Here is a 71,848-nt window from a genome sequence, read left to right as displayed (position 1 = left end):
CTTTTGTGTTTGGAGCTGAATAGAAGGTGGGAGGAGGAGAGTTCATAGGCAAAGAGCAACCCAGTGCCAAATTTAGGCTTGTTATGAATCCTTTTGGGTAATATTGCCAGAGCTGACATGAGGCTCCAGCCTCTAAGGCTGCCTGAAAAAATTGTGAGATGTTTAATTGTATAGGTATGCTTACGTATTCATAAATTATGAGTATATGTTCATCTTTGAGCTTTGTTTTTACCTTTTCAGTCATCTTTGGTTGCTTTTCATAGCAGGGGCTAAAGAATTAGCTGATCTTGGAATTATTTTGGTGATGGTACCAAGTTCTAGGACTCTGTGATATAGCACTTAAAAAAACCCGTGAGTTTTGTGACAGACTGTACTAATGTTTTGAATAATGTTTGGTAATTCTCTCTAGGTAAAAATGTATTTAATGAAAGAATCAAGTTATCCTCTTAATTATCCTAGATGTGCACCAGTACACCTTGTCTAATTCCAGTGTAGGTACCAGTGGTTCCTGGTGGTGTGAAATCAGTATGAGGTCTCATTTGGTATGAGTATGCAGAGAGTCAGATCATCAGTGTCCAAAGTCAGTATATCTGCTCTTATTTTCATCAGCCAAGTATGTGGTTGCCATCTCTTGCCAATTAGCAAAAAAGTGCTTTCTGTCTGGTTTCCTGTATTCAATAGAAATATTCGTATATATAAAATGAATCAGCAACCTGGTTCTAGGATCCCATAGATATAGATCCATATAGCTAATTAACTTTAAATAATCCCCTAAAATCTCTCATTATGGTACATGATAGCAATCCTTTTTGTGTGCAATATTTTGTTTTTTGAGAGATTTCTCTACAGTGAAGAGAGTTAACAGCAGGTAATGCCATTCATCTCGGAAGGAGTTTGAAATTTTCAGTGTTAGTGATGAATGAGGGTATCTGACCCACATCTGTTTTACATTAGAATGGAACATTGCCCTGACATCGTTAGGAGCATTTGTCAAGATTCCCTGGACAGAGCTTCTGTAAATTACATGCTGCAAATGTGTCAGGGTCAGATAAGAGGATATCATTAACTGTGCTAAAGTTTACTCATGGTTCTGTCGTTCAACTTAATATGTTAACTGCCACCCGTTTTCCTTGAGCTGTTTCATTAAATCTTTCATTCGCAGGAGGGGAAAAATAGTATCACTGTACCCCAAAAAATATTGCACATGTTCTTTTCTCATAAATCATATTAATTGCAGGCATGGTCACAAAGCATATTAAACACAGGCATGCGTAAATGAATTAAAACATATGAGCATTTTATTGTGCCTATGGAGGGTCCTAGATCCTCAAACACTAACCCTGTTAGCAGCCAGAAGGTTTCATTTCAATAAAATAAGCGGGTTTTTTTTTGTTTGTTTGTTCGTTTTTTGTTATTTTTTTTAGTTTAATGGCCTTTATTTTGGTGATAATAGAAGTATTTTCCAACAGCTGATAGTGGACCAGACATTGTGTTCATGCCTTCAAGGCTTTCATCACTTGAGTTCTCTTTCTTGATCCTATCCTCAGCTGGAGATTCTGTGCTGTGTCCATTGCCAAGGGATTTGTCCTAATGAATATTTTGGATTGCTTCAGATGTGTTCTCTCAGAAAAATGGAAAAACTTTTCTGTAGAATTTGGTTGTTGCAGTCCACTGTGTTCTGTTTAGTCATTCCTAATTTCACCTTTGTTTTCTAATAGAATGATTTTACCAATTATATATTGTATTTTATTGTATAAGCACAAAGGCCGTGCATCAACATTCCTGTGTGTGTTTTGTAAAAGGTGAGAACAAAATATATGTAGCTAAAAAACTTAAATTGGGGCAGTGGGGATTGCATTTATAGGAGTTCTACTCTAAAATAAATTTAATAATTATTGTATCTCTTTAATGTGGTGTTACCCCAGCCCTTGGATTCTGGGTCAGTGAGGCTGATAACTACTAATTCAGCTGTCCCAAAGTGATCTAGAAGGAAGCACATATTTTCCAGTAATTTGGACGGTATAGAGATTGAACAAATTTATTTTCTACTTTAAATATTATAAAGCGATCAGACCGGTTTACTTCCTTAAAACTGTACTGCTTCATACCCGCAGAAGAGCTGAGGTGCAAAATCCAGATCCTTGAGCGTCTCCTGTGCAGCGCTGAGCTGAGGGTGCTGAGCATCTTGCAGCCATGGCCCGTTAATGGATTTCTAATTGATTAGGTGAAAGTTAGCCATGCCCTTCCTGTAACTCCTTGTATGGGTGAGAAGGTCATGGCACATACCGCAGCAAAGACTCCTGCCCTGAGGCTACTTCCCTTAGAGCTTTCAAAACAGACATGACCAAAAATCAAATTATTTAGATACTAATCAACTGCAGGATGATTCTGAAGGCCTCTGAGGAAGATATTTCTGGGAAGCTGGTTACTGTTCAGACTTCAGTTTTCTCCAGCTCAGAGACAGACGGCTCAGTCAGTTCTGCTCCAGAATATTTACTAGGTGCATGTCCACTTAATAAAAAGATACCTAATAATTTTCTAATTTAAAAAAAATTAAAATAAATCTCACCAAATGCTAATTTTGGTTTATCAAAGAGAAGAACTCTCTATCCAAATAGAGTTGCTAATGATGTTTGAATGGCATTTCAGACTGTCTGGACCCAGGTTTAAATTTCAAGACAAATCTCCAATTTTAAAACAGCTCCCAATCTGAAAGTTTTTGAGCTCATGCTTTTTTGCTCTCAAAGTCCAAATAATTCTGTCTCAGGTTTTATTCTATTGAAAATATTAAATTGAAAAAAAAAAACCCAAACAAAAAACAACAACAACAAAATCCCTCTAGTTGAAATACACAGTTGGTAAAATAGTTATTTACCCAAAATAACAATTGGTCCTAAAAGTGCTGGTAGAGAGCACTGATGTGAGAGCCCTTAGGCAGAGAAGAGTTCCCCTGTGACATGGGCCCAGCCCAGCCCCTTCTCCCTGCTCTTGAACTTGGAACAGAACATGGGGAATTCCTGTAAATATTGGTGTCACCCTGGCCCTACATGGCAATGGAAAGGACTGTGCACTTGAGATTTCTGATAAACCCCTGTGCATGTTAAACCGTAGTCAAAACCATGATGCCCCTGCCAACATAAATATTCCCAAAGTAGTAATTTTTTTTTTATTTTTTTTTATTTTTTTTTTTAGTTCTTTCTCTTCTTTTAAGTCTATTAGTGTTAATTTCAAAGAACAAGGATTAATATAACCCAAATGAACATAGGTTCTAATACTGTGCCCTGCTGATGCAGTGTCAGGTCATTAAGCATGCTACATTTTGGACCATATCAAATCCCAAAGATATAAGAAAATATTTGGAATTTCTGAAACAGAAAAGCTTGCAAAAAAATTAGAAATTTTAATACTTTTCAGAACCAATTTTTGGAATAAAAACTTGAGGGCCCAGCATTTTCAACTTTTGGGAAGTTTGGGCACAAAATGATGTACAGATAACATGATTTTTCAATCTGTGGTGATTTCAGAGTTGTTCTTTCATTATTAGCCACAAGTTCTTTTAACAGGTTTTAGGCATTGAATGTATTTGTTGGATTAAATAGAAAATATCTTACATCCTGAATCCAAATTCATCTTGTTTTTATAACTTAAAAGTTGTAGGATTTCAATATCTGAATGCAGTCATTTCATATATTTTGGAATTTCTTTTTGTATGAATGCTTCAGTTTGTGAAACATTCAGCAAATACCACTGGTTAAACTCATGTTTTTCAGCTTAGTAAATCAGAAGTGATCATTCCAGTTCTATACTGTTATAGTAGTAACTGAACTTCTTTCTCAGCATGTTTTTTTTAGTGAGATATCTTGGGTGCATTTGATGCAAACATATTTTGTGTTCTCCACGTGTTCTTTCTGAACTACTCTGTTTCTACCTCTTTTTCTTTTCCTAATCAGACATGTAAAAGTTGGGTAGGTCTTCTTTCCTACCTAAATCACTATCCCTGGATCTTGTTTCATCTACTTATTAAAAAAAACAAACCCCAAATCAACAAAAAAGCAAATGACTCCGATCTGGAAACACAAGCTCCCTGCAATAATAATACCTTTTAGTTTGTAATGGAAAATAAGTACAATTCCAGAAGGAGCATCAGAATTTAAGAAACAGATATGTTCTTATGAGGTTTCATTTAGTCTTTAAAAATTAGACTCCAATTTTAAAAATCTCTCTTTAGTTTATGGCAAGAATTTCTGCAAAGCAAATTGATTGTCAAATAGCACATGTCGAATAATTGTAATGCCTTTTTGGAGCAAGAACAGCCTGTGAATTATCACAATATGCAGTTTTGGCAGAAGCTGTATGTCACCCATCCCTTAGAAGCTGCAGAATGTTTGTCAGGCTCTGAAGTGCAATTTATTTCAGCAAAAGTAAGGAAATCTCAGTCACACACTTATTTTCAAAGTGTTCTATAGTGGTGTGCCAGGAAAGGAAATGTTCACCAACCTGTAGTGGGAGAGATTTTTGTACAACAAGAACTTTTCACCGTAGTTTTGTGCTTGAAAATGCGGATGCTTTTGAAATTTCTTCTTGCTCTTCTACTGGAAATTATGGCCTAGAGGGCTGGGCTTTTATAGGGACAAGCATGTATTTTCCAGTAAACTCTTTTCAGCCACTGATTTCAAAACTGTCCCTGTAGAAGCAGCTTAATAAAGGAGTCACAGCTGAGTTGAAGTTGCTCTGGAGTGCCTGACCCTTTCTGCTGTGTTTTCTAACTCAGATGATGGAATCAATAACTGGTGTTAGGACCAGCATTTTCCTCTTGCACATTCATTTCTTTGCTGCACACAGAGCATGCAGCAGTGGGGGTATGGCTGCTCTGCCCCTTTCCCAGCACCAGAACATCAGGGTTCAGTGGGGTTCTTTGTTACTTCCATCAGTAGTGCTACTGGGCTCTGCTCCAAATTGATTTCATTGTAATAGTTGCTGACCTCGGAGAAGAAAATTGTGTGAGCTTTTTCACAGCTTTTTTATGTTTGTAGATCATGCAGGACATCATGGTTAAACAGCCACTACTTGTTTTTTGTTCTCATATAATTTAGTCCTCGAGGAATAAACATCTGCAGAACTCCCAGCTGGGGCTGGGATCAGGCACTCTAAAACCGTAAGAGTTCTAAAAAATATTATTCCTTACTTGCCCCAATATCACTTCTTATTGCTTGTTAGCCATCAGATTTTATTTTGGTGGATGATGCAACCAAATTCTCTTTCCTCTTGGGATTAGCTACTCAAAGCAAGTATCAAGTCTACCTGGTTTAGGAAATCAAATTATAGATTTGAGAACTTCTGTGGTTTTGTAAGCAATGCAGTTCTTCATACATTTTAACTCTTTCTATTATTTTGCCTCTTAGGTAATGGGACTCTTGACTAACCACGGCGGTGTGCCTCACCAGCCCCAAACTGATTATGCCCTGTCCCCTCTAACTGGGGGCCTGGAGCCCACCACCACTGTGTCAGCCAGCTGCAGCCAGAGGTTAGATCACATGAAGAGCTTAGACAGCCTGCCGACATCCCAGTCCTACTGCCCGCCGACCTACAGCACCACAGGCTACAGCATGGACCCCGTCACGGGCTACCAGTACGGCCAGTACGGCCAAAGTGAGTAGGGCATGTGTGTGCTGGGAGGGGCACCCAGCTGCCAACAGCCTGTGCTGGCTGTCTGTCTGTCTGTCTGTCTGCGGGGAAGGGAGTTCTGAGCAGAGATCCTCAGGGCTCACTGCTACTTCTCCTCAAAGCCACGCACTGGTGAGATAGCTGATTGTTCGAGCAGGATTTCTGCTGCATAATTATTTTCTTAAGTGATGTCAACAACATCTTGATGTTATTAATTGTTGAGACATGAAACCTGATTGCCATTAGGTAAAACATAAGGGTTGTCCAAAATGAAATAACCGCTGGCATTCCGCTATTAGAAACACATGTTCTTAATGAGGTCAGCTCAAGAATCATTACAGTATATAATCCCAGATACATAGAGTTTTGTCAAACTTGTCCTAGGAATAAAAATATTAGTCCCTTTCCTTTGATATATCAGTATTAAATATGACATTGTCAACCTGTAGTTGGCATGGCCCCATGCTGCGAGGTTGTCACAGCATGACTTAAAAAGCTTCTTTTGCTTTTTTGCAGGTGCCTTTCATTATCTGAAGCCAGATATTGCATAAATGAACTGTCCACTTCAAGTTAAAGCTGGTCTTGTTTTCCGGTCTCACTCCAAGGCTTGGATATGAGGGATCTTCTCAACACAGTGCAGCCTAAACTGGGGCAGTCCCACTGAGAGAAACAAGCTTGTTATGCTCTCTCCAGTCATAGCTTTTAGTAGACTTTTGAAGGCTGGACAAAGCTACACAGAAGACAAAGGCCAAAAGCAATAATGAATAAATGTGACATGCTTCATTATGAGTGGGTATACAAAACAGAGCAGTATTTAACATCACAGCCTGGCAAACATTCCATTTTTTTGTTGTTGTTGAAATTAATGTGCATTGATTGGGACAAATGGAACACTTTGAAACTAAACTTAGAGCAGTTGAGCTCTGCAAACTCTGACTCATCTGACATCCAGTGCTGACTTTAGTCTAACTTTAAAACAGCTCACTTTCTGAAGCAAGGTTGGGAGAGCCTCTCACTGTACACACTGGAAGTTGTCATCAAGAGGAAACGTCACAGTCCCTAGGAAGCTGGATAAGCATGAAAGACTTCCTGAGCAACTCATTGGTTACCTTACTGTGCTTTTGTAATCAGCTTGCCGATAAATGTCACTCGCAGGTTTTGCTTTACCAAGAGAGGAGATCTTGTGTACCATGAAATCCAGATTTTACCTTTTTGTTTGTGTTTTCCCAGTGTGTTTTACCTTTTTAAACAAACATGGGAGACAAAAACCCCACCAACAACGCGACTGATTTTTCATAACTGCCTAGCAATGTGCAATACTGTGTACCTCACACAAACTTTGGGATCATCCAAAGTCATAGATATAGAATCAGAACTATATTTTTGCAGGTACTTTTATTTTTGCAGTGCATAATTCCTGATGATAAAATACAGAAATGTTGCGTTCTGCTGGATTACTGAAATCCAGCTTGCTAATCACGATTTAAAGGTCATCTTCAGGAAACAATACGAAGAAATGATTACGTTTACATGTTTTTTAGTGATATACAGGACATAGACAGAGATGGACCTGTATTTGACACATCTGTTTAAATTATACAGTGATACCCAATATAGAAAGTATAATTATAGGAATCAAGGTTTACAAGAAGTTTTCATCGTGACATTTTAGAATGTCAATAAATTTGTGTTTTGTGATGTTGAGAGGAAGAGGACGATGGAAGGTGGGATTATTTATTTCTCTCTATTCTTGGAACAAAGAGGGAGGCAGAACACAAATACATTCCTTTTAGGGTTAAGGACTATGAAGTAGTGAGTTAGACTAGGTTCAGTACAGAGGTTAGTTCACACAATGGTCTTAAGGGTGATGGAAAAATGAAATATTATCTTTGTGTTGCAGCCTCTACAACAAAATGTGTTGTAAAAAAAAGAAAAACCCAAACAAACAAAAAAACAACAAAAAAAAGAAAACAAAAAAAGAAATGTCTTTCATGTAAAAAGTTCAGTAAATATTTACTATTTATAATGAATAAACATTATGAAGACTTGCAAAGCACTGATGATTTTGTCCTAAAATGTAGTATTGTGATAAATACATTGATACATTTTAATCTGAATATCATGAAGAAATAAACCATGTTATCTTCGATGCAGACTGTATTCATTATATGACGCTATTCTGCACACGTCCTGCGCTGGGGGAGCATCGGGCATTCTCTGTGCCCGGGTACTGCCTGTGTGCCACGTGGAACTCTGTGTCTGGGTGTGTGGGAGATAATGAACTTTGCATTTCTGAGTGCTGTCGGTACCAGCAGTACATCTTCCCAACAAGGGAAGAAGGAAGAAGCCCTTGCCATACATTCAAAAGAAAATAACACAGGTTTAAACCCAGCACAAACAGGGTAAACAGGGTGGCTTCAGAAAATGCAGGGACTCTGTAATCAGTTGTAGGCAGTATCTGTCCTGAATTATATTATTTTTCCTCAGAAACCTCAAGAATTTTTTAATAGGCCTATACACAAGCTGATTGTAACATGGGGAAGACCCTTCAAAATGAGTGGAGTAAATTTTACTGCCGCATCAGTGTGCAGGGGAATTTTACTTCAACCTAGGCTTGGTGAACATTTAATTTCCTCACTATTTTGTAGGGGATGTAACCACCTTGAATTTCTTTCTGCCTTTTTTCCACGTGCATTTTATTTTTGTTTTGTTCTTTTAAGTCTAGCCCTCTTCCATTGCAAAAGGAAGGAATAAATTTCTTGAACATCGGACATTAAAAATACTGAAAAATTGGGAAAGGTGATTTCTTTTATTTTCCTTTCCAGTTTCTGTTTCTCTGATACACTTTCTAACTTCTTAGTCAACTAAAATCTAAAATTCTCTTATTAACACCTATCCCCTGCTCTAAACTACTATTTTTTCTGATTTTCTTCAAAGTTGCTTCCAAGGACTTGGCCCTTGGCAATTGTCTCTTGTCCTAGGCTTCCTGCAAAGGCCACGTAAACTTCTATTTCCCCCTTGCAATCCCTTTTCTGTAAACTACTGGATAGAATCCTGCTTGCTTACACGGTTTGGAACGGGGTGATGAGTGCTCCCTCCCAGGAGCAGTGTACCTTTGTCACAGGGCGATTGAAAAATGTCACCTTGCTTTTCTGTTCCAGCAGCTGCAGGGCTGGGAGAGCTGTGATTTCTCCCCATGCCCTCAATCCCACTGAGGTGCTTCACTGACCTCACGCCAGGGAATGGGCATTTTGGCTGCTTCATCCTCTTCTCAAGGCTGTCCCAAGCACTTTCTTGTGTGAGAGCCTAATGCACAGCAGGAGAGACTGAAACAGGTTGGGGAGAAAAGGCCCCGTCCCTGCCCATGGTGGGGGCTGGAACTGGCTGATCTTTAAGCTCCCTGCCAACCTCAACCATTCTGTGGCTCTTTGAAAACCATTCATTCTTCTCACAGTCAAGCACAAGTTCTTCACTTCTCACGCAGCGAAGAACTGGGACGAGCTCTTGTCAGGGGGAGGGAGGAGCCAGGGGCAGAGGGACTAAGCAGCATCTTGATTTATCATGTGCTGTAGAAATCTTTGACAGAGCTGTAAGGACAACTTGGGATACTGTTGATCCCTTCTTGTTATCACTGTCAAGACTGGAGAGGTTCTTGGGAGCCACATGTGTTTCTGGGATATGAATCCTGAACGCTCAGAAAGTCAAAGGGGAATGAGCCTGCCATGGGTATTGCATTTGACAGAAGAACCATGCAACTGCTGGGAGGAATGTGCTCATAGCAATGGAGTCCAAACCCCACTCACTTATGAGTGCAGAAAGGGCAGGTCTCAGGGTCCCTCCTCTTATTTTCCTTGTTTCTGTGTGAGTGTGCATATTTTAGAAGAAGAAAATAAATCATCACAGCTGCTTAACCAAATGCCTGTCATCTCATTAAAATTGGAAGATTTTGAGAGACAGGTTTTCATAAAAAAAATTTTGTGTCACAACTATGATTTAAAAATTATTATTAAGTCTTCCTTTATCTAGAAATGACTTCTACTCCCATCACAATATCCAGTATATGCACTTTGTCATACTTTAGTATGTATTGCCATTCCCTTATCCTGGCATTAATGAATGAGCTAGGAAAAGAATAAATTTTAATAACACCTGTTATCCTTTTCCCTAGATATTTCAGTGTTTCTCATTTAAATAAAAACTAGAAATAAACTTTTTTCTCTAGTAATCACATGGTTTTCTACTCAGCATTGCTTAAAAATTCTCTATCCAAATTACAAAAGCTGTTGAAGTGTATCTTTCTGGGCTATTTTGAAAGGCACAAAATCTACAATCTACAAATCTTCACTGAAATGAAGATTGTCAGGCAGATCTGTGTCTTCAGAAATCCATTTCTTCACCTATGTGGTATTAAAGCTTTTAGTCCCTATGTTAAAGTCTGTGCAAATCAAAACACAAGTTATCTGACTACAGGTCTGTAACCTGTGTCTTCAAATGTAATGAAAAAATACAAAGCTACTTAACTTGGCAATTCCAAACCTCACCCAAAATTATCACATGCCACTAACACTTTTTGGTAGCAAGGATGCCTGCATTTTCTCAGAAGTATGGTAGACAACAGCATGTAAACTATATGTTATGTCTGAATTCTGTGATATATAAGAATATATAAGAATGTATGAGAATATATGAGATTATATAAGAATATATAAGAAATGGATTGTCTCTGGTTACTGCTGATGTGTAAAGCATACATTTTTGCTGTGTTGGTAACCATGAACATTCTCAACATTTGCTATCCATAAAGTCTTCTGGCCTTAAAGTCTATAAAGTAGATAACCAGAAGATACCTTTGGATGAAATAAGAAGAAATTAATTTAAAGCAATATCAACGACCATCAGAAAACTGGAATAGCTTGAATTTATAAACTTCTTTGTATTGTTCACTTCAACATTCTGCTTAATTGCAAGAAAACCTGAATTCTGATTAGAAGATCCAATTTTTAATTTATTTTCACTTTTCCAATGACATCTAGATGCTCCCTAAGACAACTGGAGAGTCGGTCCTAGGATTATTTAAAGAAGCACGTGAGTTGATTTGCTGTTCAAGATATTTGTTTACTGTAAAATAATAAAATTTGCATTCTGTTTCTGTGGTCATTGCAGGTGAGAGGCCATTTGGTGTGTCAGATATTCTCCCTGTTCTCTCCCAGCACTTCTGGGCAGTTCACCAAGGCTGGGAAATTCTCATCAGGCTCAGGAAGCAAAATGCTACAGCTAGGGGATTAGGTCTTTTCAAAAACTTACAGGTATTTATCATTCACACAGGCTTCAAAATCAGGATGTACCTAGTGCTGGCGCTTGGCTCTGTCTTGCCATCGTGGCTCCCACAATCAGCACTTTGCAGTGTTCACACACAGTTTAAATCTGCTTAGTGCAATTACATCTCCTCAGAACCAGAGACTGATTAACCCAGGGTGGCTGTGGACAGCTTGGGCACTGCAGCATTTTGACAGGCACTGTTTATTATTCAGCTACTCAGGCAATGTCATGAAAAATCATAATAAAACGAGGAAGACACATCACATTTGACCTTTGCTGAATAATTTAATAAAGCCAGCTCGATACACAAATATGAAAGAGCAGTTGCTGCTAAGAGCGGAACTATTGCTTCCTTGTCTGAGAATTGGAAACAGTTCAGAAGCTTTATTAACCATTCGGTGTCTTCATCTTCAGCAAAGTTTGTCCCTTAGGCCATTACCAAATGTTAAGCTGCTTGTTTCTCCCCACACTCCCCTCCTTTCAGCACTCACACGGGTACCTTTGCTTATGCTGTACACAGTTATGGTCTCAGTTCTTCTCATGTCTCTGTACAATTATCCATTTTTTTCTCCTCACAGACCCAGTTTTATTTGCACAAACATTTTTCTCCCCATATATATGCATTTATTCATAATTGCACATACCTCTTAAATTTTAGCTTTAAAAGGGTGATTGTTACAGGTACTCCGCCCACTCAAGCCATGATATTTTATAATTCAGAAATCCAGAGATGGAAAAAAATGTCTGGAGCCGCTCTCGTGTCAGTGTTCCCATGGTCAGTACCAGATTAATTAATTTATTAATTAAAATTAATAAGGGTACGAATCTCCTGAGGTTTTGGAAATGCTGTTTAGGCTGCCCTTATCCTGGGGCAGGGTCTGTGGGGCTGGGAGTGGTGTGGCTCACAGGGACCACGTGGTTCTGCACTACATGAGCCTGAGAGCACCACTGCGGTCTTGCCCCTCTGTGGAGTTCGTGCCACAGCGTTTCACTGAACCTTTTTTCCATCACCCCCATCTGAAGTCTCCAGGTGGTGGAGGACACACTTTGCCCTCCACGTCATGGCTTCTCCTCATTGCCTCCCTTTCCCTCGTGGCTCTCCAACAAACTTGTGTCCTGCCACTCCACAGGTGTCCAACAGCCACATCTTTTATCCCAGTGCCTGTGGCAGCTCCATAGAATTTCTCTTTCACTTGCTCTTCCCAAAGACCCTGACCCGCACCAACTGCAGCGCTCCCAAAACCTCACATCTCAGTTTCACCTGGCCCTGACACCTGAGGGAAATACTTGCACAGCCAGGGCTGCCTGATTTGAAAAGGGGATAATGAACGTGCGTGAACAGGTAAGGCGGAGCTCAGCTTTTCCTTTCGAGCCCAGAAGGGTTTCCGAGCGCAGAGCCGTGTAACCATGCCGGGCGCGGGGTGGGGACGGTGGGAGGGCAGCGGGGAAACCGGAGTTTGTGGGGAGCAGCCAAAAGGCGGCCCTCAGCAGCTGAGAGGACACAGCCCCGAGGAGAGCGCAGAGCCACTGCCAGGAGCAGCTTGTCACCTGCTGCCACTGGAGACAGAGGGGACAGCACTCGACTGGGGGTGCTGGTGGTGCGCCGGGGCTCGGGGGCGTGTGAGCCGCCAGCGTGTCCCGGTGCCATGTGCAGCGCAAACAGCACGGCCCTCTCCCCTGTGGGTGGGTGCAGAGACTGCAGGAACCCTGCTGGCAACCCCCTGGGAAACCTAAAGGATTCTTTCCGCTCAGGGTTAGGTCCAAGTACAGTTTTCCACTTGGATGTTGCTGTCCCAGGGAAGGTGTACAGTGGGTGGGAGGGGAGATGGTGCTGTGGCCCCTCAGTACCCCTAAAAGTGCATTCTTCTCATGTGTGTGGGAGCAGCAAGGAGTTGCTGAGGGGAGCAGCGGGGGCAGAGGGGTCCCCAGAGAGGCTGCCTTTGGGGCAGAGCTCAGTCTGTCCTTGGAGGATGGCTGGGAAGAGCATGTGCCATTTCTGGAGCTGGCTCCTGGTGCAGGGAGGACTGTGCGAAATTAGATCCCCTTCCCTTTCAGTACTCCTGGGACATGGCAGGGCCATGCCAATGCTGCAGAGGTCCCAGGTGATCCCTGTGTGAGCAGCAATGGGATATGGTGGGGAACAGCATCTCTGAGCTTCTTCCCAGGGCAGACAGCTCCTGTGAGCCTTCACTTCAGCCTGGCTTTGTTTTCAGAGCATTTTGTCGGACCCAGTCATGCTCCAGACTGTGTCTGCCAGTGCTGGGACAGCGATGGAGCCTCAGGTGGGAGGGCTCTGCCAGTCCTGCCAGGCTGTCCCAGCCAGGTGCTGTCCCCAGGGGCAGGGACAGGGTGCAGGGCTGGCCCGCCCTGCCTGGCTGGGAACCAAGCACTGCAAAACCGCCTGTGAGATGCTTGGTTTGGCTAAAATGACCCTGTAGAATCCGGTAAATTATTTCTGGGGTTTAGACATGCATCAAACTTGTGGCAGAAATCCTTACCTACCTCCTTTTGTAATCCTTCTTCATAAAAGGCTACATAAATGCCAGATATTTGAAGGATCTGGAAGGAAACATTTTCTCCACCCCCCCATCTACGGGAAAATATAATTGCTACTAGTGTGGATAATATCACAAGTGCTCTTGGCAAAGAGGAACTTGGAGTAGTTAATTTTTTTACTGCTAAATATATATACATAACCTTCTAAAAAGAATACACAGAGTAGATAAGGAGCTCAATCTTATGCCCATGTGCACCCATTTTCCTTTGATTTTTAGTGGAAATTTCAGGTGTGTGAGAACCCAGAGATAGCAAAGATGAGTGAACAAGGCAATTTTGATCTGTGAAACTACAGTTCTGTTACTTCTATTCTGATTCTGCTCAAGTTCATCAGGAAAGATTAACTTTGGCAGTTTGTTCAGTGACTAAATCTTGATATTTTTGTGGCTTAATTCATAACATAACTGTAAGCTATTGCCCTGTGTTTATATTTCCCATCCATTTCTCACATTTCCAAAGCATACTGATATGTGATCCTGGCAATTTAGCTACCATAATTGGCATTTTTCTAGGGCCAAAAGGAAACAAATTCCTTATCCTCCATACTTCTTTAATTTCTGAAAAACAACAAGTAACATGGTTAATCCTCTTTTTTGATCTTTTCCCCCCTTTGAGTTTTTCTTATGGTCTTTTCCTTTTAATCTTTTACGTTCTTTTTAATCTTCACTCATTGTCCCCCTGCATTTGAAGAATTTCATGTTCTTACATCTCTAAAAAGAATTGGACCACTTTATGGAAATAGCTCTTTAGGATCTTGTTCAAAGCACCATTATGTACTTTTAACTGTTTGGGGGAGGGTGAAGAAAGGAGAGAAAAAGCAACTTTAAAAGCAATGTTTGTTTGTGTAACCTAGCAGAACACTGATGCAGAAACAATGTCCGGAAACACCCCAAGTTAAAATAAGTCTTTAAGTGCTTTAGATGAGCAGGAGGATGAATAAGCATCTGCCTTCGATAGCGGTGGGATCACATCAGCTGACTCCAGGTGGAGGTGTGTTGGGCAGGACCATTTCAGGAGGGGCCAAGCAGAGCAGCACGGGTGAGCTCTGTGCCTCACCTGTGAGCAGCTCCTCCCAGTCTGGAGGGGACGAGCTGTGCTGTGGGGATGCAAACCCTTTAAAACTTTCCAGAGAGCACCATTACAGCCCCAGGTAACTCTTTGTACATCAGCCTTTCGCAGGAGGTGGGGAGACAACTCTGGGAGCAGCCATGTGGAAACTGGGGAAGGGCAGTATCAGTTTTTCTAAGGATGTTTTGCTCTGGCCTCCAGTGGCCTTTCCTCTGGGTGACCTGGGCTTGTCACAGCGGGTTTGAAGGGGAAGGTGTCACACTGAGTTTGCTGGGCCAGGTTTTTCACATACCTGTGGGATGAAGCCCACGTATTGACAAGCATGGGCCAGTGCTAATACAGTAATTTATCTTCCTGGCTTAGGCTGATGTAGCTCTGTCTGAATGCTGGAGAAGGAAAGGTTTTTGTGCCTTTCATCAAGCACTAAAAACCAGCTTAAATATGTGAGGATGCCAGTGCACTGCATAGCATATGATGAGTTTAAACACTTATTTCTAGGAAATAAGGACTACAATTCTCAAGATTCAGGCTGAAGCTGTGTTTTAAGAGGCAAGGTGAAGCACCTTGCTCATTGCATGCCCAAAACTGCCACTGTGAATTCAGTGGTATGACTTTTGTCACTCAATTCTCGACTCAGTTGTGGTGTCCTACCCCTCAAAACCCTCTTTAGTTTTTTATTTTTGTTTTGCTAATCTCAAAAGCCCCAGAAACTGGCCAACAGAGGTCATGTGTTTCTCAAGCTGGCAAGAAATTTACAGGGATTAGCATGTGTCCAATTTAATTCATGCAGAATTGCAGGCTTCTTTTACTAGAGCAAATTCTTTAAAAAACAAACAAATGGCAAGAATTTACAGAGTTCTGGAAAAGTTGCAAAACCTAAATGAAAATCCTTTTCCAGTCACATGAATATAAATTGGGCATAGTTCCCCTGAAGATTTTATACTAGTTTAATGCATGTATTTCATTTGTAGTTAGACTGCTGATAAAACTTTTCTTCTGTCGCCTCAAAAACAAGATTAGGTCCTCTCAATATCTTCTGCTTTAGCCACAAGAATAGGTGAATTAGATCTCTCCTGTAACTTGGCCCCAAGCAAGAACAGGATTTGGCATTGCACTTTATTGGAATTTTAAATCTTTTTTCTTTCTATTTTTTTTTTTTTTTAAGGCTGATTTTAAAACAAATAGTTAAAATGTGGAGCTGAGCATTTCGTCTAGAAGTCGCATATTCTAAATGTACTTATACCGTAGTCTGCTGCTCATATAAAATTACAGACTTCACTTTCATCTTTCTTTTTACAAGAAACCCTTAATGACAAATGCAGGCTGTTTAGTGATACCGATATACTGCAATCTTAGCATGTGAATTAGTCATCATACAATCAGTTCAGGGGGTCAGGCCTAAAGAAACAGTGCAGAGTTGGCAAACTGCTAGTCTGGTGATGTGCTCTCCACTTCAAAGTCATGGTGCTTATTCCCCAGAATTCAGATCACAGAAAGAAACAGCTGGTATTGTCGTTTGTGGCAGTAAGGACTTTTTTTTGTTTTTTTTTGTAGCAAGATAAGGTTTCACTACTTTGTAAAACAACAATTTACTTTAGAGTGACCCAGCCTGTAAAACACAATAGGAAGCAGGAATCCACGGAGCACTGCTCTGCTATTATTATGCAAGTAGACATGACCTGTGACAAACCGCACTGGAGAAGACTTAACCTCCTTGCTCCTTGTCTGAAAATATTCAGTGTAGTCCACTTGTCAGTGGCAGTCAAAGGTTTCATATTCCAGAATGACTTTATAAGCAGTTCTTTTCTGTTCGGGTGTTGCTCCCTTGCATATTTCCAGTGCGGCACGTATTTTTGGCAGCCCACAGCTACAGACTAGCAGTCCTAATGCTTAATGCAAACACATTAAAAGCTTCAACTTTACACCCAAGCTCCAAGGCTGTCAAATTTCAGTTAAAATTTAAGTTTTCTTGTTCAGTTTGTAGATAGTAGATGATTAAAACACCACTTTTTTTGTTGTTGTTGTTGCTCTTCCCCTAAACTCCCATCACATCACATCTCACTGGTTCTTTTAAAGTCATTTCACCTTGTAACCTGAGCAGATTTGTTGCCCAAATATTGTGGGGGTAGGGGAATAAAAACCTAAATCACACATTTTAAACTGCCTGGCAGATGTGTGTCTCAGGGATTTGTTATTGTCCTATTATTGTTATTATTCATAGACTTCACAGACAAGGCATGCTTATCAGCCAAATGCCTCATTATCAAATGACTGAGACCCAGTAAGTGCTTAACAGCATTCCTTACCAAAAGAGGAAACGGTTCCAGGCCAGATCCAACTCTGCCAGAGCTGATGGACAGAGTCCCACTTCAATGAAGCATCACTTGGGGCCCCTGGATGCTCACTCCCCTCTATTTTCCGACATGCTTTTTAATTCCCCAAAATGAACCAAACAGCTTTAGCTTCTCTCATCTTGCAATGTGTTCTGCAACTTCTGGAAAGGAACCTGGACACAAGGAAAAATGCTACAGAACAAAAAGAGCCACAATACAAACCATATGACAACGCCTATTTCTTCATCCTCTTTGTCATGTTGTTTTACTCTTTCCTGGCATTGACTGTCTTTTTTGGTTATGTACGCTCGAAGAAAGCAGTTTCAAAGCAAGATCCTTACCAGGAGTTCATCGAGGATAGGAATCGAAATAAGAAGTGGAACATGACCCGGCCAGGGGTGGTGAAACTCGACTTTGAAGAAGAAAGCATTCTTTGAACTCCTCAAACCAAAATACTCTGCAAAACACACCGGACTGTCTCCGCTGCCAAGATCTCAAGTGAAGATCTACACATTTATCTTGTTCAACCGTTACCCTCACAATTAATCAGAGTATTGCTTGAAATAGGTAAAGGAAAAAGAACTTCATTTCTTTTGTTTTCTTGTAATCCATTTGTTACTGGAATATATATTTTCTGAATATTGGAGAAATCTTATAAACTTTAAAATGAGAGTGGGAAGAGGACATTTTTGCCTTTTGCTCCCAGTTTGGTGCAACAAGAATGGGAATCCATCCTACACAGAGACCCTGAATTCAAGACAAAGGACTAGTTTTTGTATGCATATACCCACTCCAGTGGAATGCTGTTTCATCTGTGTCCTTCAGACCTGGGAACTGGAGCGTAGTATCCCTGGGAATTGCCTCCTTGGAACAGCAGAATGCATTTTGCCCAGACCAGCAAATACTACTTAACATGTAAATATAGAAAAGCTCCTCTTGCATTCCCTCCCCTCAAAAATTAATTTCATATGCTATGGCAAAAGATTGAAAAAAACATCTGCAAAATGTAATTAAAATGTTTCTAGTGGAAAAGCAGGTTGTGTGTTCAGTGAGTTTAGAGTCCTTGCCTTGTCCATGTTTAGTATGTATTTATTCTTCACCGGTTTCTAATTGAAGTGTACGTTTCATTTATAGAGAATGGTAAATACAGCTGATCACAAACCTATCATGAGAAGGGCCTCTCTGTGTCTGCAGTAAATATTTGCTAAAATATTGCACAAGCTTTGCTCAGAGTTGTACTGAACACATTAGTCTACCATCTGATTTATTAATTTCTCTTCTTGTTAATATGTATTTAAAAAATAAGAGTTCTGACATAGAACATATTGCTGTGCTTAATAGGAAAGAACAGTGCTGCAGTGCTCACTGATATCCTGCATGTGCTATGGCACACTGCTGTGATAGCACATGTGTTCATCTTCTGAGCCTTTAACTTGTGTCCCTCCTTAGCCAAGGACTCCCATTAATGGTCTCCACTTGGATCTTGTGTGTGCCTGCTTGGATGCATTACACGGGGGGCTGCACGACAGAGCCCCTGGCACATGGGGGCTCCTCAGAGAGCTCTCTGAGCACAGTAGTCATTTTCAGGCAGCAGGTAGGCTCTGACTTTTCCTCACTGTGCATACAAAGCGGGGCAAATAAATTTCCATGTACGTATTATTTTTTCCTGCTAGTGGAAATAGACGGTTAAGGATTTGGTTTTTCCAAAGTGTGTAGCCCTCATGATTATGTATGGACTGTTTTAGGGATGTGTAGATTTTGAATTCTGTCTATATTCAGAGAAGGATTTTATATCTATTCAGCCTGGGCTAAATGACCAGATGTTGTTCCTGTTTCCTGGTGGGATGTGTTCTGGTGTGTGTGCAAGCAGGGAGGTTGATGCTATGCATAACCCCATCTCATAAAGTTGATATCTGCTTCCCGCTTACCAGCATGAGTGTTTGTAGAAGAAGATCTTGACTCGGCTCAGAGTGCTCTGTTCCTGATAGCTGTGCCACAGGAAGATAATGAGCATAAGGTGAAACTTTCTCAGTTGTACTTGTTCAGCCTTTAAGGATTTGTTGGTCAAACAAATCTGAGGCAGAGGCCACTCCTGTAGCCTAAATGCGGGGGTGGGATATGTACGGAACACTGATGTGGAAGGGATGAACACAAGCTTTTCAACAGGCCAGAAAATGTTCACAGATGTACTTTTGCTCGATTCATCCAACTCCAATTTAAATGGTTTTGACTGTATTAACAAGACCAGAGCTGCAGTTCTTGCACAAATCAATGTTTCGTCTATGTTATGCGTGTCCTGGCTGCTTCATCTAGAGTTTGGAGTGGAAAAATGAAAGTTCAAGTTATCTGCATTCACATCATGCTCCTGACTTTGGAGTATGTGAAATTGAAATCACTCTGAGTTGAGTGGCTTGTTAGGGCTTGGAGCAAATGGGCAGAACAACTCTTTAAAACACAGAATTCTGGCTTCCTTTTGTGCTCTGAAAGACTGTGTAAATGCTCTTCTGACAGAAGATCTTTTACTGTTTTTATCTTGTAGTCAGTGTTTTTTTTTATTCTTTGCAGTGTATGCTACATCATCTTAAAAATTAAAGATAATTCTTTGAAACTTCCTTCATACCCATGTCCTTTATTTCTGTAATCTGTTTCTGCTTTTGTCTTACCAAGCAATTATCAGATCAGCCAAAATCCCTTAAACATTCTTCAGCAATGTGCTGCTATTGTCTGGAGTTTAGACTTTTTGGAAACGTTCACAGCTCACTTAACAACAAGACCGCAAACAAAAAAAATTGTTCTTCAAACAATATTACATCGTTCCGTGCCTGCTGCGTGCGTGTGTGTGTGTTTTCTGTGTGTGTGTTTGTGTGTGTTTTCTGTGTGTGTTTGTGTATGTTTTCTCTATGTGTTTTCTGTATGTGTTTTCTGTATGTGTGTGTTTTCTGAGTGTGTGCTTTCTGTGTGTGTGTGTGTTTTCTGTTTGTGTGTGTGTTTTCTGTGTGTGTGTGTGTGTGCCAACAAGATGAGGCTTTTTCCTGTCCCATCTCAGTGCAGTAGTAAAAATGTCTCTTTGTCAGTGTTAGCCACAGCACACATTGGAGGCATTATGGGCTTTTTCTCTTGTGTGTGTCGAAGCCTGTTCATCCCTGCCCAGGTGCTCTTACCAGTAGCAAATGAGAGGGGACAATTCCACGCTGCAGCTGCCACAGGCAGGTCCTCAGCCACGAGAGGGTTTCTGAGTGTGCAGCCACGTCCCTCTGCCCTCCCAGCTATCCAGTGAGCTAGCTGGGGCTGGAGAAGTTTGAGGTTTGGAAGGGTGGCACAAGATCTGTGTGCAGCCTTGGGAGCTGAATGCCATCTTTGTAGGACGAGACCCCTATCTGACCAGTGGTGTGCATAGAGAAGGAGGGTGAAAGGTGCATGTCCTTCCCTCAGCAGAAGGAAACAGGACAAGGCACTGCACTTTTGGGGTCTCCACAGAATGATGTGTTGGCTGCCTGCTAGGGAAACTGTGGTGAGGGCAGCGAGGGCAGGGATAAATGACACACATACCATGATGTGATGTGAAATTTCTGAGGCAGCTAACACATTGCCCATAATGTGAGAATTATTCACTTCGTTCTGTCTTCTGTGCATGAAACCAGTGTCAGTGCAGTGCTTCCAGAGCTCACAGAAGCCTCTGATGTGTAACCTTGCCAGTCTCCTTTACAGCCACCTCTGGTTTTCCGTGTGGGGTGTGAAACAGGAATAGGAGAGCCAAAATAACTCCATTCATGGTGAGTCCTGGGCTGTGAAGTATGATTTACACCTCTGAGATAAGCAGAATGCTCCAGGCTAAGCACTGGAGAAGGAAGGGGGGTGGGGAAAGGAGGGCATTACAAAACACCATGATGAGGATTGAGCCCAGGAAAGGGGCTGTGATGTTGCAGGAAATGGGGTTAGAGAGGCTTTTTGTGGCAGTAAGAGTCAGTTCTACATGCTAATATGTGCCTTGAACTTTAAAAGTTTTAGCATTGCAAGAAGATAGAGATTCACTAATTATTTTTGGTTTGTATTTTTTTCTCTCTCTGCTTACTGGTGTTCTGAATTAACATCACTCATCTGGTGATCTCACTAAGAACCTTCTTGTTCCCCCTTCCTTGCTAGTAGGAAACATCCTAAAACCAACTAGATCATGGGTATTGCTTCAGTTCCCCTACTTTTTGCTATTTCTTGTGGCCCTCTATAACACATTGCAGCTGATGTGTGTGGGCTGCTTTTGGGGAGGCGTCCACTTTGAATTTAGTTTGAGCATTTTGAGATCCTCTATTAAAAGCTTCACTGAAATGCAGGCATGTTGCAGTTTCCACTCGGCCTTTGAGAATTAGTACTGCAGCTCCCTCAGACTGCTTTGCAAGGTCTACTTCTGATTAAACTCCTGCTGAGAAATATTAGGTTTTTCTCTAATTTTATTTGCCAAAATATATACCCATGTGACACTTGTGTTTTAATGTATTAGGGTTTGTCTTCCTCTGAATGCCAAAATTATGACAAATAAGCAGGATCAACTAGAATGGCAGATATTTTGTACTGCCCTCATTCTGGTGTAAATCTGGAGTAAGTTGATTTGGCTGTGTAAACTCTGGTGTTTGCTGGTATGTGAATTACATCTAGAACTGAATCTTATCGATATATTTTGACTACTTACAGCTCTGAACTCCTCAAATGAAGCTCTCTGCACCCATGAAGAGCCTAAAATGCATACTGGGTGACCAAGTGTTCCTGCAGCCTGTAGGCAGCTGTAGACACTGAGTTTTCTTTTGTTGTAATTACTAATGCATGGAAAACTTCATGGCAGTGACTGCTGTTGCATTCCAGGAAAAGTTAAGTATGCCTGAATTAAAGCAAGCCTGGCACTATATCTTTCTCTACCTTGTTAGTTGGCATGGCAGATGCTGCAAACTTTCGTCACTTCATCTGCGACATACCTGGATGCGTAGGCAAAGAGGGCCTGATATTTAGTAAGGAAATACTTCTCTCATCACAGGAACACAAAAAATGACTTTATGGAATTGCCCAAGTACCTCTGGCCTGGATTCAGAGGAGCACACAAGTCTACACTGAAATCTTCTGTCAGTCATGTGTACGAGTGCAGTGGGACTTGGAGAGCACATGCTTAAAATTAAACACATGCTGCCATGTTTTCCTGAGCAAGCCTGCTTCCCGAGCTTGGAAATTCAGTAAGTGCAGCAATCTGTGCTACAAACTTAAGCAGCTGAAATAGGATGATTTTTTTCTCCTTTTTTTTTTGTGTGTGTGGGATGTGTAACAGCAAATCCTTTGCCATGTAAGTAAGCTTAGTAAATTAACAGAGTTCATACTTCTGGGAATAAGTAAATTCTGGGGGCTTGTTTTGAATCAAATAAATGTGAACCCTGCAAAGACTCTTTTCCTCCATAACAGAATGACACAGTTGGAGACCTTCCAGCTTTTTTGGCTATTCTAAAAAAAAAAAAAAAAAAAAAATTGGAAGGAACAACAAGCCTTGACTGACAACTTGTTCTAGTATAACTGTGCACTATGTTCAACTTGTTTTATAAATTCTCAGCAACAGAGCCTTCTTTTCAGCTTGGGAATGCTATGTGACCTAGCACATGAAACTGCAGCAAATGTAGATAGCAGTGCCCCCTCCCTGCCATATATTTGCTTTCATCCCCCAAGACAAAGGACAACCAAAGGAGTCATGAAATTAACACGAAGATAAAATATTCTGCCAATTGAGGTTACATGGCTGGGTATCCTTGGGTGTACAAGAAAATGCTCAATGTATATCCAACAAGTCAAAAGAAAATTGTACTTTTTTCTGGCTCATTTAGAAGCCTGTTGTCAGGCCTAACATATTTGCTGGGGCAGCTGTCCTTGTTTTCTGCCCTGGCAAAGCACTCCTTATCTCGTGGTTGCATGCTGATGACATCATTCCTACCTCTGTGTCTGAAGAGGACTAAACTTGGATGCAGTTTTGTTGGTGTGTCAAAATCTTTCAGTGATCACTTAGTCCTTTCCCTTGAGTCACTGAGGTGTCTCAGTGTGGCAAACAGAGTCAAACCTGTGTTGAATTCATGCTGTGGCTACCCAGGCTCACTGTGAGGTGTTTGGACACTGAGGATTTTACAGACAGATGTAAATCAGTGTAAATTTGGAAAGGGCATCCCATGAGGGGTAATGTGCTCCTGGTTTACTAACCAGCATGGTCTTTGCTTCAGCAAATAATGCAAGTGCTGTGTCATCCACAGGGACCTTGATGAATCAATGAGTTCCAGAGTAATTTTTTTAGGGCAAGGAGAAAAATAAATCTGTTTGACATAATGCCAAGACTCTAGGGTTTTTTTCCCCCTCTAAATAAAATTGCTTTAAGTAAAGCTATATTAGTTTTATTTTCAACAGAGCATTTTTACTGAAGAAGACTTTGAAACTTTTTGATGCACAGAATCATTAGATAATCACATAAATAGCTTGGTCATGCAGTGTCATGTGGTTTTACTTATATAGAGAAGTTCTGTCTAAACATTTTCTGTCTGTTTTTTTTTTTCTATCTCCGTGGTATTTGCTGATTCATCCAAACTGCTGTATATTGAGGGCAGGAGTTAATTGCAGTGGAGTGGTTCTGTCAGAGCCTCCATGGGTCCTCTCATGTTTTCTTATCAGTGCTGATCCTGATGAGCTGGAGGAGAGCGAGTGTAATCTGTGCTCAGCACTGGCACTATCAGCCTGGCAGGGCTCCTGGCTTCCACAGGATCTCTCTAGAAAATGACAGTTCTCATTTTGTGGTCATTTAAAGAAAACTCCCCTGCTGAATGGTGAAGTTTGGTTCCGGTCTTGGAATTGTGAGCAAAATGGGGACTGTTTTGTCCCTAATTGTCCTCTCAAGTCACTTAAGTATTGAATTTTATTTTTTAACATTTTTTTAAAATTATTTTTTTTACCTTTTATTGTTAGGAAAGGAGGGGAAAAAGAAAAATGTGCTTTTCTAACTTTCAGCTGTATGCTTTGATCCTGTGTCATTCTGTGTGTACATTTGTTTCATTGCTGCAAGATCAGGATGTGGAGGATATTAACCAGCTTTTTTCTCCAGCTTTATATTGGAGTCAGCTCAGATGCACAGCTCATCTGTGGAGGGTGAAAATTATTTAAATTTGGCACAGGGAAGTTACCCATAGCAACCAACTTCAGGCCCTGAGCAGAGTGGGCTGGGGAGGGGCAAGGCTGCAGCTCTCCCTGCTCTTTTTTCTTGGCGGCCCTATAGGATAAACACACAAAATCCAAATTCACATCTCTAGCTGGGACTTAAAATTAAATGTAACCCTCCTGGTCTAGGTAGAGGTTTTCTGTCATAAATCTTTAGTTATAGTTAATATAATGCATTAAAACTCATCTGTATCCTGCACCACATGACATGCTTTTAGCTGCTGTGTTATACACAGTTACTATACAACTATATAGAACACTGATTCTATGAGTTTAATAAAAGAAGGCAAACAGGCAACTCTGCATTCAAAGAATTTCAGGGAATACAAGTTTTCCAGCTGTTCATTCTTCGAACTGACTGCAGTCAAAATTAAATGCTCTGCATCTCAGAAGAGCATATTTGAAACACTGATGTGTTAATTGGAGTGTGTTTGATGTTTTAAGATTATCAGCAAAAAATGTTGTCAGAATGTTGTGCCAGCTCTGAATTACACCATTGTGCCATGCAGAAAACAAATTTCCTTTGGCTGAAGAGAATGAGCTGGATAAGAGGAATGGGAGGCATCACACAGGTATCACCCTGTGGGAGAAGGGAATACAGGTGCCCTTGTCCCTGATCAGTAACAGCTGCGTTAATTACCCAATTCAGCCTTGTCCCTGATGAGTTGCAGCTGTATCCAATAAAAGTGTGATAAAAGGGAGTGGGTTAGCTGCTGAGGGGGGATTCCTGAAGGAGGAGGAGCCTTGTGGAAGAAGAAAGGAGAAAATCATCATGATGATGATGAAGAAGAAGAAGAAGAAGGATCCTGAGGAGGGAGAATCACTGCTGTGAGGTCAGTCTGGGTGTGCAGTCAGAGCCTGTTGTTGGAACCTGCAGTCACAGTCTAGCCAGGTAAAAGCCTGCAGTCAGAGGCTGTAAGGGAAACCTACAGTAGGAGCTTGCTGCTGCCAGAGTTAGTGAATAGTTGGAGTCAGGATGGCTGAGCTGTAAAGAGGAATAAACCAGGACTGTTTTCATGCTGTGATAAACAAGAAGTCTGTGTCTTGGCTCATTTCTACCCTCTAACAAGAGGGCTGTTTCTACCTCACCTATAATTTCTGTCTGACTGCATAATTGCAGAAGAAAGTATAACTATCCCAACGCTTCTGATTGTTCTCAGCCACTTTCAAGAGCTCTTTAAACAACAGATTTCTCTTTCAGTTTTGTGTTTATGTCCTGGCATGACTCATAGCTAAAATTTATACACACTGTGAAGAAGAGGTGTTTTGACTGGATGGGGCTTTTGCCTCTTTGTGTGTGCCTGTGGGATTTCACAGTTTTGTGCTTCCACATTTCTACTGGTTAATTCTCTCTCCTCGTATTTGAGTTGCTTCAGGTCCTTTCCTGGAATGAAGAGATCTGGGTTATTTGTGCCAGAGCTGGTTGTGTTGCTGTTTTGTCTTCCCTGGGTATGTTAAAACCTCTGTCCTCCATTGTACTGGTGCACTGAGCACCTCAAGGGCAAGCTGCATTGCAGCACTCTGAGCCCTCACTGCCATCTCTTCACCAGGTCAAGTGTGATGAAGCTTGGACTGGCTATCTTGATTATTCAGTCAATTAACTGGATTTGCTTATCCTGATTTCTTATTGCCACCTGATTATTTGCCAGACTTTGCTGTGTTCAATGGAGCCATGTGAAAGCCAAGAGGCAACTGGGCCCATTTAGGTTCCTTTTCTTTTTGTCTGATAGAACACTTTGGGTTTTTTTCTCCACTTTCAATTTAAACTTTCAAAATTTCTATTAGAATGGGTAGTGTGACCTCAGGAGAGGTTCTCTCTCTTACTTTCTTATGTTGCGTTTAGCAGAAATTTGGTCTTTTTTGGGTACGTTTTTCCGAAATACTTGGTGTTTTTCAGAGGGACAATAAGCAGGACTGTGTGTGCCAGACAGCATGGCAATTTCAAATCCAGAACATTTGTCATTTCCGTTAATGGAGTGTGACTGAGGGAGGAATTTGATCTGTGAGTTTTAGTTCTGAATCCATCAGTTCTCTTGCTGACTGTTGGTTTTGCATCAGCATAGACCAAAAAAACCATCCTTCATAAATACCTACTGGAGGAACAGTTAAAAAAAAAAACTTAGGGGTCCATGTCCAATATAATTTTGGTTGGAATCTCCCTCTTGCATGCACTCACATCTATTGTAAATCAGTCTTCCTTTCCTGAAGCCAACATTGCATCCTCAATCCACACCAGATGAGGATGTGTCCAGTGTTGTTGATTTTTGTAAGATATTTTCTTTGCTTCCATTGAGTTAACTTTTTTGTACGTGGTTGAGTACTATAAACTGTATTTGGCCTTTGTGAAAGGACAGAAAAGGAAAATGTTGGCTATTGTTTTTGTGATTTACTTCTATTTTTCTGTAAATTCCTGCAAAAACTCCTTATTTGCTTATTTACTTATTTTATTTTTAGTCTGAGTCTCAATTCTTCCTTCTTTTCTTCATCCCTAATTCATTTTTCAGTCAGAAAATAGGACACCTGTCAGCCAATTGTAAGCTGAATTTCTATAATTTACAAAAAGACTGGTCATAAAGTGCTTAAAGCTCTGGGGACTTGGGTACCACCCAGTGCAGAACAGATTAATTTCACGGTGTTTTTCTGCATTTGCACAAATTAAAAATATGAGAATCTGTACTTTGTTTGTTTGAACTTCTTGAATTAAATTTCTTCAAGTCCTTTTGAACTTGGGTTTGGACACTCAGCAATTTCTAATGTCTCCAAATTCCAATTTCAATGCCAGTTGGATGTGCAGGCCTCTTTCTCTGCCTGTATCCCATTAGTTTCTGATGCAAAATAATTAATTTCTGTAACTTTTGTTCCTCCCCAGTTTTCTCCGCTTGGGCATTACTCTTGTTTGCATGTTTCAGACTTAGTGTTCGTATATTACGTGTTATTGCTGGATGAAATGCTAATCTCAGGAGCTTTAATCTTGTGTTCACTCTTCCCTCAAACAGTGCTGGTGCTTCATGTTGGAATTGGTGTTTGAAGAGACAGAACTGTGGCTTTAGGGATCTCTCTTGGTTATTTGAGGGAAACTGTGCTTTGATTAAAAATTCCCAGTGATTCAGTGATGTCATACAATTCAACTGTGCTTAAATTTAGCCAAACCAGTCCAGATAATTTGGGATTTTTTTTTTTTTTTTTAAATTCTCTTCTCCCCTTCCTTGCAGTGAGAGGGGATAGGAGTGTTCACCCCCTTGGCCTTTGTAGAACATTCCTGTGAAGACAATACCTTTCAAACCTGCTGAAACATGGAAAACCCACAAATGGAAAATTTTGGGGCCAGAAAGAATAGCTATAACAATAGTTTGGTGACTCAGAACTCACTGAATCACATCTTCCTCTAGGGTTTAGATGTCCCTGAATGGGGTCAAGCTGCCAATTGATGACTTTGCCTGTAGCAAGTTTTGCCATTTATAAAATGGTTCCTTGCAGTTCCCATGATGTTTTTACATGCAAGAAACTGTTCTGAGTTAAGCCATCTCTTCATGGCTGGCACTGTACAGGAGTTTACCTGATCATTTTCTTAATGACTGAATTACAGCTTTTGGGTTTTCCACAAAATTTTGCTGCTAAGTGGTGTGTGGTGGTGTTTTGGGTTTTTTAATTCCCTAATTATTTTTTTCTACTTTGGTAAATTTAGATGGGTCTTCTACTCTGCACTTAGCAGTTCAGTCAAAACTGCTCTGGTTAGGCACCCTCTGTGGTTAATGAAGTGAAATAGGAGCCTTCCTGACTGCATTTATAATCAATTATATAATAGTTGATTTTGAGATTGGTGTATCAGCTTCTGGTGTACCTCTGCCCACTGACCAGGTAGGCTACCATTTATTTACTTCACTTTTTCAACTTAATAGGAAGGACTTTTACATATGAAAGCAGTACTATGTAACGCTTAGAAGAACAGATTATTTTTGTTTAAGATTTCTTCATGGTCATAATTTCTTTATGTACTAAACTTAATAGATACAACAATAACTTGGGGAGTTAGTCTGGTTTTCTGTTCTGAGATGTGAATCATTGGTTTGTAGGTACTTGAGGGCTGACGATGCATCTTTACTACAGGAGGACAGTTTACTAAGTATCTAGTAGCTGTTGGCTAGTTTCTTGCCTTTTCATGCCACCATAATTTGATAAACTGCAGAATATCTTGAACCGATTCCCTGTTTTGGTGAACTAGAACTGAGTCAATGGTGTGACCAAGGCCAAAGCAGGTAACAGTCTGAACTGGCTGTTGCTGCCTGCTGGCATAGATCACTTGAATAGATCAGCCCTGTGGTGCCTAGATTAAATAAAGACAAGTTGGAAATGATCTACATTTCAAAGGCTGTACTGAAATTGGGAAGTAATTCTTTTGTTCTTGCTGCCTGCCCTTTCAAAAAGAATCACTGCAATTATATGGTTCTCCTTGTATTAATAAAGATTGCAAAGGTAAAGGCACAGTAGTACCTGGCTGGATTTAGCAGACTCTGGAAACAGACTCTTTGCCTTTCCTGCATTTATTCCATAAAGGACGGCTAATGTACAACAGTGTTTTTTCCAGAGACCGTGCCTAGCTCACATGTACAACTTTTCCATTCTAGAACTAATTAGTTTTGGTTGAGTAACTCATCAACATTAAGTAACAATAAGAATCATATTTCCAGGAACACTTTCCTTGTTACAGAAAATTGGAGTCAACTGTGGAAGTGTGGTAACTGAATCTAGTTACTTTTTACAGAGTTTTTTTGTTAAAGACAGAGTTTCCTCCTGTAATATGAAGTCTTTTAAATACAGCTGATTGGGTGATTTGGTTGTAGTTGTAAAATTTTAGATTTCCTTGAATGTAAAGTTTCATTGCTATTCATTAATAGAAAGATTTGCATATTCTGAAAACCTTCCCAGTATGAGGGGCACTTCTGCTAACAGAGAAAATTTTAAGAAAGCTCTTCTCTGGAATCTTTCAAGAACAGATTAGATAAGTGTTGGGTCTGGGTGGAGCTCTGAAAATCCCTCCAGTTTCACACTTGCTGTGAGCCATGCAATCTGTTTAGTCCATTTATGTTACACAGGACTGCAGCTGGTTTCAGTTACAAAAGTTTTGTTTACCCTGACTGGGCTTCAATCTTCAATTTAGGGGCAGATTCTGCCGCTGAAGAACCATATACAGCACCCCTATCCCTGAAAGTCAGCCTGGAATTGCTCTTTCATCATCTAAGCATCTGGCTAGTGTCTACTACCTGCTATCAGAGAGAAATTTCAGCCCTTCCTCTTTTGTGCCTGTTTTCTCTTTGCTCTCTGTGGCAGAGGATGCACCTTCTGCTGGTTTTTACCTTCCTGGAGGCTGCTTGCCTCAGTCTCCTCCTTTCCTCAGTTATTACTGGCCTGCCTCTGAGGAGGATGCAAGGATGTATGTCTTGAGGTCTGAATTTTGGGGTGTTTAAACACTCTTGGGTAAATGATTTCTGCATATCCTCCCTTTTTGGTCTCTCTTGAGACTCTTCTGCTGCAGTTCTGCTTTGATTTCACACTCTGTCCATTTACAGTCAGACAAGATTCCAGTAAAATGAATGGATTCCCCTGATGCACTGTGGGATGTGTTTCTTTTGAATGGTCTCATGTTCTTTGTGACTTCTTTTTTTTCATTGCTCAGAAAAGAAGGGAGAAAGGTGAAGACCTTGGGCTATTACATTTCTCAGTTGTCTCCTTGCTTTTCATTTTAACTTTCACTTCTTGTCTTTCATCATTATACCACCCAAATGTGCTTAGGTCAAAACTAAATGCTTCACCCTTTCACTGTTCACCTTCAGGCTTTGCTGCAGAAGCCACAGTTCAGCACAACAACTTCATGGCAAGGGAAAGCAGGTATTGAGGGATAAAAGAGCCTAACCACTTTTTTGGTGGTGGTGTGTTTTTTGGTTTTTTTTTTTTCCTCCCTTCCTCTGCTTGGACTGTCTGTTGTTAGTTTACTTACCACTAGAATACACAAGTGAGAAGCTTATTGACCCATTGAGGCCTGCCCTTATTAACCCGGAAAAAATCTAATCAACCAATCCATCACCACTGTGAACTAACAAGTTCAATTGGTGGCTGCAGCTTCTGGTTTCTTCCACAAACATGGATCTGAGTCTCCTTTGAACTGGCCATTGCTGTTTACGTTCCTTGCTGAGTGTGTTCATTTGTTGCTCAACTCAGCTGTGTGATGAGTGGATAAATCTTGTCTGATCCTTGCTACAGCCTCATGTTTAACTTTGTGCTGCCTTCTTTATGGCACCAACTTAATTCAAAGAGCTTAGTGATATGAACTTGCCAACTTCCTTTAATGCACATGTACCACATTGTTCACGATGTCAGAGAAGCAGTGTTCATTTCTTGAGCTGACTTTAGTGAGGTTTTCTATCTGCATACAGCCAGAGTTACCCTGAGTTGACCACACTTGTGAATCCACTTTCAGCTTTGCAGAGGAGAGCAGCTACAGTGGCAGGCAGAACAGAAAAGGGGCACAGTGACCTTATAACAGCTCTTGTCTCGGGCTCTCTGTGCTAATCCAGTCAAATCAGTCTTGAATATCCACATTTCTGACTGAGACAGTCACCTGTCCTGTGCTCAGCCCATCAGCCACAGTTCCAGAGAAGCTGAGTTGAAAATACCCTGTAACTTTTCCTGTTTTTCTCCTGTTCATTCCACAATGCCCAACACCTTCTTTATTTACAGAGCCTATAGGAATTGTCTACTGGGGAAGCTTTCCACCAGCACAACAGAGTGTTAAATCCCAAGGAATGGCACACAGAGAGAAGGGTTCTGTAGCTTTAACTTCTACAGCTCTGTTTTCATGCGACAGCTATTTCAGGAGAACAGGAATGTCACTAGCCTGAAGTGGGGGTTAATATAATGACAGCAGGTCCTGTTGTTCTGACTGGCTGTGTGGATGCACTCTGGATCTCAGGCTGAATTTCAGCTGGAGTCGAGGGACTCTTGTTGGGCAGAGAGAAGAAACCATAATTAATGGAAGAAAAAGAAACAAGGCAAGAAAGAAACAGCAAATGTAGACCAGCAGTTTTCCTGGGCACTGTAGGTTTCCAGAACTGCCCAAGAGCAGTCACACCTTATCTCTTCTCACATCTGGGCCACCTTATCTCTTCTCACATCTGGGCCAAACCTTTAGTTCATGTGGAAAGGGTACAGCTGCATGATGCCAAAGCAGCAAGTGAGGATCCAGCTCCCCAGTTTTCCTTTTGCTGGTTACTGTGCATTGCATGCCATGTTTTCCAGGCAATGTGTTTCCTATTTGCATAGCTGTTTATATTTTAAACAATCCTATCTCAGAGCAACAATGTGTACTTGCTTTTTAAATATTTGTTTTGATACGTTTCCCAATTTCTGGTCCTGGCACATCAAACTCAATAGAATACTCTCTGGTTTTGGGAAGACGAAAGCAGCCAGTGATGTAATCTTGGTAACTGATGTCTCTCTTTGCTTCATGGCTTGACTGAGTTTGCCTTTTTAAAAATTTTATCTCTCATAAATTCAACAACAAAGGATAGACAATAAAAGTTTGAGATTTCAGGGACTCCCTGTGTTTTAAATTTGTAAGGAAATTCTGTGAGTGACTGAGCTAGGACATAAGTCAGTAAGAAACAGAGATAAGACAGACAACCACTAGCCTCAATGCCTATCAGTCAGCGGAGATATATGTACCTTTAATGTGGGAAGGGACTGTTACTCTAAATTCACTGTGAATATTCTCCATTAGCAGGAATACATACCCCTTCTCCTGGTGCTGAAAACCATGGCTGGTATCCAGGACACAGTAAGATGAGGAAGCTGTCCTCACTGTTGAATGACTGGTTTGAATTTGATGTGTCACATGTTGCTGTCCAGTGGCAATCAAGCTTTGGTGCTGGCAGATCAGATACTGGGTGCTTATTCTGCATTGTTGCCATTGACTTTACAGCTGACACCTGCAAACCTTTTGGTGAGCTCTGACAGAAAAGCCCAGGGAGTATAGAAGGTCTTGCCCAAAGCAAAACCTTTAGGAAACTTGAAAACTGTACCAAAAGCAATTTTTTTTTCCTAATTAAAACTTTTGTTAGTCTGCCAATTTTTGATAAACCACTTTAGGAAGCTCACTTTAATTTATTTTCAGTCTCCTCCCACTGCTGGCAGACTGAAATATTTGGTATTTAGTATCCATTGGGATCCGTCCTAAGACAGCAAGATCTTGCTGACTACTCAACCATTTATTTATGTAAGACCCGCTCTGCTATTGGAGGTGTGGATTTTACCTTTTTTTCAGAAAACAGACCCAGATCAAGAGAGTGAAGGTAATGAAACATTTTCCTACTATAAATGTTATTTCCTTTGAAATATGACCTTATTCAATTTAATAATTTGTAATTGTTATACCTATACACACATGTGAGAAGCAGAACAATCTTTTTTTTTTTTCCTGCAGAGAGAAAATACAATCTTTTTTAGCAGCATTCAAATTCTGTGATGCTTTGAGTGGTATTTTCGACTAGGATTTTATAGGATATGATGGAAAATAGCTAAAAATATTTAAGGAAAAACAACAGCAGACAACACTCAACAATACGGCTTTTCTAATTATCTGCAATTCAAAAGAACAGATGTTAAAAAGAATATTTTTTCCCTTTGTTCTTTCCCTTATAAAACCCCCAATTTCTAACTCTCTTCAAAAACCTAAATGAAACAAAAGTAGTACTGGGGCCAAAAGTCAACTAAACCCATTTTTTAAAATGTGCTAAGTTTTTAGAGGAAATTGTGAGAGACTGAAAGGAAACCTGAGTTGTGAGAGTCCATACTAAGGGTGGAGGAGCAGTAATTGGGTGCAATGGCACTGCTGGGACACTTTAGGGGTATCTGAGTAAATGTCATTGTCACACATTCGCATTTCCTTTTGTGTTGCTGGAAGCTCATCTATGAAAAATGCAAGCCCCTTATGTTGCTTTGACCCCAGTAATGATGAAGGTAAACACTTTCAAAGTCGTAGGTGAATGGCCACATGTGGCTTCTGTTGACTTAAGTGGAGCCTCTGCATGAGCTTCTGTGTTCAGTGTTGTTTGTCCATGGGAATGGGGAATCTTGCCTGTTCTGCTTCATCTTGGTCTGCGGACCACAAAAAAAAAAAAAAAAAAAATTAAAGTAGTGGCCTAAGAAAAAGCCACAGAAACGTTGCATTACAAAGTTGCAACAATATTCAAGGACAAGTACAGAGATGATATGACAGACAGAAATGAAAGAAGGAAAAGGAATGTGGTCTGGAGACCAAATATGTTGTGTAAATTTAGCCCACAATGGAAATTTTAAGTTCAAGCAATCACACCAAACCCATCATCCACACAGCCTGTTTTAAAACATGTGATATAATTTCAGTGGTATTTGTATCAAAAGGTTGATTTTAGTCCTAGCAGCATTTTTCCATAATGAAACAGAAAAAAAATGTATATATATAAAATAAAATGAGATTTATAGTTAAGTTTGACACTGACAAAAACCCCCAGTGCAGCTTTGCTGATCCTTGCCCTGGAAATCCAGGGAGTCTGTGAGTTCTTGTTAAATGGCACCCACAACAGCTCACATTCTCTCCCCTGTACCCCCCTTTTGTTGCTGCTGGCTTTGAAAACAAATTCCTGAGCTATGTGGTCAAAAATCTTTTGAGTAGCCCATATACCACAGGTGTAACTCAAGAATGACTTTCGTGTGCTTCCTAACCCTTCTCCATCTGCTCCTGGCACCTGATTTATTACAGCACACGGGTCAAACCTGTCCCTGCTGCTTGACTGGTCATAAACTCCTTTTTGTCTGAGGAAGAGAGGATAGTATTAGCACTCAATAAATCATAAAATGAAAGAGGAGTAGGAGTAACAATATCGCAGATTTCAGTCTGGCTTTGAAAACCCCGTGTTAGGCAGTAGAATTACAAGCATTTTGGCCAGAGGAATCTGAGGCCACCTTGGATCCTGAGGTTTCCTGAACCTTGGTTGACGTGGATGTGGGATGCCCACTCCACTGATGTTCTCAGAACGGAAAGAGGAAAGAGTGGAGCAGTTGGAAATTGCATCTCCCCTTCCAACACAAGCAGCTGCTGTTGCAGTGTGTTTAGATAGCAAGGTTGGCTTTGCCACAAATGGCCTTCAAGCTTCTAGTGACCCAAGCTGTCAACACTTCTCTGGAAGTTTAGGGTGGGATTTTCTGAAGAATCCTGTAAAGGCCCAATTCTGTTCCATTAAAGACTGGTGGTGATGCTTCTGTTGATTTTTTTTTTTTTTTTTTTTTTTCTGTTGGAAGTGCTACTTCAGAGGCAGAAAGAAATCTTAGTGTATTTATGATTTTAGTGGACAAAATAGAGGTGTAAAATGCTGGTGTTTAATCTCACATTTCCTTTTGCTTTGGTGCTCTGGTGAGCTGTTTATTTTCAACCTCTTCCTCACTGGAAGAGTAACTGGGAGTTTTTTCTCAAGCTGTCATGACACAAGCTGAATAAATAGAGCTGCAGAGAGCTTTATCCTGAGCCTGTTTTTCCACAGTGCAGAAGAAAACTGCAGACTTAAGATCAGATCCAAAGCAGAGAGAAGTCAATGAAAGCATTTTTGTTGTTTTCACTAAAATTTGGGTTGGGATGGCTCTCATAAAAAGTGAAAAGTTTCCTGTACAAGAATTTCACCAAGATATAATTAGTTTTCCTTAGTATCACACTTTCCTGTAGTGTAGTAAAATCAGAAAATTATAGTGATTTTTGAATTATGGAAAGGGGTCAAGTCCAGTAATTAATTAATTTTTCACTCCATCCTTATTCCTACTAAGGACTGGAAGAATTGTACTAATGTTCAATGTGAAGTTTGAACACTGAAGGGTGGGTAACAGGATCAAGATGATTCTTATCAATACTCTGAGATGTGAGTGGGTGCTGTTAATTCTGCTTGTTGGGCTGGATGGTTACATTGTGCTCAAATAGCTGAACTGACTGGCTGGAATCTTAAAAACAGACATAAACAACCCAAAACACAAGTTCTGATATGTGGCTGAGAAAAGGGTTTGATATATCTGTTCAGTACTCTTTTCTCTAAAAGTATTTAGTGGCATTTTCAGACAGTATCATGATAAATGGTAAAGATGGGTAGGATTGCTCTTCAAGGGTTGAAAAATGAGTTTGCAAATACCATCCTGTGGTTCTGTGTGCACTTGGGAGACAGAAGAATAGGTTCTGCTGGCATTCTGGTAACCTTACCATAGCTTGAAAGAACTTGTCCAAATCCTGGCTGTACTTGTGCACAGATTTTCTTCTCCAATTTTAAAGATAAAATAGGAAATTCTGAATTTGGTCTGAATGGCTTATAGATGTGTTGAAATGGGGTGGGGGGGGAATGCACAAACCCTGCCATTTGTAATAGATAACTCAGAGCTTTCCTGTTTTTACAGAGTAAACCATTTTCCAAACCAGCAGTAGGATTTTAGGTACCTCACTTGTCTGTCAAGGTCTATCAGAAGAAAACCGTTTTCTCTAAATTAATCTTAAGCATGAGGTGAGGCAGAACAGGTTCATTTTGCTCCACAACTGGAATTTAGACATTTGCTTCTCTGGCAAGAGAACTTGTAAAGACACCAGAACTGAGTTGCTTTTAGATTATAGTGTGTGCTCTCCTCTGATGGAATTAAGACTCTTTGAAGCTGCTACAAGAGAGTTGCAAGGTTTTGTATAGATTTACACAGATGTAATTTAAATCAGATCCCATTGGAAATGAGGTTTGAAAGTTCTATTAAAATTTCCAAAGGAAGTGTCCCCATGGTCACTTTGCTACTTGCTGGAAGTTATTAGCAATTGCACCTCAAAAAAGTGACAGATCCTGTGGAAGGACAGGTAAAATAAATGAACCAATCAGGCTTTCCAATTCAGGTGATGGGAAAATCGGTTTCACAGTAAATCTCCATTTGGACAACATGATTTAATTTTTGCCAAACACAGATATTTGGTGGATTTTTTTTTTAAATGATCAAAAATATGTATCATAAAAACCTTAACCAAACAAAACCCCCAAACTATACACAGTACTTTGATTAGTTCACTCTCCTGTCTCTCCTGTTATACATAAAACTTGTGTGCACTTCCATGGCTGATAGGGAATTAGCTCTTCTGAGGAGGGACAAGGAAACTTTCAGAGGCGTGGAGATGCTGAATGTTTTACATTTGAGTAGCTCTGTAAAAGGTATCCTGAGACAACTTTATAAACCGTGTTTTCAAAGGGCTTGCAACCTATCATGAATTTAGATAATCTAGTGTGGGCATGGATTACAGTGCTAAGTGTCTGGGAAAAGTGGAAAAAAGGCAGCAGGGGAAAAGGGAAAAAAAAAAAGCTGTGTTCTGACTAATCAGTTCATCAGTTGTTGCACTTCTGTGGTGTGCCATACAACCACGCTCTTCCCAGGCAGAGAGACTCTCACATGACATGAGATATGCCCAGGGTCATAAATCCTAGCAGTCACATTATACACCAAAACAAGAGATAAACACATGTTTTATTTATCTTGCTGTAGCCTGCAGTTAACAGTGCTTCTGTGTCTTTTACTGCAGAGCTTCTCACTTCAGCCTTTCCCAGCCTCATCTCCCAGATGATTGGTATAGATTTAGAGTAGTCATGAATATCTTCTTAGGTAAATGGTGAGATCGGTTCAGGCTGCCAGAGGAATTGTACACATATACCCATGGAAGAAATGGGCTGGCATATAGATTCCCTTGGCTATAAAGTAATATCCAATATCTTTTTGTCCTCTTCCCTTTCATCTCATTTGGACACGCAGGTTCAGTGATTTATTTTTTTTTTTTCTCAAGGATAGCGGTGCTGTGGCTGAGTCAGGCCGTGAACAATGTCTGTGAAAGCTGGAGCCTTTTACTCACACCAAGGGGAATTTGAAACAAATCCACAGATACTATATAAGTGTGTAATTACAGATGTTTCCCTGAAAAACCTTCTGTGCAGCTTCCTGCTAACCCCCTGTTTTAGTGTGTGAGTGACAAGCGCATGAGGTCTCAGTTGTTCTGCTTTTTGGAAGAATTATGAGGCACGTTTATTCTCAGGCTGGGGTGCAGCAGGTAACTTCTCTGTGCTGTGAAGCAGTAACACACGAGGCGCTTTTCTGCAGTAGCTGCGAGAAGTTTCATTAGCTTTTCCAATGGCTGTCCTGACTCCTTGTGGCCACTGAAGATACCTGGCATGCATAAGCTCACTTTTCAGACCACAGGGTTTTTGTTTGTTTGTTTGGGGTTTGTTTTTTTTTTTTTAGTTCTTAATGTTGTATGGATGGATGCTTATTGTATTTAATTGAAATATGTCACTACTTATTCTTCAGTTGTGTAGAAATCTCCATCTACCTGACTTGAGGGCTCTGTGAGTTAGGAGGTGACTCGTGGATTTTTATTCATGCTGAACTTTTGCTTGCTGTAAAAGCATTCAGGGCAAGGTAGAAAATGCTGTAAGTGTTCTTTACTGTTAGCTTTGCCTGTCCTGTGTGGTGAGTTCACCTCCTACAGCTACAGAGGCAGCAGGTATAGAAGAATGTGGATGGAGAGAATCAAAGATATTTTTGTCTGGAAAGCTCTGTAATACAAGGATGTGGTGAAAACAACACAAAGTTTTCCATTCTTGAGTCTTCATTCTGTGTTAGGCTTAGTTTGCTGGGTTGTTTACCCAGACTGAAATTTGATAAGAGGGAAATTATCTATTTAATGCTGACAACAGTTTTCCCTTGCTTTATGGGATTAGTTTGTAGTGGTAGGTGGGTTGTTTGCTTTTCTTTTTGGGCTCTTGCCTGTATAAGAATAGACTGCAAATATCCTGCCTGATGCAGTTACCCAAACACTGCATCAGTAGCAGGCACTGCCTAACAGCATTTGAAAACTGTTAATGTAGCTACAGAGAGAGAATGCCTGAGTACTTCCAACATCTGAAAACCGCCTATACTTCTCTGCTTGTGCTTAGGACATCTTTTGGGAGGAGCTGGGAGAAAAACAAAGGCGATCTTGCTTGGTTCATTGAATTAAACTTAAATTTAGCAATGTAGGAAGCTCAGCAGAGTTTTGTTTCTATAGTAATGTGGGTGGGTTTCCCCTGGTGTTGATTATTGTAACTAGTTCTGGGTTAAATGTAACACTCAAAAGCTGCTGATGGTCATAAGTGGCTTGTGTAGAGAATTTGCTGTCATCTTCACTTCCCAAGGTGCACTTACATAAAATGACAGTCTTTTAGTATCTATTCACCTGTGCCTTTCTCCTTCTTCCTCAGAAGCTGAATATAGAAATTCATAAGGTAGCAATATAGAATTCAGCTAACATTTGACATTTCCCCCTTTTCCTGGCTTTTATATGTGTCACTTGTAAATATCAACCTCTGAGTTATTTTTATGTGTGCTTTCTGAATGTGACATTTTGATTGCCACAACTGAATGCTTACTAGCCCACTCATACTGGATTCTGATGAGGTCCTGCTTCGTAGGTATAAAAATGTAAACAATTATAATGAATGTGGTGCAGTAAGAACTATCCCATTGGCAATTAATGCTTTAAATTTGCAGCCCAAAATTCAGCTTTTGCAAGAACTAAATTAATATCTTGTGCTTCTTTCTGTAATAAGGCAAAAGAATTGCTGAAAGTTACTCCCAAAGTGAATTCTTTTTGTGACAGATCCTCTAAGTTATTGCTGTGAATAGTATAGGTGGGGGATCTGCCATAAATACCTGTTTACTTTATGGAAGCACAAATTCTTTCTTTGTCATCTCTGTAGTCTTCTGGTGGAGAAAGTTTAGGAAATAAATTGATTACTGGCTATGGACTCCATAGTTAGTTCTGCTGAAGGACTTAGTAAAGAATGTGTAGTATAGAATAGCCCAATATCCTCAATATGTCCTGGACACTTCAAATGTCTGTCTAGAATCAGATTAAAGTTTTGCTTAATAAGAAGTTTGCCCTTTTCTTTTGCTGGCTGCCATCCTGCCAGCTGCCAGATCCCATCAGCAAGTTTTCACTCTAGCATCTCACATTGCAAGTGCTGGAGTGCCTCGTGCAGTCCAAGGGGCTCCATATCCCAGCAGTCCCCAAACCGTGCTGGGCACAGCCAGGGGATGCAGAATTCCCCTGTGGGTTCCCCATCAGCTGGCAGGGAGCTCACAGGACATCCCTGGACTGACACTTGCTGTGTTTGAGAGGGACACCCCAAATGGCCTGTGCAGCTGTACTGTTCCTGAATGAGACGGAGCACAGGGGGCTGATGAGAACTCAAGGCTTTAGGATTTAGCTTTTGTATTTTTCAGATTCTGTACTGCTCTAGTGTGCAACTCTAAGGCTCCACGGCCTGTCTGCTGCTGTTCTCCTGTTTTACCTGGACAAAACAATTCCTCTAAGCCTGAGACTCATGGACGCCTCACTGTCTCCTTCCCCAAAAAGTATAAACAAAAGTGAGTTCTGGGGGACTACAACTTCATAGCTGTAATTGGAGGATTAACCCGTGACATGTAAATGGGCCAAACTTAGAGCTGTGTGAAAAACTCATGACCATTATCCGCCTTGGGTGTAGCCCCTTGGAGCCTTTTCACTGCCCAAGGTGCACCCAGTGAAGGCCTTCCACAAATACCCACTTTTATTCTCTTCATCTTGTCTGTTTCAGGCAGCCACTCCAAGGCTTCATTTTCCTATCTAAAGAATGGGTGTAATCATCAGAAAATGAAAGGTTGGCAGCAATGCAGGTTTTACACTACACCTTCTATCTTCCCCATAAAAACTCAATGCCACAGCAGCTTCTTTCAATGGCTTTTGGGGGAGAACTCAAAGACACTTAATAAGAATCAGGTATACAAGAAGTTATTTCTCATTAACTGAGTTAAAAATATTGTGGAGCTTTATTTTGTTTATCCTGGCCAGTTTGAACAAGCCAGAAAGTACCTTCTTCCATTGGACAGCAAAAATCTGAGGTGGGCAGGAATCATGGACAGGTAGAGGAACACTCAGGATCCGCAGCAGGGCTAGGAAGCAAAAGAATTTTGCTAACTGTGAGTCTGTAGGGTATGAATGTACCTTTGGGTTGTCCCTTTGGGTTTGAAGGAGGTTGAACCAAGGAGTTTAAGCCAGCACCAACAGATGCGACTGCCAGAGGGACAGAGCTGCTCTTCTCCCCAGCCTGTGCCTCTTGTTGCCACCTCTGCCCTTCCTGCCCTGGCACAGTCTGGTTAAAAATGTGGCAGAGTAGCATGTCCAGCTTCCCAAGCCCGTGTTTGCCAGGAGCTGTGGGAGTCGTGTTTGTGCCTGGTGGTGAGTGGGCAGGCTCATTAAAGGGTGTGTGAAGGTGGCAAAGAACAAAGGAAATATGTTAAAGCCTGCTCTGAAGAGTGGGAAGTAGAGTGGCAAATGGGATCAGCAGTTGGCAGAGGAGACTGAAGAAGGGGTTGGAAAAACAAGGAAGTTTGGGAGAAGAGAAAAAAGGAGTGGCACATACTGCGGGAAGAGGGGATTGTTCTTGCTGGAGCAGGTTTTGATGAAAGGAGGGGAGTCTGGTGAGGTCTGTGCCAGAAAGGGAGGTCCTAAGTGCCTGGTAGAATTCCATCCAGATCCTAGTAACTTCTCCATGGTGATAAAGTGTCAGTATAGGATTGTATGGGATATGTATAGGGGATATATATTTTTAGACCTAAATTTTAAAAAAATTAACCTGTGTGCACACCCTCAGGGGTTGAAATTTTGCAAGGCAGTGGGTAAATGAGGAATTTGAATGGACAGCCAAAGAAAGTGATGACAAAACTTGAATATATCCAAAGTGATGATGATGAAAGTGGGATGTTTCAATTAAAAAAGCAGCCTCTGTTTCTTTAGTTGTCTGAAGAGATGTCACCTGCCATTTAATCGGTTGCAGTGGCTGCATCCCATGTAACTATAGGAAAAAAGTGCCTTGATTCAGGATGCCTGCAGTGCTATCTGTGTTGGGCTGCTGAGGGCAGACTGGAGGTTGGTCTCAGGCCTTGCTTCCTAATTCAGATCCCTGGCTTAACTTTAAATTGGTCTTCCTGGTGTGGAAAGAGCTGTTTTCCTAACCTTCTTCACAGCTGCTGCTGAGTTGAAAAGCATCCCCCATCTCAGAGAGAATATATCCACTCTTCTAAATAAAGCATGAAAAGCTTGGGGGTGGAAATGTTGTTTTAAAAAGAGTAGATATATCAAATGCTGAAGACCACTGTGCAGCATGTGTGGTGTCCTGGCTGACTGTGCAGGAGGATCAGGAGCTGCTCTCAGCTGCAGTTCTGAGGGGCTTGCAGGGACGTGGCTTGGGGTTGTGCTGCACCTGTATGGCTGCCACCCCATCCATCAGGCAAGTCACCTTTCCTTATGCTGCAGCTCCCCCTGCTCTTCTTGCTGTTTCTATTTATGCAATTAAGTCCCTTTTAAGACTGTGCTATAAGATAATTTCTCCAAGACCAGATGTCTCACATGAATGCAAGAATTAACATGCCTTATTTCACATCACAAATAAGACAGTCCTTCCCCTTTGCTGCCAGGTCACTGTTCTTCCTTCCTAGAGGAGCTCTGGTATCAGTGCTCCAAAACTTGGTGGTTTTTGCTGCATGCCTCTCGCAGTGCTGAGGCTGTGCCAGGCCCTTTGTGCCCCTCCTAGGCTGAGGCTGCCCAGGCTGTGTGGAGCCCTGCAGGGGACCCCCACCTCACTGCTGTGTTTGGTACCTCTTGGAGACAGCACTGGGAGGAGTGGGAATGTTACTGCCCCCAGCAGCAAGGCTGCTCCTACTGTCCCTAGGCTTGGAGGACTTCTGCAAACTCTGGGAACAGCTTTTGCAAATGTGCCAGTCTCTAAATGCAGCTGCAAGGTGAGGTGGGGTGGTTTTATCCTGTGAGCATCTCCTTTCCCTGCACTGAAGGAATGAAACTGGGTTGTGTTCCTTGGTCTGACTCTAATGCTTCCCAATGCCTTCACAGATGAAAAGTTCTGAGTAGTGACAGAGAAGGAAAACAGCGGTGGGGGGGGATGAAAAACATCCATTTTCTTGGGTACGAAATCAAAACATGAAATCTTTGTTTGGGGAGAAATGCATATTTTAAAAGAAAACGCTTGCTGTGTTTTGGAACAAGATGCATGCAAATCTTGGTCTTTGTTTGCTTGTTGCCTTGTGCGAGATGGTTGATGTGTTTGACCATAAAAACTTTCTGCTGGGGATTTTTGTTTTCTGTGCTGACATACAAATATATCTTGCATCTAAGCCTTTGGCTGCTTTTGATAGCTTGAGCTGCTGTTATGTAGCATGCAATATGCAGGAGATGTTCAGAACATGCAGCTGGTCCTAAAATCTTTTGTGCATGCAAGTGCATGGCCCTACTGAAGTGTTAGCTTTTGTATACAACTGTGCATATTTGTGCCTTGAACTCGCTGTATTTTTGTGTAAATATTCTAGACATACTAATGCCCTCAATTTAAAAATACATATTTCTGCTGCACTTTCTTCATTTGTTTGCAAATTCTTATCAGTCAGGGAGGAAAAATGGAAAAAGTGTAAGAGACTGGAGTGTTCTAAGCTGCGTTAGATCCTGCAGACAGTGCAGAGCAGAGGGGGCATAGACAGACATGTCCATTAGGTAACATTAGTGGTGGACCATTAAGGTCAGGGAATTAGTTATAAATAGAAGCGGCAGCAGAAGGTTATTTCTGTGAAGGACTTCAAAGTGAGGGCAAGAAGTTTGAATGTGATGTTGAGCAAGTCAGTCAACGCAGAGTGACAGGAATGTAGCACAGCGCCCTGCAGCCAAGAGATTGGATGGACCTGTATTTTTAACAACAGGAAGAGAAACTGTGGCACCTGATTATAAATTATTAGCTTGTTGAAACTGACTTCATCAAAATCTGCTTAGGTTTGGGTGGGGTTGTTTGTTAAACAAGCAATTAATTTCTCAGGTTTATAACTGACTTAGTTTTCTATAGGGCTCACATAATCAGAGTTCTCCAAACTGATGGAGGTTTAAAAAATGCTAAAATATTTTTGTTAATTATGTTTGCTGGCCCTTTCTACGGCTTCAGCCACACCAGTTAATTAGTTTGGGGAGGATTTGTCCCTCTCATGTCAAGTTATGACAGAGTGGTTCTATCGTGCACTTGGTAATGACCTCCTGACAGACAAATGGGTCACACTCACTTTCTAAGGAGGTAAGAAACGTTAAGAAATATGCCTTCAAATGAAGTCTGGAAAGCAGTAAAGAAATATCATTACAGAATAAATATTTAATAATTGTTTAATGTGGTGATGTAACCGGTCCCTGTATGAAATTTCCTTAACACGTATTTTAAAAACGCAATAAGAGCAGTGCGATAATTCCAGCAATAATAAAATGTGAGGGGAGAAGACAGCGTCAAACAGCACCATCTGCTGTTCCCGCTTGGATTGCGAAGTGGGGAATGTTCCAAAAGGGACTTTCTCACAAAGTGGTTTTTCAGTGGTTTTTCTTAGCAGTCCTCCTGACTTGTGCAGAAATGTGAGCATGTCACGATTTTGAATTTTGTAGTTTTGATAAAACTATGCTTTCATAAAGCCTGAGAAGTTTTGATTGTTTCTGCTTATATATGACAGTAAGAAATTTGGTCATGGGAAGATCAGCGTTTCCCTTCAGAAAAAATATATTTGAATGAATATAGGGTATATTTTTAAACCATACCAAAATTAATACTTGCTTTAGCCCATAAAACAAAGCACTAATACATATGATAAAATATACACCAATGCATACCATAATTAATGCATACAATGAAACTTGATTGCAGTATTTTTGTGGCAGTTTATGCAGCCTGAAACAAATGGTCTGCACTGAGGCTTATTATCTGTAATTTTGTAATATCCAGCATTTTAAACCATTGTACATACATCCAAGTAAATAGGAAGGTCAATAAGAGGTCTGTGGGAGAAGGGATCCCTTCAGCCCCCAGTGATAGCCGCTTGTGCACCCCTAGAGGGAGTATAAATAGAAGTGGGATATTAAATGGCACACAAGAATAGAAAAAGAGCAGATTACTAAAAGAGAGGAGTTGCACAAACGCCATTGTTACTCATGCTTGCAGTGAGTAGCGGATAAAGACATGCAATGAAACGACAGCAATCCAGAGTCGGGTTCCCAGCGCTGAAAGAAAGGCCTCGTGAAAGGCCTCATGGCTGATCCCCTTTCCGGGATCACAGCTGACTTCCCTGGGAGCAGTGAGTAGGAGTGGGGCAGGCTCAGGCCCGGGGATGCTCTACACCTGCAGGAGCGCTGCTCTTGGCTCTCGGACGGGCTGGAGCCGGCAGCCAGGGCTGGGCTGAAGAGGGGAAGTGTTGCAAGCGCAGGGCGTTTGCGGAGGAGCGGCGCTCAGGCGGGGCCGGGGCGGTGTGTGACCGGGCGCTCGCACAGCTCAGCCGTGTGGGCACGGCTCCTGGGGCAGAAGCCGGGCTGCCACCGCGCTCCCACCGTGCCCATGGGAGCTGCTCGAGGGCAGGGTGGTGCCGCTGGCTCTGCACCCTGCTTAGGTCAGAAAAACAGTGTGCGGGCTGCCTGCAGCAAAGGCAAAGCCTGTTTGTGTCTGTCTGCAGAAGGCTCTGTACACATACCCTCAGTCTGGCTTACTGGAGAGAGAGAGAGGGAGAGGATTGCTGGGAACTGTAAAACTGGGTCAAAACTCTTCCAGACTTAGATGATGAGATCTGGTTTTGATCGAGTTCCTATTCAAAAAGAATGTTCACTTCAGATACTCTATCATCTCATCCATAAAATAAGTATCTTATTTTTGAAGACTGCACAAACGCATTTAATTGTTTCAAGATGTGTTTACCACTATGTTGTAGTGATTTTCAGTGCAGACACGTAACTTCAGGAAGATCCTCCAGTATATAATAATACTTCAATGAAACTAGAATGCCTTTTAATAAGGCCGTACAGCTGTTCAAACAGCTCTGTTATCATCATCACTCTTGTGATCTGGGTTTTCCCATGGTTTAATGATGATGTAACATTATCAGAAGCATTGAACTGACAGAGACGAAGAAGGGAAGGGGTAAATACTACCTTCTCCATTTGCAGCTTGTTGCTGTGGTTATCATCTCAATTTGGTTCTAAATGAACACCTTTAATTAGGGAGACACATTGATTGTGATTACTATTACTTCTTTTCAATATTTCTACTGTGACATTCAAAACAGGGCTCAAAGGTGAGGCTTGGTGACTGTATCACATTATCTGCAAGTGTGGTAAAGAATTAATATATGATAGTAGTAAATGACAACTTTCTGATTTAGTGGTGAAACAGTATTTAGAAAATACATTTTATCCAGAATATAAGGAATGGATTAATTTAAATATTTTAACTATTCATTTTTTTCAATCAAACGTGGGAAAAACCAGAAATTGTTTAATTCAATCCGGTCTTTAAGCTCCTATTAATCTAGCTGGAGGGAGCATGAAGTTTGGATTTTTAAATCAAATATATACTTTGTTTGACCCTCAAAAATATTTTTCTGAGTGAGAGGGTTAATTTAAATGTAAAGATAGAACATTGGCAGTTTAGATTATCTTCTTTTCTTTTTCTGGAAATATAAAAATTGCATTATTATGAGCTGTGACATAAGACCAGAACCTATACATTGCTCTTCAAGGGGAACAAGTAGTTTGATTTAAGAGGACTTTGTCTCTGTGAACAATCTGGCCTTGAAACTTGAAGTTCACACACAATTTCCAGTAATGTGCTACTAGAATAATTATGGAATCTCTTATGTGTGTGCAAGGAGGGAAGTGCAGTAAACAAGTTCCTAGTATGTACTTTTAAGAGCAGGTGGCTTAATCTTCCCTTAAATAAAGCAATAATTTCAGCATATTCTGGTGATTACAGATAATAGTTATTCAGGTAATATTAGCTTTTTCAGGTGTGGCATCTTGTTCTCAGTGTTGTAACGTGTCTTTTACTCTGTCAGTGTGTTCAAGTTTACTTAGTAATTGCTTTGCTGAAAAACAGATTATGTATTATTTAGCTGTCAGTTGTGTTGGGATAGTGCCAAATAACTCTTAAACAACCAAATATTAGCCAATAAACATCAGTGTGAACACTCATGCGTGAAACAAGGATCCAACTTATGTTCTTGTTGGATGGCTATTATTGGAGAGGAATTATAAATCAGGGCTTTCTGCCTTTGCCTCATTGTCCAAATAAGTAATCTGATGGGCTTGAAAATATTTAACTCTGAAACAACAGACAGACATACCTAGGCTGCCTCAAAAAGACCCTTGAGGAATTTGATGCAAGGGAAGACTCCAAACAGCCCTTGGACCAGCAAGGTGCTGTTAGATTAGGTGGTCCTGCAGTAGAATTTCACTGTAACTTGTTACACTCTGATAAAACTGGTTGGACAATTCTAGTGGTCAGTGTCTGAGTGTGAGTCAGAGAAGAAAGCCTGTTCAAGCTTCCCTTAGAGCAAAGCAAAGGAGCTGTCTGACCCCAGCCTAACAAAAATTACCTTACATTTTTGTATCAATCCAACAAAGACAAACTCTTCTGGGGATAGTGGCCAAAACCAAGACTGCACATGTGCTCAAGTTCAGAGGAAAAAGTTCTCAACCCAAGCTCATTATAAGCTACTCAGGTTTAAATTTGGCTTAGCAGGAAATCTGATGTTTTCCAGGTGTTAGTGTGTGTCCCTGAGTAGCAAATCACCCAGGACTTGGAGTGCCTGTGTGAGGTATCAGCTCTTTGGGATAGGGGAGTTCTATCAATGCTGTGATACGTCTGGGCAGCAGAGACAAGACCACAAAGGAAATAAGAAGCAAGGTAAAGCCTGGGAATGGGTGTCCAGTCTTAAAGCCTAATCCTGAGACTTCTGAAAACATTCAGGAGCCTTGGTTTTACGCTCGCATCAGAGGCTCTCTTGTAAGGATGAGGCTGTTTTGGGTGAAACAACTGAGCACCTGTACTATCAGGCTGTCTCTTCTGCTGCTCCCCTGAAGGGTTCTTCCCTGGAAGCCAGCTGGCAGTGGGGAGCCCATGGCAGGACGGCTGTTTGGTGGAGCAGGTTCCTCGCAGGCTCTTGTGAGGTTCACGTTGCAACAGCTTGAGGTCAGCGAGCTGAAAGCAGGAGTGGAAACTATTTGAAGAGTGTGCTTCCCACCCTTCCCTCCTGCTCTGCTCTGCCTGAAGCAAGTTGTTTGATTCCATGTATATTATTTTCCCTGCTGGAAAATGACTCCCACTCAAAACAGGATTAAGGAGCTTGGCAAAGGGAGGGTGAATTTAATTATAGGACAAACCAACATTCCCTCCCCCAGGAGTCTTGGCTTCAGTTGTCACTTCTGGTGCTTATTCTCTATAAATGGTATCTCCTTGGCCTCTGTTCCTTTTCATCTGATAAGATGACATCTTTTTTACTTCTGTGTTGTTGCCCTGGTGTACAGATTTCAGATACTGGTGGATTAACATAGGCTGTCAGCAGAACAGTGACTGATGCATTTAACTGTACTGAGATTATGGCATTAGGTTGAGATCCCATTTGAGTTTAGCCACTATGGAGCACTAAGGCATGGGGGAAGTCTCTCCAGGCTTTTCCCATTTGATGAAGCAAGACAATATCTCCATTCAGGCATAAGGCGGATTGAGTAACTTTCTGCACATAAACACCTTTCTGTCTACAGAAAGAAACTACAGGTACAAAAGTCCTAAACACTACTGAAACAAAACTGGATGTTATGCAGAAATACTTGACATTTTGGCCTTGCTCCTGTAACAGTTTTTCCTTAGTGTTGTACCCAGCAAAGTAAGCAAAGTGTTTGTAACATAATGCATTGTTCTGTGATGATTTTGATAATCTTAATAATCATATTAAGTTATGAAGAAAAAAGCACAACAGGACACAGGGCATGCTTGTAGCTGACAGGGTTCTTCCTTGCCTTCAGGTTGCCTGGGTTGAGAGCTGCATTATCTTGGTTTTTTTTCTGTCTGGAAATGGAAGAGACCTGTGGAATACTTTTCATGCCACCTCTGCAAAGAAGCTGTCTTCACTAAACAGATATGGTCTTGCCAGATTGCACAGCTTGATAGATCTTATTGTTATCACCAGGCTTTAGTAAAGCTTTTCTTGATGTGTATCTACTGCCAAATAGTCGAAGTTATCAGGTGTCTACCTGTATTGCAAAGCAGCAAAGCAACAACAAATTACAAAAGAAAGGAACATGGGCAATGAATGACATAAAGGGGTAAAAGAAGGTCAAGGAAAATAATCAGAACAGAAATTTAAACATTGTCTGATGGATCTCAAATGGTTTTCCATTTTAGTGTACATTTCTTCCTGAGTCCATTTCAGTGTCCAGTGGAAGATCATGAGCTTACCCATCCGTTGCTATTTGCCCTGAAATATTTTTGGTGCAAACCCCACCTGTTTAAGAAAGATCAGTCCCTGTGCCAATTGTAGGACTGAACTGGCAGCAGAACTGGAGAAGGATGACCTGTACCTTACAGTCCTGGGTATGAACAGATATCAGAGGGGATTTAGCTCTGGAGAAGAGCTTTAAGCCTGAGACACACCTCACATGGTTCTGTTGTGTTTTTTTGGCCTCTCTAGGGCTGCCTCAACTAATGAAAGACTCCTCACAAATACAGTAGAATTTAGCAAAGTTGCTGCTAACAGCTGACTAGGAAGCAGGACTTCTGTCTACTGGTTTCATCCTGAACGAAAACAAAAGGAATTTTAACCAAAAGATGTAATATACTTTTTTTCATCCTTATCAGAATATTTGATAAGGTTTCTATGGTTATTTCTTCTAACACAAATTTAAAAAGTGACATGGTTCAACATTGTAAGTGTGAAAAGACATTTCTTGTGGGATATTTTAATTTAATCAAATCTGTATCTTTAATTGGAGAGGCCATTGTATATGGTCTTCTTTGATCAGTGTAAGCTGAGATAGTTGAAAGTGTTGTTGTAATTTAAGAAAATAAGACTTTGGATTAGTGGTGTTCTGGTTCAGAGTTTCTGCTATCCAGCACCAAATGTGCTGAGCAGGAAAAGAAAGAAAATGACAAAAGTAACTGTGGGCTCTTTTGTTTACACTAGAAAAAAAGTTGCAAACCCAACAACTCCACTCCATAACACTTTAACAACAAGAAATTACTTTTTGCTATCTTCATTTGTCACAGGAGGACTTACAGTCCTTACAGGGTAATTTCCTATCAGCTTTGTTGGGTGCTTTGTGTTTTACAATTGTAGAATTAATTTAAAATTTTTATTTGAATTTGAAACTTGACTGATCTGAGAGTGTTTAACATTGCTGTTTCAATGAATGAGTACTTGAGACAAAACTTATTTTATTAAAACTAATTTTATTTCTTTCTTCCTTGTACCCCATTTTTATCTTCCATTTCCATATTTCAAACCAAATAGCCACAGTTCTTCATATTTACACTGTAGTAAATGTTTCCTTACATATAGTAATTACTGCAGAACTAAAATTATGCAAATTAGAAGGAAGGAAATATCTATGGTTTCTTTGTGTGGTAGAGGATTAAAAATGTGGATGAGTTGAGTTCCGTTAGTTTTGTTACCAGGAAGGTATTAGGAAATCTGAATTAAAGAATGCTGCTCACTGGAACATGCAGTGTATTTTCTTCCTTTTAGCTATTTGAGACAAGAGGAGGTTGAGTCTTAAATATTATCAATATTACTGGCTCATTGCTACTGATCCTTAAAGGTCATGTGGTACAAGCAGGGTTATAGGATGTCTAGGATGCTTCGGTTCTAATCCTGGCTTCCCCCAGGCTTCATCCATCAGTACATCTTTCAGTGCTTGTATTTCACTTATGAACTTCCAATATGTCTTTTGCCTCATAGAATTTTTTCTTTTGGCTTCTTCATATGTGCTGTCCTTGACATGTAAGGAGGGTTTCTTCTCTTGGCTGGCCAAGGGTAGAGACCTTGCTGGGGCTGGTTCTGCTTCCTCCCTTTCTTTCCATCTGATGTTTCCCTGGAGTGAGATTGATTTAGCGGGAGTTGTCTTCTGGGGAAGAAAGGAACTGGATGACAAAACACAGAAATTTGTTGTATTTGTTTCCTAAATATATTTCTTATTTGAACTGAGCTGTTATTGGCCAAGAAGGCCATCAGACACAGTCTGTAATGAATCCTCTGTGGTTTATTATGTATCTTTGCAAAAGGACAAAATCTGGCCTTGCTGTGTGTCTTAAAGGCTCCTGATGCAGTGATGCTCATGTGGGTATAAAGTCTTGCTTAAATACAGATGATTATAAGTTAACCTGAAATGTGTCATAGGAAGCTTGTGGAGCAGCCCAATCCAACAATTTATTTCTATCTAATCTAAGGGTTTCTATGGCAGCTGAAAGTGAAGCCCCCCTCAGGCTCCTGTGGTGGTCAATGCAGATGCACTCAGCAAAGAAACAAAAAACCACTGCCCTGCACAGAAAATTGCAATTCAGAATAAGGGGAGAAATAGAATTAAAGATGTGATGTGAGGGCAGAGGTCCTAGGAATTACTGTTGTGCTCTAATGCCAAAGAGAGTAATCACCTGAATCCATATCTGATAACCCCCTCTTTGAACAGAAGCAATAGCCACTTACGGTTTGGCTATTGAAAATATTTGCTTCTGTCTTTGCTGCTGACTAAATCTAGGTTATCTCATGGTCATGGAGATGAATTGTGAACCATGATCGTGATTCAAAAACCACTAAGTATTCTTATCAACACTGGGACTTTCTTTAGGAGCCAAAGCGTAAAGCATTGTAAAAAGTACAATTCTGAATACATATGTATAACTGCAGTGTACATTTATACACCTTAGTTCAGTGGGATCTCATATCAGACATGTAAAAAATATTATCTGGGGTCAGAACATGTCTCTGTTACAATAAGAGAGAGATATCTTTCTCTTCTGTGCCTTTTAAAGCGTGTCTTGAAGTGAATGGCGTTTACTGAAGTTATTCTAAATGCAATGAAGCTGCCAGCAGATTTTTAGCAGCAGAACTGGTGGTGTTTCACTCTGGTGACTCAGGGCTCCAGCAGATGAGCTGAAAGCCGCACTGCATTGCTCAGGGGACAGGTTTTGTGTCACAGACTGCTGTCATGAGCAGCACTAATGGGTATCCTTTTCTGCCAGCCCTGCAGAAGTACAACACGATATTTTCCCTCCAGTCCTACAAAAGGCCTTGTCAGAGATGTGGCTGCAGAGGAAACCTTGGGGAGCTGCCAGTCCTGATGAATAGATAACCTGCAGGTAGGAAAGGAATTTTAGATTCCAGTGCTGCTAGCTCAGTGCAAAGCCTAAGCACTCCAAAGGCCTAAGTTTGGGCTTAATGCAGACAGTACTGAGAAGAGTTACCACTAAAGACACTTTGGTCTAACTCCCAGTGTTGCTGTAAATTCATTATATTTTTTAACCCTTTTAAATTGAGGTTGCAGGCTGTAAACAGACATGAACATTTCCTTACCAATTTCAAGCTCCCTTTGGAGCCGTGTCTGGTTGTTTTGGATTATTTTTTTAGTGCAGCAGTAATACAAATAACCCAGATGAGAAAATAAAGCCTGCAATAAAAACGTGTGACTCTCTGAAGGCTGGGTGTAAACTATCAACAGCTGCTATCCATAAAAAATGCCATGATTATGCTATCTAGAAGATTTATGGTTCTGTCTGGTATGATCTGAATTTTTTTTTTTTCTCTGTGGAGAGCACTGAATTCTTAGAATAAGGATCAATTTTCTTCCAGAAAGCAGAGGGAGAGGCACTGTGCCATTCTTAAAACGCTGGAGAAAGGCTGCTCTCTAGTGTTCAGCGATGGGGTAAATCGGGGGAACGCTGGAGTCAAGCACATTGCGGCAGGCAGGCAGCGCTCAGGTTTAATTTAGGCTTGTTCGACTTGCAGAGGCAGTTACAATTTGATGAAGAACATTCAGAGGATATATTTGCTGAGAATCTGAGACAATTTGCTATTTCTTCTTGATTTCCCCCCCCCCCCCCCCCCCCAATATACTTAGGGTAATCCATCTCTGAATGATTAGCAAAAGTCAAATCCTCCTGCCAGTCTCAACTAGTTGCTGGAATGTGACGGGTAGGTGTGGGCTCTGCCAAGATTTTATTTTATATTTTAAATAGGAGCGAGCAGAAAGAAAAGCAAAAAATATCAAATCATTCCTGGAAGTGTTGACAGGGATTATAAATTCCGTGGGTGAGCAATTGTTTGCATCAAGGCAGAGCTCCAGGGGAATCAGAAGTTAAGCAATTCTTGCAGAAGGAAACCTGCCACGTTCAAAGACATAAATAAATTTTCACTTACTTTCTGCATTGCCCTCTGCAGGATGTGATTCTGCTTGGTTCAAGCATTTTACTATTTGCTGCTGTTGATGGCTATAAATTGATATGAGTAAACAAGTTAAGGATAAAAATTATAAATACTTATCAAATACTAGCCTATAACTGGCACACAGGTCTTGGATCACTGTTTCCCTACGTTGCTGTGGGGCCAGGGGTGTTTAGAGGCTCAAACAGAAATTAAGCTGAATTTAGTGGAGTGATAAATTGTGCACAAGGTTGCATTTGCCTTGTGCTCAATTCCAGTGCATTGATGTGCTTCTCCCATGACTTCTCATTACTAATGAACTACCATGCATTAACTAATCTGGTGGTGTTTCATTGTCTCATTTCATACTCAGTGATGCTCAGTTAACACCTGCTGGATAAACTGAGGTAATTGCTGTGGCTTCTGCATCCAAGTACAGATACACAGAATTTGTAGGAAGCGTTGCTAGCAGCAGCCTGTCCCTGTCCAAGCTGCCTAAACTGTAATGGGAAAGCTCCAAGGACTGAAACACCACAATCTCTTGTCTCTTGGTGATCTATTAATTATCCCTACCATTGTAAAGCTTTCCCTGATGGCTAACTGAAGTAATCTTTGTTTTACATTATTTTACTCCTACCAAACATGGGTTTGTTCTCTCCCTTTTACCAGCAGTCTTTGCAGCAACCAATACGAAAGTATCTGAGCCATTGTCCCACGTGTTAATCATGCTAAAGAGCCAGGATGAACAGTTATGCTGATCACGTCACACAGCCAGGTCTACTCGTACCTCCTAAGAGTCCTACTTGTAGAATCAGGGATGATGTTTAAAACCTTATAGAGAAAATTTGCATGGTTTAATGGAATAGACACATCCTTTGTAACTGGCTGTGTTTCTTTTTCCCTCCTTTTTTCCTTTTTTTCCTTGGGTTTTTTTTTCCCCCTTTGAATTTCGTATTTTTTAATAACGTGTACCAAAATGGTAAAAGTGGCTAACAGGATCACTGGAACTTTTTACCTAGTGCCAAATGCAGCACTTTGAAGGCTGTGCTTATTGGAAGGGTGTTAGCTGAAGGAATGATGCTGTTCTGTCTGGGGTGTTAGTGTGTAAGGTCAGGAAAATTACAGAGCTTGGAGGTCTGAGGTGAAACTGTAAACATGGGTGTGATTATCCTGCAGAGGGGAATACAAGAGTGGGCTAACCTTTAGGACAAGCCAAGGAAACCTGCAAGTGGATCTAGAAACAGAAACGTTTGCTTTCAGCTCATTTGTTGTCTGGAACAGATTAAAACCAGCAAATCTCTCCTTTTGAGAAAACAGAGCTGGTCAAACTGCATCTTGGTTCAAGTGAAGCAAAGGATCCTCGTGGAGCTAGAGTATTCCTGACTCCCAGCCACACAGAGAATTGAGGAATCACTTTTTGATCATTTCAGTTGTTGCCCTGCAGGCTCTGATGGCATTAAGATGTATGTAATTGAAAATTGCAAGTATCTTTGAGGGAAGAATGCACAGGGAAAAGCTGCTTTCCTCCCTGCTTAGTGGCGATGGATGTCCTGGGAGTCAGCCAGGTGCAAAATCCCAGTTGGTAGAGTTATGTAGGGAGGGAATTCCTGCTGCTGCCTGACAGCTGGAAAAGCAGAAGGCAGCAAAGGTTGCTAAGGCTGGCCCTCCTACTGGAGGGAGCCTGAGGAGTTTGGACTTGTCGGGTAAGAAATGCAGAAGCAGAGCCCTGGGAGAGCACGTCAGAGCAGCTGCAGGGAGTATAGAGTATCTTTACCAAAACACAGCAAATGTTCTGCTGAAATGGGCTGACTAATAATTCCCCCCTGTGCTGGTTTCCCACACACACAGTCACCTTCTCTCCAAGTTTTCATGAGCTGGCTGATGTTGGTGCCATCTATCAGCAAGGCTGAGTCTTCCTCTTTCTGCTCTTGGAGAAAATAAGCTTTCTGTTCACTTGCCTTCAGGAGGTAGAAGGATGAATCTGATGCTCCTTGAGCACTCCAGTCCAGCTCAGACAGAGAATAGAGGACACTGACCCTGCTGGTGCTGTGTGTGGCAGATGGCAAAGCTGCTTTCATTGCTGGCTTTGGAGGTAATTGGGTTTTCATACACAATTTCAATGATCTTTTAGAATCAGGGAAGCCACTGAGCAAAGATATGTCATATCAAAAGGAGCAAAAGCCTGGCTTATCCTAAGTAGGATATGTGATAATTTTCTTTTCCATTTCAAGGATGAGAGAGTATGTGGAATTAGTGGATGTTGCCATTAGAATTAGCAGTTCTATGTCTCACTGAGTGTTTGGTGGGGAATGTGCCAGGAGGAAAATATTTACTTCTGCTGTAATTAGAAAAGCAATCTGCAGAAAATCTGGAGATATCTGGCTTCAAATTAGTTCCAGACTCCTTTGCTGCCTCTTGAAACCATTATCTATCCATGGAATGGAGTCCAAGCCCTGTATTTAATTCACCATGTGCCAGAAGTGTAGAAAAGAAGAAAACAATGCAGAAAGCTTGGAAGGTGTGTGTCAGGAATGTCTTGGCTTCTGGTCAGTGTAACCTAGGAACCTTCTACAGCCCGTGGGGAAAAGTGTGGGCCAAAGGGGATCCATCACAGAGCGAATACGGACTACAGGGAATTCTGTTTTCTTAGGCAAACTAGGAACCACATCTGCCAAATGCTGGCTGGCCTTATTTGGTTACACTAGGGTGAAAAGGTAAATTCTCTCATAAGAGTTTATGGAACAACTTGTTCTAGGCAAACTCAGTCAAGAGTCAGGGTATGGCTCTCTGTTAGGGAGCAGAGGTCAGCGTAGCACCACACTAGGGTAGCATGGAATTTGAGAAGGATGTACTCTCTAAACACTGCTCTCTCCACTGTGCAGGCTCTGTGACATCTGATTATGATGAGCTATAAGAGGAGTCCAACAATTCCTTAGCAAAAGAACATCTTACCTGAATAAATCAACAGCCACCAGGGTAATGTGTATGTAACTTTTTTTTTTACCCTATATACAGATTGAGAGGGGGAGCTTGCCCTCAATTTACTGTTTTTTATACACATAAAACACCTGCTTTCTCTCTATTTAGGCAAAAACTGTTCATCACTTAATCCATAGGGTAAAATCTTGATTTATGTTGAGATCTAATCAAATCCCTCTGCAGATGTCTTGTGTGACAAATGGACTTGAGACAATACTTCAGTATCATCAGAGTAATTTGTGTTCTGAAATGAAAACCCCACTGAAATCCAGTTTAGCTCTTAATTTGAAGGTACATACAGAATTTGAGCACTGTAGAAGACTTGCATTCAGCCAATAAAATGCAAATATTTTCATCTGATCCTACCAAAGACTTTTTTCCACCTTCATAGCTAAACAAGAAACAAATGGACATAATTAGAATTTAGTGTTTAATTACTGAACAAATGTGTATAAATGTTTCTTTCTGTTGCTTGTAGTTCTAAACATAACACTTGTGATTACACAGACCATCAAAGTTCTGCTCTGATATTTTTATTATTATATTTGATATTTTCTGTTTTAATCAAGCATAAAGGTCAATTGATTTAATTTCTGTTGACAGTTGAGATATGGTTCAATTTGCTGTTCAGTAAGATATTAAAACATGATAGCATTTCAAGAAGTACCTACATCAACAAAATTCCAGGTGAAAGGACAGAGTCTTGATATTTTTTCTCACTTAAGCTTCCTCATTTTGATAATCTTGCATAGTTAAATGCCAGTGCTTACATATTTAAATACACAGAAACATTGCAATGATTAATACTGCTCTGTTAATGAGAAGCAAAATGTAGATGCATTTTGGTTTTCTAAGTAATTGGAGCAAAAAAAGGAACTAAATTCTCCAGTGACTCAAATACTACTTGTAATTTGAAACATATTTATCTGGGAAATGTGTTATTGGTGCATTTATAATAATTTATGGTTATTACTTTGGACAGGCAAGTTTTGGGCTCAATTTCTATTAGAAATTACATAAACATTGATAGGTCTTTAATGTATCTGGGGTGTTTTTCTTCTATATTGGTGGTTCTAAATTTCTTTTAAACCTGTATCATTATGGAGAGATCTTCCTTCCTACTTTTCCAATTAAAACTTGGATTGCTTTAAATTGACTTAGAGTTAATGTAATTTTTGAGAAGCAAAAACAATATGCACATTTTTAAGTTAGAGAAGATATGAGCACTGATGCAGTAAAGAGCTGCTCAAATATTTTTCTGCTGGATCAGGGGTTTTGGCTTAACATCAGGAATCCTGATACATTTCTGCACTTCTGCAGCCTGAAAAATTGGGAAGGGAATTTATAGGAGTGATCTCTGTGAACTAGCACTGTTGTGAGACAGACAATTTTGTACTTCTGCCCTGGCTGGAATGATGGTTTCATACTTTTGTTTCAGTAATTGGATTAGATAGAGAAAAGCAGAACCACTACTGAGGGGTGCAGTACAAGGGAATGACCTTGTTAGGAGAGTTCTGAACACAACAAAATCCTCTGCTGCATTGTTATTGTGTAAACTGTTGGATGGCAGGTCCAGGTGAGCACTTTACGCTGGAAAGACATTTTTGCACAAATCATTATTTTTTCTATATGTTACATGGATGTATTTCTGACAGCAGTAAAAAGAAGCACTTGCTTTGGGTTGTTTGCATAAGGTTGTGGTAGTTTGTTTTCTATTTTTAAGTTAATCTGATCCAATTCAAAAGGTCTTGTTGACTTTATCTAAAATTAAGCTTTTACCTTGTACCCATTGCCTTCTGGAAATTGTAGTTTTTCAGTGCATGGAAGAAAATGGAGACTGATGCCAAAACATGTACTGGTTTCTCCCAAGTTTTTTTTGGAGGAGTGTAGCAGGGTGCACTGGAAAAGAGCAAGTTTGCTTAGGGAAGCTCATGATTGGGAAGAAAATGGTCTGTTTATTTATGGAACTTGAAGTTCAGGAGTCATGACTCAGTATAAGGTTAAGTCAGTTCATCAAAATGTCAATGAAATAATGGGTTTAAGAAATGCCAATTGCTTGTTTTTCATGAAATATCAGAGCACGGCACTGCTTCAAAAACAGGGTATTTGCATTTTCTTGACAAGCAGGATTATTCAACATGTAGAGAAAATGGACCGTTTGATCTCCAATTTTGGGAATGTAATGAGATAAGAAAACCTCTAGCATGTCCATAGAACTGGAAATGCCAATTCACGTGGGAATTTTGTAGCATTACACAACAATTGTCCATGTATGTTTTACACATCTGTAAAAGACTGCAGGGCAGATCAGAACAAGCCACATTTCCCGTTCAATAGCTGCACAGAAAAGTTAGTTGGAGTTGCACGATATCACAAGGAAGAGCCCTGTGTCACCAGAGGAATTTCTTCAGCAAGAATTGTCCCTGAGTCTGAATTTCCTGCTCAGGGGACATTTGCACAAGCATCACTTCCATGAGTTTATCTCACATGTAGCAGTGACCACACCAAGACAAAACCATGTTTGAAGGACCAGGATCTCAGCATCTCTACTGCAAGGCAGCCCAGCAGTTTCAGCACCGGGAATTCCAGATGTTCTTTTGGGTTCCTTTCTTCACAGCTGCTGCTGAGTCAGAAAGTTAAAATTATGATGCTTCTTTGCACAGGGGTGGAGCAGGTCTCTACCTAGGCAGGGCAGGTGAGAATTGTGCTCCAAGGATTGTTCACTCTTACTAGAGTGGATTTGTGTAAGCTACATGAATATCTTTTGAGCAGTTTCCCCATTTCAGTGTGGAGTGCTTAGGTGATGGTTGTGGGCACCTGAGTTATCTTTTTACCCGAATCTGTTTGACAGGACAGCATTGTCTCATGAAGGTAGGGAATATCAATGAAGATTCTTTCTATTTTTTCATTTTCTTTTTCTCTCCTGCCACTGCTGTGCAACACTTAGCAGTTTCTCTGGCATTGTCTCTGTTGGTTAAGGGTATTTTAATATTCTCTCCAAATAAGAGAAGCATATTTAATATTGGTTATAGACTTTGAAATCTTCAAAGAAGAACATAAGAAGAACTTGAAATTTTACAAATTCAGTTTTAAAGGGATCCAGCATTTTCTGTGTGCTACAAAGGGTTATTTTGAAAGCTGGTGGGGGATGACTCCTGCTGCTGCCTACAGGGAATGCACTCTATGAATGGTTATTGAATTATAAAATGAATTTGCAGAGCAAAACTCCATTTGCACATATAGCAGATGCCTCCTGCCACGTTTCAGGTTGCCAGCCTAAATGAACAGGCACATGCAGGAGATGTTTGAACAGTTACAAAAGAAGGGAAACTTTCAGAAGATTTGCCTGTCTTTCCATCCATTTCTGTCTGTAGAAGATGCTGCATAGCAAAAAACTTGCATTGTCTGAGGAAAACTGGTAAGAGGTGATCCTTGTTTTCTAATTTTGGATGCTGTTGGTAATGACTGTCTGAGGAAGGTACATTCACTGACTGGGCTCCCAGGGGAGGCCTCAGTTGTTCCCCCCACCTGGAAGTTTTCAAGCCCTTGCAGATAAAGCTGCATCTGAAGGGCAACACAGTCCCACCAGTCTGAGCTGATGCCTCAGGCTCAGAATCTCTGGGTCACTCTTGTCAGCACAGCCATGAGGAAAACTGCCAGAATGCAATTTTTGTGTTGCTTTGTTGCCTCTTGGGAAGAGAACCGAGAGGTGAAAGCATCAAACCATGTGTACATTGAAGGTGTTTAGTCCAGGGCCAGACTAAATCTACAGGGAGGCAAATCTGGAATACAGAGTGGAGGTGTTGGGGGGTGGAGCACCAGCCACTTTCACCTACTGATTCATTGCCCAAGTACTTGCTGATGTGGACCTGGCCTAGTGGTACTTAATCTGGACAAAATCTAGGACAGTTTGGGAAGGGTGATGTGTGAGAAAGGACGTTCTTGTAAGTGCTGTGTGAGTGTTTTGCAAAGGGTACTGAGGAAAGCATCTGAGGGGCTGGTTATTTATTCAGCCACTCTCCTCCATGACGTCAGTTTTTCAGTAAACAAGATGCTGAGAAAAGCACCTCTATTATTTATAGGGTGGTGGGTTTTGCACTGTGTGCTCTCACCAGCAACAGATTTACAGACTGACTGTACTCTGCTGTGGCTCTTCTCCTTTGTAAATGTCAAAGATAAAATGGCTTTTTAAAAACTGGTTACTAAGTAGGTCAGTATTTGTTTCAGTAGGAACATGTGTGATCTTTAAGACACTGATGTTCCTTTTGAAAATCTCCATTTTTCAGCATTGAAGAGTTTAGCAATGCTGGTTTATATTGGGTCCTTTTTAAAAGCTGCATATTTCGGTGCTAAGGGGATTAGAGTCGAGCACACTTTAATGAACACCTGTGAAGAGAGCAAACCTGTTCAAAAGAATAGACATGTTGTGCTTCAAAGTAATCCACAGAGAGAAATATGGAGAGCCATTTGAAAAGAATACTATGCATTTTAACTAACTAATCCAGTTAAAAGAATACATTTTCAATGCACAGAAAGGCAAAATGCAAGAGGGAGCAGAGGAGAAGGGCTGTGTTATACAGTTATATCTTTCCCTGCTACATTTTTTGTTCTTAATCCAAAGTAATAAAAGAATACTTTAAGCCACCTACCTGAAACAGATATTCAGGGTGCAATTTCTGTGGGGTTTTTCTACAGCAATGTGATTATATTCATTTAATGGGTGTCAGTTGTACCTTCTCTGTGCTTTTTAGCTAATAGTTGTTCTGATCCCTCAGGAAATGAGAAACTTTTGAGTGAGGATGTAATGATCACATTTACTAAGGGAGAAGTGATAGAATTTTTGCTGACTGATTATTTTATCAGTATTAATACTTCCTTACGATGGCAATGAACACATTGAAATATTCAACTGATGAAATGTTTTATGATAAAGACTGAGCCAGTCTTTTGCAGAACTGAATTTGTGACCTGGCAATGGCTTTAAAAGGCTCCCTAAGATGGCAACAGTGAAGAACTCAATGACTAGCAACAAATACTGAAATGAAGGTCTTTAGCTACTTTTTCAGAGTAGCATCTTGTGCTGAATGTCTTTTGTGTGAGATACCAGCAGAACCTCATGTGCCTGGGCAATGCTTCTGGAAAGGACTCATCTGCTGTGGTAGGAAGACCAATAATAAAGAGTGTGTTTTTCAAGATTTCTTGTTTTTAATTAGGTGTCCTGTAACAGCTCTGTTCTTCCACCAGCCTTTCATTTTTTCTGCTGATGCATCTGAACTTTTCTTGGAGTGTAACTTCTTGCCAGATGTTTTGATTAAAATCATACATCATCTTGGCCTCCCCAAATAACATTTTGTATGGAAGGCATTCTGTGTCATCAAACATAATGAATGTACACAGATATCAAATCAATACAAGTATAACAAAATGAAATTTTGCCCTTTGCAGCCCTTACTATCTCAGCCTCGTGAAACACTTTACAAACTTTAGGCCCTCTTTGAAGGGAACACTGCTCTCTCCTTTGTAAATACAGGGAAAAGGAACTGAGACCTAAATAAATGAGCTGGGCTAGAGTTTGAAGGTTGACCTTCTGCTTCCTCACAAGGCCAGGAGGACTGGACCTCCCTCTTTTATATCTGAGTGCGCAGTAGAGGAGGGAACGTGTGCAGGGGAAGGCAGGATCAGATCAAGTATGATTCTCAGGGCCAGCCCCTGTAATTCAGTATAACCCAGTTTGCTAGAGAAATGCTTCGGGAGCGAGGGGTTGGAATGCTCCCCCTTGCCACCACCCCGGGGTGTTCCTGGTGAGCCTGTGCCCAGGGAAGGGCACAGAGGGGTGCAGCCTATGGTGTCGCGCAGAGAGGGGTGCGGGAGCCCCGCGGTGTCACACAGAGAGGGGAGCGGGAGCCCTGCGGTGTCACGCAGAGAGGGGTGTGGGAGCCCCGCGGTGTCACACAGAGAGGGGTGCGGGAGCCCCGCGGTGTCACACAGAGGGAGGGGTGCGGGAGCCCCGCGGTGTCACGCAGAGAGGGGTGCGGGAGCCCCGCGGTGTCACGCAGGGAGGGGTGCGGGAGCCCCGCGGTGTCACGCAGGGAGGGGTGCGGGAGCCCCGCGGTGTCACACAGAGAGGGGCGCGGGAGCCCCGCGGTGTCACACAGAGAGGGGCGCGGGAGCCCCGCGGTGTCACACAGAGAGGGGCGCGGGAGCCCCGCGGTGTCACACAGAGAGGGGCGCGGGAGCCCCGCGGTTGTCACACAGAGAGGGGCGCGGGAGCCCCGCGGTGTCACACAGAGAGGGGCGCGGGAGCCCCGCGGTGTCACACAGAGAGGGGCGCGGGAGCCCCGCGGTGTCACACAGAGAGGGGCGCGGGAGCCCCGCGGTGTCACACAGAGAGGGGCGCGGGACCCCCGCGGTGTCACGCAGAGGGGCGCGGGACCCCCGCGGTGTCACGCAGAGGGGCGCGGGACCCCCGCGGTGTCACGCAGAGGGGCGCGGGACCCCCGCGGTGTCACGCAGAGAGGGGTGCGGGAGCCCCGCGGTGTCACGCAGAGAGGGGTGCGGGAGCCCCGCGGTGTCACGCAGAGAGGGGTGCGGGAGCCCCGCGGTGTCACACAGAGAGGGGTGCGGGAGCCCCGCGGTGTCACACAGAGGGGTGCAGGAGCCCCGCGGTGTCACGCAGAGGGAGGGGTGCAGGAGCCCCGCGGTGTCACACAGAGAGGGGTGCAGGAGCCCCGCGGTGTCACACAGAGGGGTGCAGGAGCCCCGCGGTGTCACACAGAGGGGTGCAGGAGCCCCGCGGTGTCACGCAGAGAGGGGTGCGGGAGCCCCGCGGTGTCACGCAGAGAGGGGTGCAGGAGCCCCGCGGTGTCACGCAGAGGGAGGGGTGCAGGAGCCCCGCGGTGTCACACAGAGAGGGGTGCAGGAGCCCCGCGGTGTCACACAGAGGGGTGCAGGAGCCCCGCGGTGTCACGCAGAGAGGGGTGCGGGAGCCCCGCGGTGTCACGCAGAGAGGGGTGCGGGAGCCCCGCGGTGTCACGCAGAGAGGGGTGCGGGAGCCCCGCGGTGTCACGCACAGAGGGGTGCGGGAGCCCCGCGGTGTCACGCAGAGAGGGGTGCGGGAGCCCCGCGGTGTCACGCAGAGAGGGGTGCGGGAGCCCCGCGGTGTCACGCAGAGAGGGGTGCGGGAGCCCCGCGGTGTCACGCAGAGAGGGGTGCGGCAGCCCCGCGGTGTCACGCAGAGAGGGGTGCGGGAGCCCCGCGGTGTCACACACAGGGGTGCAGGAGCCCCGCGGTGTCACGCAGAGGGAGGGGTGCAGGAGCCCTGTGGCAGCGCGTGGAGGGGTGCAGCCTGCAGGAGCCCCTGCTCTGCTGGCAGATCAGCCCGGGGTGACTGCTGTTCCCTTTGCCCCGAGGGAAGGGGATGAAACAAGAAGGTTCCTTGGGTTAGTGCTCCAGGGCTGTGAGTTTGGAAGAAGAGTTTTGACGGAGTTTAGCTATTTTGCCCACAGGGTCTGTTGCCTTTTAATGCTGCAGAGTAAAAACGTTGATGTACCTCTTGAGTCTGGGGACCTCCATGTCTCCTAGCATCCTTCTTAAGGGGAATTTCTGCTGTGAGGACTAAGTAATGAAAAAGTGCATTTAGATCAATTTAAGGGCAGATTTTCTCTTATTGTTAGGTTTCTAAGCTGTTAGGATGAGACCCAGTTCACCAGACACAGAAACAAAAGAAGAGTGTAATCAAAAAATGTGTAAAATGAAGGGAATGAAAGTCTCTTCTTAGATTGTGTGGAATCAGCTTAAAATGGGCCTAAAATAAGTAGGATTTAAGTGAAGTACAAAAGACCAAACCTCAGAGCAAATTGTCAGGTAATTTTAAGAAATCCTCTTTGCTCCTTGTGCTGACAATGGGACTTTTCTGGAAACTCAGATCACTGCTGTTTTGGAACAAACATCTCTTTATCTGTAGAGCTGATCTTCCTCTCAGAAAATCAGAGCTGAGCAACCTGTAGTAGTTTGTGACTGAAAATGTCCCCTGAAATAATAAAACTGATCTCAAAGGTAATATGAGATTTCCTTCTTGAGAACTTTGTTAATCCTTTGAATTAGGATAAAAACCTCAGTTCTCCTACTAAATATGGGGGAAGAGATTCTTTTCCTGAGGTAAAGATGTCTCCTATTAGACACTGACTGGTTTTATTTAAAAAGAGAAAAAAAAAAAAAAAATGAGGGGAACCTTCCTGCTCTTGATTATTTTTTAAAATTGTGAAAGTAACTTAGTCTTCCAAAAGTAGGGGAAAGAGTGGACTTTGTAGTTACCGGGGAAGAAAATCCCCAATATGACTGAACCCATTAAAACCTTCTTTCCAGGAGAGGAAGAATTCTTTACAGAATATCAGCAAGGGCTTGGCTTGTGCTGAACAACGTTGGGAGCAGAGGGATATGGTGCTGCTTCATTTCCAGTTATCCCCTCCTGTTCCCTGAGCTAAGCTGGTGTCCCAGGTGCTCTGGCAGTGCAGCCCATGGCAGAGCACCCACAGGCAGCACAGGAGGCCCTGGCGGGTCTGACAGCAGGGAGGAGCACGCAGGGCCATCAGTAAATTAATTTGAATGTCATCTGCGTGCTGCAGAAATTAATTGCTGCTGGTGAATGGCAGGGACAGGCTGATCAGCAGCTTCTGTAGGTGGGTTTAGCAAATTTTATCAGGGACGGGAGCTGTTCGTGCTTGCTTTGGAAGCAAAGCAGAGATTTGTGTACTCATTTATTCAAGAGTTTATTTTGTGCAAACCTGAGAGGTGGTGGTGGCACTAGACTTCATAAACTGTGTATTTGTGGAGTGCAGCACATGAGGAGAGCAGCATGTGCTGCCTACTGTGGTACTGTTGAAGAGAAGCTGCTCTGGAGAACACACAGGTAAAATCCCAAAGGGTCCCTTGTCTTTCCAGCTGGAGGAGGTGTCATTCCTGTAAGGCTGCTTTGTGTTTCAGTCAGTGCTCTGACTAGTGATTTTCTCAGTTTAAAAAATTGTCCTAATGAAAGTACTGTAAAATTCAATACATGCTAATCAAATTTTTTAAGACTTTAGCTAATGGCCAAGTGGGAGAAGAGGCCACTTGATGTGGATTTTGGGGATGCTTTTGGGCACAGAAGGGCATGCAGCAGCAATGGTGTTTTCTGGCTGCAGTTGGGAATATTTGGAATTGTTGCATGATGGTGGGGAGATGAACTGCTCTAAAGTTTTATTTTCCCACATAATTTTGAGATCCAGTCTCTAAACGAACCGGTACAGGGAAGAGAGAAGGGGGGGCACAAGGGAGGGGAAGAGGCAGAGGAGAGAGAGGAGTTTTGAGCTGCTCTTCCTATTCCTCCCTTGCTTAGGGGAAAAGCCCGAAAGCCTTGAGGGTGGTAGCGAAGGCAAAATGCCGGGAAGGCTGCTGCGGAGCCCGTGCGGAGCCCGGGGAGCCCGTGCAGAGCCCCTGCAGGGCCCGGGGAGCGCGGGCAGAGCCCCTGCAGAGCCCGGGGAGTGCGGGCAGAGCCCCTGCAGGGCCCGGGGAACGCGGGCAGAGCCCCTGCAGGGCCCGGGGAGCGCGGGCAGAGCTCCTGCAGGGCCCGGGGAGCGCGGGCAGAGCAGAGCCCCTGCAGGGCCCGGGGAACGCGGGCAGGGCAGAGCCCCTGCAGGGCCCGGGGAACGCGGGCAGGGCAGAGCCCCTGCAGGGCCCGGGGAGCGCGGGCAGGGCAGAGCCCCTGCAGGGCCCGGGGAGCGCGGGCAGGGCAGAGCCCCTGCAGGGCCTGGGGAACGCGGGCAGAGCCCCTGCAGGGCCCGGGGAGCGCGGGCAGAGCCCCTGCAGGGCCCGGGGAGCGCGGGCAGGGGGCAGCGTGGGGCCGGGAACACGCCCGGGAGCTCCGCGGTGATGGCACGGCTCAGCCGCCCCAGCCCCGCCGCCTCTCTCCCCAAAACCCAGTGAAACAGGAAAAATTCAATGCCTGGCAGCTGTGCTCCGCGTTCAGTGTTGGTGCTGGGAAATGCCTTGTTTCTGCACAAGGAGCTTTCTCCCCAGGAGTGGGCTCCGCGCTGTTTATTGTGCGTGTGCGTTTGCTGGCGGGCGGGGCGTGGGTTGTGGATTTGGTGGGTTTTTTTTTGTCGGGTGATTTTCGGCTGGAGGCGGTGCCTGAGCTCTGTGCAGCCGGGGTGTGCAGGGCCTGGGTCTCTCCCCCCGTAGAGGTGTGATTGCCATCTCTGTGCCCCCCTCCCACGGCCACGGCCGTGTCACGGCTCCGCACGCTCAGCGGGGCCGCAGCCGCTAAACGGGAGCACAAGGATGGCGCTCCCACCCTTGCACAACTCCTGGGAGTGTTCTTTATGTTGTAACTGTGCTTCATGCTATTCTACTTTATTTTTTTTTTAATAAGCTGGGCAGCGCTATCATGATTCAGTGGTGCGGTTTAGAACCAAGCGTAAAGAAAAGCAAATTTAGCTATTGTGATTAACTTGCTAGAGTGCAGTCCTTACCAACCAGGCAATTTTGATAATTGTTCTACCTACATGTCTATCATAAAAAAAAAAAAAAAAGGGTCAGCTCAAGCTCTTTTGTTTACTGTAATTAAATTTTCTGATACTTCTATACCCCTCTTATTTTTGACAAGTGAAGAAAAGACATTATAGTGATTCTTTCTTTAGTATGTTAACAGCATAGAGATTTTTTCAATGAAAATTTCCAAGACTCTTGCATTTACGTACACATAGTTATTTTTTAGGGATTCTGCCACTGCAAAATTTTGAGTGGATTTTTTGTTTGTTTGTGTGGTTTTGTTTGCTTTATTTTGTTTTACTGTTATTAGAAATAAAGAGATATTTTCCAGCCTGCTGCTAGTAAATTCTACTAGATATGAAGGAATTTGCTGCAGGAAGAACTTTGATGTAATGCGTATGTTGTGCCATACTTGGGGGATTGAGAGGCAAGGGCTCTTCTGTTTGTTAGTACAGCAAGTGTCTCATAGGTGATTGTTTTGCAAACATGATAAAGCTGATCTATTATGTAAAACATGAAGTATTTTGTTGTTTGACTAGGCTACTCAGAGTTTGTGAGACCTCATTCAAGAGTTGCAGAGAATACCTCCTGAAAAATTGGTGTAAGGGGAATTCTTTTTATCTGTATGGGAAAAAAGCAGACTTAAAGGAGGGAAGAGCTTTGTGTGCTGCATGAATCAGGCTGCACTCAGACCGTAGGAGCTCCTAGAGGGTAGAAGTGGAGAAAAAGCAATGTTGTCTTGCTGGTGTGGTGGTTTGGGTAGAAGGTCTCAAAATATATTATGCTCTTGCAGCTCAGAAAGCTGAAATGAACTTTCGGGTGGTCCTGTGGACTCACAGAGTATGGAAGACCCACAGCAGAGTTTAGCTACAGGTCTTCAGCCTTAAACAGGTTTAAGTAAAAGTTTTCATGCTCTTTGAATGTGAAGAGGAGCTCTAACCAAACCAGGATCTGGCTAAAACTGGTAAGGCAGGATCTGGGTCAATAATTATACCTATACCAAATAATTAACCTAACCTGCAACCACTTGATAGTCTGGAAGAATTGGGAACAGACTTGGTGTGCAGGGAATGGTGCAGGATGAAGGCTCACCTCACTGCTCAAGTGCCTTGCAAACCCCTGGTGTGCACCTAAGAACAACAGCTGTGCCGCACTTGAATCTCAGTCTTTAGCCTGAGTTCTTTCAGGCTTAGGAATGGCAAAGTATTGGTGACCTGCTGCTTGATGAAAATGTAACTTTGCTTTTCTTAGTTGTTAGGTGCTGATTTTGTTCTTCTGGGGCTTTGTGAATGTGTATGGTGTCTTTAGTAATCAAGTGTCCTCAGCAGTTGAAAAATTACCTGTAATGGAAAGGATTTTCTGTAGGATAAAACAAAATTTCTGAAGTTTCTTTGCAATCCAATAGCCTCAAAATGGTGTTAAGGAACTGGCTTGATGATTGTAATTGACTTTTTTTTCATTACATATCATTAATATCAATGTGGTTAATAAAGTCTGAAAAAACACCTTGAGCAGAAGCTGAGCTGAAGTAATTAGGAACAGTTTGGTTGTAAATTGGATTTCCAGCTTTCATGGCTGAAGTTTAAGCTATTCTGAACAATACACCTGGTCCCTAAGTTCCTGTCCACCTTTATTTTGCCCTGCCAATAACTCTAAGCCACGTTACACTTGGAGCTCTCTGGGACAGTGATATCCCTGATGCAGAATTATCAAGCCAGTTGCACAAAGAAAGGAACACCTGGATTTTCTTTCTGCCAGTGAACTTAATCCCTAGATGTTCTGTTATCTGCATTAAGGAAAACAGCAAAAGGCCATTGGTTTTAACATCCCAGGAGTCAGGTCTGATGTGATGGGAGATGCAGTTTTACAGGTTAGATTTGCCTGTCATTAATTTTGTTCAGCTGAGTTTGGTCCAGCCTCTTTCCTCATGTTTTATCTCCGCTCACACCTAAACTTGGAAGAGGCTGGCAGAGTTGAGCAGTGTGCATGAGCCAGTTTGGTGGAGAACCCTCATCTTCTCCAGGAGACCAGCACTACCACATCTGCTGCCTTCTGTGCTTGACTCCCAGTGAGTGCTTCCTGCCACCAGCAGAGCAGTTCTGCCGCTGTGTTAGTTAATGCTAATTTAGCTGACACAAGTTTTTGATTTTTGGAAGCTGAAAATAAGCCTTTAGGCTGTTAATAGACATTTTTTTTGCAAGCAGAAGGCAAGACAGACATGATTTTTAGCTGAGAGGAATTGCACTGTAGCTTTAGAGGAGAATATTAGGGGAACATGATTTCGCAAATGTATCTCACAACAATACACTAATTCTTTGTGTGTCTCCAGAGGCCCCAGCCCCAAAGGTAGCTGAAATTCTATACCATAATTGCATTCTTTCAAAATTGCAGCTATAAGAGGCCATAGTTGTTTCCAGAGAAATGTTAAAAATGGGATGTGCATTTTTCTCTACATACATTGCATATGTTAGCATTCACTTATAGATTACTTCATTAACCTTTGCCCTTCAGAAGGCTTGGAAAGAAAAAATACTTGAAGGAAAAATAGATTGGGAGAGCAGGCTGAAGGAATTTCATCAAAGGTCAAAATCCAGCAAGTTGGCTCTCCCTGCTCCCTCCCTTGACTACACAGAAGAAGTTTCTGCTTCTTCATTCTGTCTCTACAAAGAAGCAACTAATTCTTGCAGGTGCTGCAGAAGCAGAGATTATTTCGGTGCTTATTCCTCATGTGTGGTTTTAATGTGTTTTATAATGCTCTTGCATGATTTGCTTATTCAGGATTTCTCTTGTTCTTGAGTGGAAGCTTTAGTGACAACCAAAAAAGAAACAATACAGACCTAAAATTCAGATAAAAGGTACTTTTTTGTCCATTCTTTTGTTTTAAAGATAGCAGAACAATTACCTGAGTGACTTGGGCCTGAGATGCCTCTGCATTGATGGCTCTTCAATACACCTGTTTTCAATTTAGCTGTAGCTGGGTTTTTTTTCCTTTTATTTATTTCTATTACCTATTTTTGGTGTCCACATGGTGACAATAATATACTGAATGTAGCTAAACTCACTCTATATTCTGGATTCAATTTTGAAAGTGACTGCTCATGGCCAAGTTATAAAGCTTTGAAATATGGGATCATAATAGAAACACTGACAGTATCTCAACAGTGTCTGCAGTAGTGGGTGTTTCTCTAATATAAACAAATGGTGTTATTGGACTCTTTTTTTTTCCCCAAGCTCCTTGCTTTCAATCAAAGGTGGTTTTATCACTCATTAGCTTCAAAACCATCATCTTTTTTGATTAACCCATAACAGGGTTTGTTTGTTTTGTTTTCCCCTTTGAATCTGGAGTAAAACAGGACAGACAGGGAAAATTTAAGTTGTAGCTTATCCAGAAGACTTCCCTGCTGTCTGCTGCTATTATGTACTTATATTCAGTAAGTGTGTAAATAAACACTTGCAATCTAAGCCTTGAAGGAGACAATCTTCAAGGAAAGTGTCATGACAGTGTAATTAAAAGGATGATCATTTTATGATGTTGTATTTCTAGGGTATTTTAGTGACAGAAATTAAGCCTTTTTCCTTAAAGGAAAAAGAAAAGCCTCTGTAACTTGTTTAGCCGATACCCAGGGAAAGGCTTACCCGTTACATTATTTCAAAACTCTCTGTAAACCCCATATTTTGGGCTGCAGTTGCACGGAGAGATGAAGGTGGAGGGATGATAATGCTGGGGCTGGCCACAGGCTGCTCCAGGGAAATTGCTGGTACAAAGCAGTGAGAGGACAGGTGAGGCAGCAGCAATGATGTGCAGACAGGCAAGGGAGGTGCCTGAGCTTCCTCCTTTGTGCCTTCTCCTGGCTGTGGAAATACCCGACGGGCTGGAAGCCGCCCTTGTAACTGCAGGATGTTGTGGATCTTCCTGTAAATACTGCCTTAATTGAAGTGTGTCTGCGTTTTCATCTGTGCTAGGTAGTATTTTCTCTTAGAAATCCTACCACACACTATTATTAACTGGCAGCAGTTGTGGATTCCTTTTCTTCAGCTATTTCCTTTAGCTAAAAAGGCAAAACTGTGCTACCCCGGGGGCTTATTTAGCAAGAGTTTTAATGAAATAATAGAAATGTTGCACTCTAGTGATTTCCTCCATGCAGGGAAATGTCACAGTCCATTGGTCTTTCCCAGGGACGTTACATGAGATTACACCTATTTTCAACACTCTGCTCAAGTACAATATTGTTAAGTAAATATTTGCACAAAAATGTGGCCATCCTAAGGTGTGAGCTGTCCTGCAAGGTAAATAATTAAAGCATGTGTGCTCTCTCTGGTAGCAGAAACCAGTGCTTGATACAGGTTTGATCGTTTCACATGTCTCTTTGCTAATCCATAACTGTCTCCTGCAATTATTTTCATCACGCAGCCGAGCAAAGATAAAAGGTAGAACATGCCTCTCTTGCCTGCTCCCGGGGAAACTCCATTATCCTTCCAGGCTCACGTGGCTGAGGAAAAGCCAATCTGAGTGGGAAGAGGCAGCCCACAAGGACGAGCTCTGTGTGAGCAGAAAATGAAGTTGTTACCAGACAGCAAACTGCAGCCCTCGGTTCTTATGAATATTTGAATGAGTAACTAAAAACAGCTCAGTGGACTCTAAGCGACTGTGACAGCTGAAACTGCCTGGGAAACCAGCGGTCTACAAGGGCCACGATGAAAAGATCAGCAGCCACATTTCCACCTACACCACCAGTATGTTGTACAACATGAGCAGGTTCTTAGTATCCAAATATTGTTTAGAAAGAAAAATACCTTTTCCCCCTATGAATTTTCATGAGCAAGGTATGTCGTGAATCTGGCAAGAAATTTTGAATCCATTAAAGTCCAATGATTTCTAACAACCTACTCAAGGCAAGAGAATGCCCACGTTTTTCAGACATTGAAATATTGATGCTGCTTATACTTACAGAAAATTTGCCCTAGTGAATCTTTCATTAATATTTTTCAGCTACTTCCACGTGGCAAGAAAGATGATGAGAACAGTTTCCCTGAAGATCAAATGTTCTGAGTAATCTGCACTAAAAAGAAAGGGTGGAAGAGCCATAATAAGCAAACTAATGAAACATTGGGTTTATTCAGTAGCATTTGGAGAAAAGTAGAGGAGTTATAAAAAGAGCAAAGCAGCTCTGTTTGCTTAAAAAGAAAAAAAAAAAAAAAGGAAGAAAAAAAAAAAAAAAAAAGAAAGTTTATTACACCAAAGTGCAATTTTCTGACCATGGTTGTTGTTCCTTTTATTCTCATGTATGTTATAAAACTGCTTAAAATGTTTGGTATGACCTTCTTGATGGTATAAGCCCCAGTTAATATGTCCTCTGCTGCATTCATAACACCAGCATTCCTGACTCAGTTGTTTTTTCCTGGGACTGCTTACACAGGAGGAGGCTCCAGAATTGGTTTGGTATGGTGCTTAAGGTGTTGGCGCTTAAGGTGTTGGCTTTACAGGAAAACTTCAAGGGTGATGTCTTCCTCACATTTTTTATTGCTATTGCTAGTTTACGCTATAAATCTGATTTGAGAACCAGATGAATTGTTCAGATAAAATGTAACTGGCTTGCCATAAACGAGTGATGAAAAAAGAAGTCTGCTTTTAAAATAGTAAGATGAAGAGCCTTTTTAACAAAACCTGCATTTCCATCTGTCAAATGGCACTTTATCCTGGCATTTGTGCCATTTGGTAGCAATGACATTGGTTTCAGCACAGCATCTGCAGTGCTGGAAATGAGCATTTTGAAAAATTGCAGAGTTCCCACCAAACCTGTTCTCTTGCATTC

The 71,848-nt window shown here is 42.0% G+C and overlaps 1 protein-coding gene and 1 long non-coding RNA gene across 7 annotated transcripts in view; both read left to right on the top strand.

Annotated features, from left to right (window-relative positions):
- PAX3 (paired box 3) overlaps positions 1-7,811 on the top strand; it is a 76,575-nt gene extending 68,764 nt beyond the window's left edge. For 3 of the 6 annotated variants that reach the window (XM_040074096.2, XM_058421917.1, XM_058421918.1), the window contains 2 exons: positions 5,403-5,649; positions 6,181-7,811. In XM_040074096.2, coding sequence (XP_039930030.1) covers positions 5,403-5,649; positions 6,181-6,215 — 282 coding nt within the window. In that variant the 3' untranslated portion in view covers positions 6,216-7,811. The remainder of the gene's footprint in view (positions 1-5,402; positions 5,650-6,180) is intronic. The other 3 variants (XM_040074099.2, XM_040074097.2, XM_040074098.2) reach the window with 1 other exon arrangement.
- Positions 7,812-24,880: 17,069 nt separating this feature from the next.
- Positions 24,881-71,251, top strand: LOC120757361 (uncharacterized). The gene is made up of 5 exons (XR_005702473.2): positions 24,881-24,994; positions 51,356-51,472; positions 54,497-54,624; positions 55,415-55,508; positions 70,447-71,251. It is a non-coding gene; the product is annotated as an uncharacterized LOC120757361 (long non-coding RNA).
- The last annotated feature ends 597 nt before the right edge of the window (positions 71,252-71,848 follow it).

This window comes from Hirundo rustica, chromosome 10, assembly GCF_015227805.2.
Source record: "Hirundo rustica isolate bHirRus1 chromosome 10, bHirRus1.pri.v3, whole genome shotgun sequence".
Lineage (NCBI taxonomy): Eukaryota > Metazoa > Chordata > Aves > Passeriformes > Hirundinidae > Hirundo > Hirundo rustica.
Note: the sequence above shows the minus strand (reverse complement) of the source record. Positions and strands in the feature narration are given on the sequence as shown.